Below are 72,089 nucleotides of genomic sequence, written 5' to 3' on the forward strand. Positions count from 1 at the left end.
CTGTTGTTCTTCTGCCCATGTGACTTTGCGCCACGTAGAGGGGCCGTTGGGGGACTAAGGAGAGGTTACTAGCACATCACTTAGCCCCCGCCCGATGATTGGAACGGCAAGGATCTCAGCAGCTCCATCATTCGTCTAGGAACATTGGTCCACAATACATCTTCTCCTAACTTGACTGTAATGACCTCTACCCTCTTTCTAAGAGGTACGCCTATCCATATTCCGAACCTTCTCTTCCTTCTGTACGCAAGATTAAGTAACCGTTCTACACTATAATGTACATGTTCTACCACAATAGGTAACTGCGCTGTCTGTCTCGGAGTGTATGAAAATGTTTGTATCTCTGTAATATACATCCTGTCTGCATAAATCTCCCTTACTGATGTACGTCTGTCTATAAAAGGGTACTCTAGCAATCCTAAATTTGGCTCCCACTCCCCCAAATCGTTTTTCAACAACCTACCCCATAAATACCTCCATATATGCCTCCAATCCCCCTCCATTATGCAATCATCTTTATTAAGTCCAATTCATCACTGCCATTGCTGGGTTTAAACGGAGACTCAATCTCATGTGTCATCTGAACATATTGGCCAAACAATGTGTGCGTCATCTGTGTAATCATGGAACGCAGTAGTGGAACTACACAACACAACAGAACTGCAAGTACCAGCAAAACCACACCTACAACTGTTCCTATCCTAAGTATGACGGCGCTCCAATTTGAGGAGAACAACCATGCCAGCCAATCATTTGTCAGTTTATATGTGTTTTCTACGTGCTCATCTCTAAGATCTTTCATCTGCCTCAATATTTTACTCAGGTTACCCTCCAGACCAGTGTGCATTAGAATGTAAGTACAACATTGGTCTCCAAACATAGTACACACTCCTTCTTCCGGGGCTCTCATGGTGTCCAGGATAAGTTCTGTAAGGCCATGGTAGATGTTGCATGTAGTTGTTCTTGAATCAAATCCAATGCTTGTATTGTGTAGTTCATGAACCTTTGTTGATTGTACGAAATGTAGTTAATCCATCTCACGTTTTTAGCAATCTGTGCCCATGGCAAGAAAAAGGTCAGTGCTCCTGCTCCTGGTCGACCAATGGCAGCATGGTCATCAGGGACTCCCACCGGAACCCCTCTCCAATCCACATAAACCCCATTGCTCCTGTCAAATCGTCCCAAGTCGCACTTAATTCGTCGACCTGACGCATCAATCTCCTTTTCTTGAAGCACAGTTAGTTCTCATGTCAGCACCACTGTTGCACAGCATCCTCCCCATCCGGGTGGCAGGGTCTGCCTAGCAACACTATATCCACAATAGCGGCCTAGTCCCATTAGATAGGTCAGGCTGGTTCAGGTCAATATAGTCCTTCTTCCACTGTCTCCACACGGTAATCTTCAATCCTTTTGTATCTGCCCTCAGTCACAGTCTTTAGAAATGTTGCCAACAAACACTTGTGATCCGTTAGAACATACGCAGAATGGGTATCTTTGTCCCTGACGCTCACTCACTCTGATGGGCGGATGTCCCTCAGTCCCGATCTCCGCATACTCACAGGTGCTATTCAACATCTTCAACCTGGTCGGGCCGTAAGCACATGAAATAGAATGCATAAGACAAACGAATGGGCATGGTGGCGTAGGTTGTGCTTGGTGCTATTACAACTATCTGGTCCTCTCGTCGGAAAAACTCTGGGAGCTTGCGATGTCCTGTCATGGCACACTATGCATGAGGTGTTTCCTGCTTCGTGTGCTGTGTAACTTAGCCATTGGTAAAACAAGTTGTTTGTCCACAACTCCTGGTCTAGTCTACTCATGAGGCTCATTGACTGTGCAGTGTCTCTGCGTACTCTGGGCAGTGTTGTTGGCGATTGCTCAATGTAGTGTATTCCCCCAGTTTCATCATTCATTTGTTCATTATCACCAAAGACTCGTATAAGTGTGTATGTCCATAGTCCTATACACAGCAGTGCTATTATTACAAGTGCCAATAAGCCCCAGTCCGTTCTGTTGATTCGATCACCGTTTTCTTCCTCTTCATTTATTTCTTGCTCATCGTCCCTCTCTCTCTCTTCTCTTTCAGTGTCCTCGCCGTGCACGGGCTCTAGTTCTATAGGCAGGTCCTGTATCTCCCACATCTTGTTGTGAAGGCCCCTCCCTTGGGTCGTCTTCTTCTTGTTCTGCTGGACTCTCCCACGGGTGATACTCCTGGCTCTGCGGGTGGGGCGCTTGTACTGAAGGGGGTTGTGAGGCGGGAACAGCTGGATCACGCCTTCGTGTCTCGAATTCCCTTATCAGTGGATCCTGCTCCTGCGCTCTTTCACTTCTCGCTCCAGCCCCTGGATCTGGTGCTCTGCAACAGTGATTTAGATGAAACCAAGCAGTCTTACCTTCGACCTTTACGGCTGTAGGAGTAGCTAAGACAACTTTTAGTGGTCCAACTCGTCTGGGCTCATTCCATCTTCTCTTGAAGACCTTGACATACACCCAGTCTCCTGGTTTCACAGTCCTCAGCTCCTTGTCGATTTCGCTCATCCATCCCTCCGAAGCACCTTTCACCTGTTGGAATATAGCTCGGTGTATTTCAGTTAAGTGCTTCACATAGTTGCCAAGCTCACTTTCAAGCTGCTCCAGCGAAGGGCCCTTATAGGGCCCTCGTAGATAAGGCACAGGCATAGGTCATCCTGTAAGCATTTCATGCGGGGTTAGATGCGTCATTCGGTTAGTTTGCATTCTCATGCTCATCAGTGCTAATGGCAAAGCTTGCACCCAATTCATTTTTCCAGCTTCACAAATTTTTGCCAGCTTCGCTTTTAATGTTCCATTGGCCCTTTCCACCATTCCCTGCGACTGTGGGTGATAGACACAGCCCAATCTGTGTCGTATTCTTAAATACTGGAACACTCTTCGAATCACATTGTTCACAAAGTGAGTACCACTGTCTGAGCTGATCTTATCAGGAATACCAAACCTTGGAATCACCTCGCGACACAAAAATTTAGCCACTGAATCTGCATCTGCTTTAGCTGTTGGGTGCGCCTCCACCCATCTATTAAACCTGTCCTCCACCACCAAAACATACCTTTTCTTCTCCTTCACCTCAGCCATGTCCATGAAGTCAATGATCAGATGCCTGAATGGTCCGTCTGGCTCTGGTATGTGGCCTATTGGGGCAGTAAAACTTTTCCTGTTGTTGTATTCTGCGCATATTTCACAATGTGCTAACCTGTGATCAACCATCTGAGCTAAATATGGAGACCACCATGCTCTTTGAATCCGTTTGATCACTTCCCCCCTTGCGCAATGGCTCAAGCCATGCGCATCATTAATCAACGATGTGAGAACTGAGAGAGGAGCCACAAAATGTCCCTGAGGACCACGCCATACGCCTGTTCGTGTATTCTTAACCGCCCCCCTTTTTATCCACTTAGATATCTCATACACTGAGGCCGAATTTTGTGCTGCGGCTAAGGAGGTTAAGTCCGTTTCTGGGTAGTCATCGCCTTCAGAGTCCATCACAAGCATAATGTTGGTATGTCCTAAAGCTGCTGATTTTGCTGCGTCATCTGCTGCAGTGTTTCCGCTGGTAACAAAAGAACCATCTGTTTTGTGCGTTGAACATTTGACGATGGCTAGTTTAGCTGGCAGAGTAATAGCATGTAACAAATCAGTTATGGCCATTCCATGCGTCACAGGAGAGCCATCTGCTCTCAATAACCCTCTCTGGGCCCATGTAGGGCCGAAGTAATGACACACACTATAAGCATACTGAGAATCCGTGAAAATAGTACAAGATTTCCCTGCAGCTAGCTTACAAGCTGCGGCGAGCGCTTTTAACTCAGCCAATTGTGCGGAACATGGTTGAGAAACAACCGTAGACTGAACGGTAACAAAGCTAGTCAAATCATTACTGGGCGCTACTATGGCGTAACCCGCCAAGTTCCCATCTGGGCCTCTAAAGCACGAGCCATCAACAAAAAAGGTTACATCCGAATGTGGCAAAGGTTGATTTTCAAGGTCTTGACGCGCTTTAGAGTATGTGGCTGAAACTTGCTGACAATCGTGCGGTTCACCATCCAATGGGGTCATCATTCTATCAGCTGGATTAACTGTCTGGCATCTTTGAATAGTCAATTCTGGTGAGGAGAGAATTACATCGTAACCCGTCTTCCGCGCATGAGTTATCACAAATGTCGGACTGGTAAGCAGGGCGTGTAACGCATGTGTAGTGTACAGTATAGTAGGATGGCCCATTGTAATGGTTGACACCTTTTGATACGCAAAGGCTGCTGCTGCTAATCCACGATAACACGGCGGCATCCCACTCTCAATGTTGTCTAACCTGCAGCTAAAGTAAGCAACAGGCTGCTTGCCTGGCCCCTGTTGCTGAGTTAACACGGCATTAGCGAAGCCTTGTTTTTCTGATACATACAGGAAGAATGGCTTACCGTAATCAGGACTCGCTAGCACTGGTGCTGTACAAAGATCCTCTTTTAGCATTTCGAAAGCTGCAACGGCCTCCGTCGTCCAAACCAATGCAGCTTTCTTCTGATCAGCTGCTTTTATTAACGCACGTAGTGGAGCTACCTTCAATGCAAAATCTACTATCCACTGTCTGCTATAACCCACCATACCCAAGAAAGACAACATCTGTCCAACCGTTTGCGGTTTCGGGGCTTTACGGACCGCCTCTAGATGCGTAGGCGACAGCTTACGACTAGTGCCATGCAAAACTCTCCCTAGATACTCTACTTCCTGTTTGCAGAACTGTAACTTTTCCTTGCTCACCTTGTGTCCGTTTTCTGCTAAGAGTCTCAATACTTTTAGGGAGTCTGCCTGGCACTGTTCTTTAGTTGGGCTACAAATCAAGATGTCATCAACATATGTCAGGAGAAGACTATCAATATCCAATGAAGCTAGATCCCTAGCCACAATTCGATTAAAAATTGAGGGGCTTTCACAATAGCCCTGGGGCAATCTCGTGTATGTGTACTGTTGGCCGTTATACATGAACGCAAACAAATGTTGTGAATCTGGATGCAGTGGAATACTGAAAAATACTGAAAAAAACAAATCAATGACCGTGTACCACTTAGTATTGCCTGGGATGTTGGAGAGTAACGTATGTGGATCTGGGACTATGGGCGCTTCTGCCTCAACTAAATGGTTAATAGCACGTAAATCATGCACAAGTCGCCACTTATCTGAGTTGGGTTTTCTAACTGGGAATATTGGAGTGTTGCAGCGGCTATGGGTTGGTATTAGGAATCCTGCCTCCAATAACCCTTCGAGTGTGGGTCCTATCCCTGCCTGGGCCTGTGGTGTTAGTGGATATTGTTTCTGATACTGGTACCTGACATTAGGTTTAAGTTTTATCAAAACCTGTCCTGCTGACTTAATGAGCCCTACGTCTGTTGAGTGCTGAGTCCAGAGCACACTTGGGATTGTGGCTAACAGCTCTTCAGTTCCTGTATCTGATTGTTTATCTGGTGCGATGTCTTTGTCGTCTGAAAGTGGTAACTGATAGATAGGTGACATTTTCTTTTCTATCAAAGTTTGTGTGGCTCTTAAAGTGTCTGTGCCTTTTTGAGAAATGCGCATAAATTTTCCATCCGGTGAGGTGTGCATGTACTGATTGATGGTTGGCTTCCATTCCAGCACCTGGCTAGTTTCTTTGAGCATTGGTCCCAGGTCTTTCGATTCATATCCTCCTGCTACCATCAGTGTGATGTGTGGTATTGAGTTTGTAATCTGGTACCAGCTCTTTAAGTTACTGGGTAGCTGAACTGCTGCTGCCACCCCTTGAGGGCCCATGAAGATGTCTGTTGTCACCATGTCAAACAGCTTTCCTTCCAACATGTCTGACCATAGTGTTGCATATTCTTCATTGGTACTGTCAGGGTCAAAACACATAGTACAGTGCAAAGGGCTCTTAGGTTCGGTGTAATCCGGCCGCATAGCCTGTATCCATGGCTTCCACTGTAAATAGCTGGCCTGCAACTCTGATAATGTGGGATTGTCATTCTGTAGCCAATACATTGTGCTACACTCCATGTCTGCCTGCGTCCCAGCCATGAGATATTGTTCTGCTGTGGTTCTGTCTGGGAATGTTACCCAGAGGCCTGTAGGACTGCACTGAATTCTGGCCTTAAACTTACACAAAAGATCTCGCCCCAATAAATTGACGAATTGGTGTAGAGGGTGAGTACAAAAGCGGTGCCACAATAGTGGTGTCTTCTAATGTTAGTATCTGAGGCTCTGTGAAATGTAAGATCTGTGAGATCCCTGAGAAGCCTGTTGTTTTGATGGTCTTCCGAGCGAGAGGGAGATTCGAGCCTTCGCGCCCTATGCATGAATATGTGGCACCTGTGTCGATCATGAATGGAAAAAGACGCTCATTATTGAGTGTTACCATGACAGTTGGTTCCTGTTGCGGATGCAGTGTAGTGGCATACTGCATATTCTCCCCCTCTGGCTTCTCAGGGCCGCTTCAACTCCAATTTGGTGCGGGCCCCAGTCCCGGACCTATCTGGGGCTGATACATATGTGGGCAGTCTCTCCTCATGTGTCCACTCCCTCCGCAGCCCCAGAACTCTAATGGTTGTTGAGGCTGCTGGTACTGAGGATTGGGGGTGCCTGCGCGTAACTCAGTCCTTGGGGCCCTCCAGGGCTCTGCGGCGCATATCCTTGCGGTGGTGATCCAAATCGTTCCCACGGCTGCCTTCTCCCTTGCCACCGACCTCTCATTGGGCGTCCTCTAAATCTTCCTTGTGCACCGCCAATGTGGACATTGATGGGTTGGGCCATTGGGTACACCTGACTGTTTTGTGGATGCTGTGAGTTTGGTGCTATCACCTGCGGTTGTGGCATCATTTGCGGTTGTTATGGTGTTTGTCCTTGTTGCGGCAGCATTTGGTTATTCTGTACAAGTTCTTGGGCTTCCTGCTTTTTCTCTCTCCTTTTCTTTCTGTCTAGCTCTTGTCAACTCGCCAAGCTGTGTTTTATATAGCTGTGTCAGTAGGGCCTCTGAGGCTGTTTGCTCGTCCTTTTGTTTCTTTCTGTATTGTTCCACATAATGTATCACATGTGCTTTGTATGTATCCCAAGGCATGGAGTTTAGACCGACCACCTCATCCAACAAGGTTTGGACTTGTTCTGGTAGACATTTCTTCAGCATTAATTTAAACAGTCCTTTACTTGTGTCCGTCTCGTCCCATGTTCCACCTGTCTCTTCCTTCCATTTATTCTGATAATCATGAATGAATTTTACTACATTTTCTTCTTCCTTCAGAATAATGTGTTCCAGTTGTCCTGGGTCCATTTTCGTGGGGTAGGTTTTCCTTATTTCATTCCACAACCTATTTCTCCATGTCCCCAGTGCTATAGCATCCCAGCCTGGTAGATTCATTGCTCCTTTTAGTCCAGCTTCATCCAGTATTTCAGCTGTCTTTGCTTTCCCTATTGTTTGGGCTAATATGGCTTTCACATCTCCTATCGACAAGGTATGTCCTGCTGTCTTTTCTTCAAACTTTGTAATCCACCTCTGTCCTCCATTACACATCTCCGGTAGCTGTGAGCTTAATCCTACCATATCCATAAATGTCCATGGAACATATTGCACATCTCTTCCTTTTGTCACCAGGGGATTCATTTGAACCTCTTCCTCGTCATCAAACCCATATCTCTGCGGTGCTTTTAATGACTTCTTGTCCCTTAAGGTTCTTGGTCGCGTGCGCTCCCGTTCCAGCTGCTCCTCCAACGCTGTAACTGAATTTTGTAAGCGCTCTTCTAAGTCTTCCAGCTGCTGCGCGATATTACGAACACTATCCCTCACCTTCTGCTCCCTAGTGTCCCTCTGTCTCTTTATTGCATCTTCCCTTGGCTCTATGTACAGTACTCCTCTAACCTGTCTCTCTGGATCTTCTTGCCAGTATTCAGCACATGGTTGTTTTTCCGGTGGCCCTGTTGTCTTTTCTGTTCGGGATTGATTATATACACCTTGTTTCTCACTCATTGGTTCATCTTTTTCCCATTCTCCCAGGAGCGTAGGGGGCGCTGTAGGCCCACTCACACACGTTGAGGTATATCTCTCAGCACTGTCCCCCACTGGTGTTGAGTGTGTGAATTCTTTTCCCTTTTGCAAATACTCTTCACTCTCTTTCTTTGCTCTTTGCAGTATCTCCTCTGCCTCCCCTTCTTCCTCATTTTCACTGTGATTGCCCCCTGTTTCTTTGCTCCTTCTAATTTTTCCTTTAATTGGGTTTTCTAGTGATATCTCCACGTCTTTCCATCCTATCCAGTCAGCATAGCAGTCCGTTAAGGTTGGATACACTCCCACTTGTTCCCTGTCCACCATTGGCTCATTGTAGTTAGGTGGTGGACAGTAGATCGGTGGTGGTCTTTCTATTTCTTTCTCCTCTCCACTCCGCTCTTCTTCCTTTTTTATCGCTCGTTTCACCGCTTCTTCCACTTCTCTGACCTTCTTCCCTTCTCTCATGAACCATTCCAGAATCTCTAATTGCCTATAATTCTTTCCTCTGGATTTATCATCATCTTTGCTTGGCTTCCAGTGTCTCAGCATTTCTCTCACTTCTGAGCAGGCCTTTTCATCAAATGTTCCTTCCACCGGCCACTGCCATGTCCCCAGAGTCCTGTCATGCCATTTTCTCATACACTTCCTGACATACTTCTCGTCAGGTTTGTGTTGCGCTATTATAATGTCAACTGGTGTAGGCTGTCTTCTCCCTTCACTCATGATGCACCCCTGCTGTGCCCTGTATGCGCTACTTCTCTCTCCTGGATTCCTGTTGCCTTCTGACCACGTCAGTGCGACTCTGATTCGTTTCACTGTCAAGCTTGGCCTTACTGGATTCTTTCTTATCTTCTCACCGAGCGCATTGATCTTATCAATCAGCACTGACGTTGCAAAACCTCTTTCCCAATGTACGAGTCGTGGTTCTACTGTAACAGTTGCTGTCAATCCCGAACAATAGTTGTACTGGCTTGGTCTGGGCTGGAATAACTCTGCCAGGGGTTCGTCGTCCTCCTTATATGGGTCACTGATGAAATCAAATATTGGGATGGCTACACTGCTGGGCTCAGGAGCGTCAACTAGTGCTCTCAATATAGGACTCAACAACTTGGGCCGCCAAATCTTCCTCAAGGCTTCGTACCAGTCTAAGTCAGGGAAAGTTCTTTGTAAAGTGTACAGCCCGTCAAACTTTGTCAGGGCCCACAATTTATCCCTAATCAAATCCTCTGGCTGCCAGTGCTCTACTCCCTCTCTATTTTTATATGTCCGCTCATCCCAGAAGTGTGTGCATATTCCCCTTGTTTCTATCTCTAAGTCTTGGCGAAAGGCCATACAGCTGAAGAACACAGTAGTGCACATGCAGTATATGGTGTCAGTATAATAGTTCAATACTTCAATAAGGGTAATGTTGTATTATCTGGGTCACACTTTTTACAATTCACTGAGTGGCCCAATAGACTGCAGAACCAAGTTTTAGGTGGATTTTTTCTGAGTATTCCCTTCTGCTGATTGCACAATATCCATCCCTCTCTAAACCTGCTTTCAGCCACTTTTGATTTCGTCCCAAATCCACAAACCGTGTCTCTAGCCGCTGAATTCCTCAGCCTGTTCATATGTACAACTCTTTTCCTTCACTCGTTCTGTGTGAAGTTCCTCCTTCTAGCGGGGAGGTCTCCGCTCTTACTCACTCTCTCTTGGCACAATGCCCCCGCACACACACACACACCTCTCCACCACTCCAGAAAGCATTCAATCTTTTTCCACACACACACACACCCTTGCTCTTTTTAATTCTTCATCATCACCTGAGGGTCTACTGTTAAACTTCCTGCAATGAAACACTTCCACAACCTATGATCCTGCCCCAACTTCCACATGCTAATCCAAACTTCCGTGTATTGAGGACCTCTTGGGGTCATAGGCCACATTAAATTGACCCTGACCAGGAGTTTCCCTACTTCCTTCCTCAACAACTCTAATGCTGCCTCCGCGAACTCCCTTTCAAACCTATTTGGAAACTTATAGCCAATTCGCTTGAATGGTAGTGGACTGCTAAGACTTAGCTCTAATCCGCGAGTTTTTGCTCTTTCTGTGATAATATTGGGAACTTCCTCACTTAGTTCCTCCGGAACGGTAAAGTAAGCACTCACACGGTGTCGTCCCGTGTAGGCGGATACAAACACTTCCACCATTCAGGAGCAGTAGTTTCCTACAGTATGCTACATCTTCACCTGGACCCCATGGATGTCAAACCACACTTTCACGTCAGTAGAGGGTGGAACAATTATACTTGCGACAGATACACATATTCTATTGTTTCAATGAGCGCACACCAAATTGAGGTGAAACATTAGCTCACACTTGGCACTAGGTCCTCACTTACGGTATGTGGACGCCCGCTTCACTATAAGATTTATTCTAAAGGCTATTCTGGTCCACACCATCACTACCCTTATTTTTCCTTCATTTCTCACGTAGTGCACCTCTAAAACATATATATCAAACCTTAGTATGATTACATCCATGCACGGTGATTCCTTTACTCTCACAAAGACTTCTGCCTTATTTTCCCACTCTGTTGCAGTTTCTTTTCGACTTCAGCCCTACCATCCCCACCTGTTTCATATATCACATTTCCATATCAATGTGCATGCATGTACACACTGGTTTTCCTATACTCTCACAGTAATAGTGTTAGTAGACAAAAGGTTAATACAGTGCTATTTACAGTGCGCACATCCAATCACCATTTATTTTCCTCATGCACTCACACTCACATAGCCCCTCGCACTCAACACACCCACACGCTGCAAGCAATACAATCAGGACAGACAACAGACAAAGGCCGACAGCAGGCCTCTCTCCTTATTCTTTGTTTTTTTCTTTATTTTCCTACCGCCTGGATCCAGGACTTTTCTATTCAGCGCTTTTTCTCTTTATATTCTCTTTATCTCTTATTTCTCTTACACCTAGATCCGGGAATTTTCACTATATTTCTCTTTTCTCCTCTTATTTCCTTTCACTACCACCCAGATCCAGGAATTCTACTCTTCTCTTTTATCACCTGCTACTTGACACTTATTTTTCTTTCTCCAGTGACAGTGTTCACGTTCACAGAACTTACTATTCTGCTACTAAACGCTCCGTTTGCGTCCAAATAAGGTCTTTTTCACAGGAATTTCTCTCATACCACCTGGAACCCACCAGGACTTTCGATCATACAGGCCTTTACACATTCATACATCTGACATCATCTAGTCTTTTCAATACAAAGCATGCAATTAATCATGTCACTCTATGTGGTTTTAACTCACACTCACTCTGCCTCTCTGCCTCAATAGGTTGGAGCAGAGCTGATCCGACCCTGGGCCGAGCGCCTCCGCCTCCCCAGACCACACACAACTAATGCAGAAATTCGGTTAAACAGGCTTCTGCCTTACCTCTGTCCTAGTTGGATCCCGTGTCTGGTCTGTGGGCGGCGGCCGCAGCCTCAGGTCCCGGGTCTGGGGCTCTGTTGTTCTCTCTGTGCCAATCTCGTTTTCTTTGATATCACGTCGGGGTCACCAAAACAATGTGGAATAAAAATTCTACTGTACTCACTACTAAAATCTGACTCCAGCTCCACACTGACCCGACAGCCCAGTCTAAGTGAGACTCATAGTTAGTAAGGCCTCAAAACTAAATAAGCCAATCAAGCAGACTAGATGAATGCAGATAAGAGATTTTATTTTGTAATCAGCGCTGACACAAGAATTGAGATGCTCACGCATGAACGTCCCAACAACCTCTCTCCGGGGAACTCCAACTACAGCCTTTATATACATTTCCCTTATCTTCCCAATGCAACACGTCACTGGTTCTTTGCCTAGACAATCCCACCCATCTTTCTTTTTTTAGACCTTTTAGATTCTTTTTTACACCATTATCTTTGAATTTACAACTTTTCGAATACCATTATAATTAAACTTCCCTAAATCATTATATTAAAAATTGGGCATTTCCGCCCCCACCAGTGGGATTGTCTTCGGCCTCACTCTCGCCAACACCTCATTCTTCTTCAGGAGACAGCATGGGTAAGTTCTCAGTCCTTCAGGGGCCAACACCCTTTCTTTTATTACACTCTACACTTCACGGCTTTTCTGATTTATCCGCTGTCTTCTACGTGTGTACTCTAGATATTTCGCCTGGTACCACCATTGCCATCCAGCACGCGCTGCATTTACTTCATGATGAGATCACTGCCGCTCAAGGTACCAGTGGAGTGAAGATTGACCATAATAATCTAGGGTGCGTCTCTGCCATTGATTGGTCCAAGTTTGGAAAGCCTGGTACCACAGAGAAAGCCTGCCAGACTGACATCATTGATACAACTATTTGTTCTCCAAAGCCCTTGCAGCCTGTGTGCAAGGCCCGTGACAGACCAACATGCCATGTTAAACCTTATATTGTTCTCAAGCTCAAACGACCTAACGAATAAACCTTACCTGAGAACTCACTCCTGCTGTCCCCCGATTATTTCACACTACATCAAACACACATCTCATACATACTGTATATCTTCATTTACAAAATTATCTCCCACATCACCTATCCCCCAAGATCCTGACCAACTTTTACCGCTGCATTATTGAGAGCATCTTGACAAGCTCCATCACAGTGTGTGGAAAGAAATCACTGCAAAGGGTTGTGAAAACCACCCAATGCATCATCAGCACCCAACGACCTGTCATTGAGTCTCTTCACCACAGCAGATGTCTGCACAGAGCACAAAAAATCATCAAGGACTCCTCCCACCCGAGTCATAAACTGTTCAACCTCCTTCCATCCAGGATGAGATACAGGTCCATCCACACCAGAACCAGCAGGTTTAGGGCCAGTTTTTTCCCCACAACCATAAATCTACTGAACTCTACACTACACCGCTAGGACACTCATGTCTTACTACATTTAATTCAGTTCAGTTCAATTCAATTCAATTTTATTTGTATAGCGCCTTTTACAATGGACATTGTCTCAAAGCAGCTTTACAAAAGAAGATAAACAGAGAAAGGAGAGGGGAAAAAATAATTTAAAAAAAATAAATAAAATAATAATAATAAAAAAAAATAAAAAATAAATAAATAATTTAATTAAATTATTAAACTATTTTATCCTTATTTTATCCCTAATGAGAAAGCCTGTGGTGATTGTGGCAAAGAAAAACTCCCTGGGATGATATGAGGAAGAAACCTTAAGAGGAACCAGGCTCAGAAGGGAACCCATCCTCATCTGAGTGACACTAAACAGTAAATAATGTAACTATAACTGATTAATGTAGTAATAATCAATGTAGATTATGTGTAAAGTGCGGGCAGGGACTCCAGCAAGACTAGCTATGACAGCATAACTAAAAGGGAGAGCCAGAATGTGACAAACATGAAGGCTTCCCGGGACATAAAGCGTCCAACCACTTCACAGTCAGTGACCTGAGTGACTTGTGAGGGTGGTAAGGAGACAGCATCCAACACATCCCAGTACACCAAACACTCTATGACCATGAACCTTCCAGATCTGCTCCTTTACCTAAGAAAACTATACATTAAAAGCTCGACTAAACAAATGTGTCTTCAGTCTAGACTTAAACATTGAGACTGTGTCTGAATCCCCAACACTAATTGGAAGGCTGTTCCATAACTTTGGGGCTTTGAAAGAGAAAGCTCCGCCCCCTGCTGTAGCCTTTGCTACTTGAGGTACTACCAAGTAACCAGCACCCTTTGATCGGAGTAGGTGTGGCGGATCATAAAAGACTAAAAGATCACTCAGGTACTGCGGCGCGAGACCATTTAGTGCTTTACAGGTTAGTAACAGTATTTTATAATCAATGTGAAATTTGACTGGGAGCCAATGTAGTGTGGATAAAATAGGAGTGATGTGTTCATATCTTCTGGTTCTAGTTAGGACTCTAGCTGCTGCATTCTGGACTAACTGGAGCTTGTTCCTGCTCCTACTGGAACATCCAGACAGTAAGACATTACAATAATCCAACCTAGAGCTAACAAAAGCATGAACTAGTTTCTCTGCATCATGAAGTGACATCATATTTCTTATCTTGGCAATATTTCTGGGATGAAAAAAGGCTACCCGAGTGATATTATCTACATGAGCTTCAAACGAAAGACCAGAATCAATAATCACACCAAGATCTTTTACTGCTGGACAAGATGAAACCAAAAGACCATCCACCATTACTCTGTAATCAGAAAGCTAGCTGCATGTGGTCCTAGTACAAGCACCTCTGTCTTGTCAGAGTTAAGCAGGAGGAAGTTAGTGGCCATCCAATGTCTAATGTCCTTTACACATTCTTCTATCTTAATAAGCTGGTGTCTCTCATCTGACTTATATAGTCGTCTCTCAGCTGAAACATATAGTTGTGTGTCGTTGGCATAACAGTGGAAGCTAATACCATGTTTACGAATAATTACACTGGGGGTAGCATATATAGGGAGAAAAGCAGTGGGCCTAAAACTTGTGGAACACCGAACATAACCTTGGTATGCATAGAGAAGTCAACATCTTTCCTTGGCGTTCACCTGGCGGAGGACCTCACCTGGTCACTCAACACCAGTTCCATCACCAGAAAAGCCCAGCAGTGTCTCTACTTCCTGCAAAGGCTGAGGAAGGCTCATCTTCCACCTCCCATCCTGACCACCTTCTACAGAGGGACCATCGAGAGCATCCTGAGCAGCTGCATCACTGCCTGGTTTGGGAATTGCACCATCTCGGATCGCAAGACCCTTCAGCAGATAGTGAGGACAGCTGAGAAGATCATTGGAGTCTCTCTCCCCTCTATCACGGACATTTACTCCACACACTGCATCCGCAAAGCAACAGCATTGTGGATGATCCCACACACCCCTCACACACACACTTACAAACCCCACACACACTCTTACACACCCCACACACTCCTCACACACACTCTTCACCCTTCTGCCATCCGGAAAGAGGTTCCGAAGCATTCGGACCGGCACAACCAGACTGTTAAACAGTTTCTTCCCTCAGGCAATCAGGTATCTCAACAGAGAACTGAGCTGAGCTGGACACACACTCGCACAAACACACACACACACACACACACACACACAACCAAGATCTGATCTCAACAGGAGAACTGAACTGTGCTGGACACGTTCTCACACACACATACATAACACACATGCACAAAAGCTGAGAACTGTGTTCCAAGAAGAACTGAACTGTGCTGGACACAGACACAGACACAGACACACACACACACTAAATTGTCCTGTTTGCATGCACATGTCACATTTCACTTTACATTTTTTATATTAATCCTGTTTACATGTGTCAATTTCATATTTGCATTCACTGTATACACTATTATTGCACAAAAGTCGGTCTACATGTTGTTTATCTGCACTGTCTTGTCTTGTTATCCTGTGCACTTCTGTTGTATGTCTAGTTTATTCCTTGCTCCTTAAGTATAGTTTACTTTTATCTCTATGTTATAGCTCTATGTTTATCTGCATCACTGTACTTTGTCTTTGTTCTGTGTAGCACCTTTGGTCTAGGAGGAACGTTGTTTCACTTCACTATGTACTGCATCAGCTATATATGGTTGAAGTGACAATAAAGCTACTTTGACTTTAACTTTTGAAATCCTGACTGATACATTTCATAAATGTTATTTCTATGCAGGTCTGAACATAACTGCTGTGCTACAGCCTTTTCTAGGATCTCGGAGATAAAGGGCAGGTTTGATATCGGTCTATAGTTAGACAGCTGACAGGGGTCGAGGTCCGGTTTTTTAATCAAGGGTTTGATAACTGCTAGCTTAAAAGATTTAGGCACATAGCCATTGCTTAGAGAAGAATTAATGATTTTTAGAAGGGGTTCAGTAGCTACTGGTAATATCTGTTTAAGGAAAGATGTGGGTAAAGGATCTAGGATGCAGGTAGAAGATTTTGAAGAAGAAATTAGTGAAATTAGATCAGGCTCTTGAAGTGGAGTGAAGCACTCTAAGCTCTGATCAGAAATAGTTATATTATCTAAAGGATTATCTATCAAATAATATGGTTTTAAATTAATAGTCTGAATATTTTGCTTGATGTAAATTTTTAATTGAAAACATTCATGATGTCACTGTTGCTGCATATAGATGGTGTGCACTTTTCTACAGTGGTTTTACTCCTAGTGAGTTTTGCTACAGTGCTAAATAAAAATTTTGGATTGTTTTTGTTATCTTCGATTAGGGCAGAGAGATACTCTGATCTAGAAGCACTAAGAGAATTTTTGTATCTCAGAAGGCTTTCCTTCCACGCAATCTGGAATACTGCTAATTTAATTTAACGCCATTTACGCTCTAGTTTCCTAGCTGATTGTTTTAAAGCTCGTGTTTGGTCGTTGTACCAGGGTGCTAGTTTCTTCTCTTTAATTATTTTCCTTTTAAGTGGAGCTACAGTTTCTAGGGTGTTCTGAAATAATGACTCCAAGTAATCAGTCGCCTGGTCAAGTTCTGTAGGGTCAGAAGGTGAACCAATCATGTGTGATAATTCTGGGAGACTATCGGTAAATCTCTCTGCAGTAGCAGATGTAAATATACGCGTCATACGGTAATGCGGAAAGTTGCGCATCTCGTGACTAAGACGCATTCTAAATGAAACTAGATCATGATCTGAGATAGCTTCCGACTGTGGAAGAGTGACTATGTTTTCTATATTTAATCCGAATGTAAAAATGAGATCCAGAGTGTGACCTCCATTATGAGTGGGTCCTATTACATTTTGATTAACACCTAATGAATCTAAGATGGACACAACTTCTGTTCTCAGAGGGTCTTCTGTCTTATCAAAATGAATGTTGAAGTCTCCTACTATTAATGCTTTGTCTAAAGAAACAACAAGGTTTGAAGTAAAATCTCCAAATTCACTGAGGAATTCAGAGTATGGCCCTGGGGGTCTGTAAATAACAATTAGTGGAACTGACTCTGTGAACTTATTATTAGTTCTTGCATACGTTAGGTTAGTATAAAGAACTTCGAATGTGTTGAACTGATGTCTGGGTTTTTGTGTGGCGCTTAGCTTATTATCATGAATAACTGCAACACCTCCTCCCCTGCCTGTTAGACGCGGTTGATGTATATAGCTATAGCCAGGCGGACAAGCTTCATTTAATTCTACGTACTCGTTTTGTTTAATCCATGTTTCTGTTAAACAAAGAACGCTGAACTCCTGATCAGTAATCAGTTCATTAATTATAAGTGTTTTAGTTGACAGAGATCTTATATTTAACAGTCCTAGCTTGAGATCAAAGGTGCTGGCTGTGCATTCACTATCATCTAGTTTTATGTTAATCAGGTTACTAAAACAAATTTTCTGATCGTTAAAACATTTTCGTTTGGTTCGGGGAACAGACACAGTCTCAATGTTATGAACCCTGAGTGACGACTCTTTGCAGCCAGCAGACGGTCGGATTAGCCTGCTTGTCTGCTCCCTGGCCCTGGATTATCACCAATTAACTAGATCTGCTCTAAGACTATGTGCTATGCTGCAAGAAATGACTGCTACCCCACTTCACATCTCAGATCATCACTTGGTATCCTTCACTATCATTCTCCATGTCCTACCCAAACCTAACTCCCAGCATCCCTCTCTCATCCGCTGGAACCTTCACTCTATCTCTCCTTCCTCTGTAGCTTCCTGCACTCTTTCATCTCTTCCTGACTATGACTCCTTTTCCTCCCTATCCCTAGACTCAGCTACAGACACTATTCTTTCCTCTCTTTCATCAACCATGGACCTTCTCTGCCCTTTATCCACTAAACACAGGAAGACTTTTTGTCCTGCTCCTTGGCTGACAGATGTGCTTCACAACAATCGTAGAGAACTACAAACAGGAAAGAGGAAGTGGAAGAAATCTCAACTGGACACAGATCTCACCTCTATCGAATGCTTCTGTCCAGATTCTCTTTGGACATGACTTCTGCCAAGACTTCCTTCTACAAGGAAAAGCTTGAAGCTTCTGCACAAGATCCCCGAAAGCTCCACAACATCTTCTCTGCACTACTCAACTCTCTGACTCCACCTTTAATTCTCGACTCTTTAATTCCACTCGGGGTGGGAGAAGTCAGTGCTGACACTACTCTTCTCTCTGTCCTGGACTGTACAATAAACCACACATTACACATAATACACTCCGGTTTATACAGAACTCTCAATAAACTGAGATTGTACAGGACTCATAAACACACAGTTTTTGCACATAACAGTTTTTGCACATCGACTAGGTCTGTAACCTTAAACACTTGTTTTACACATTACTTATCTTGTTTTTCATCCCATTCTCCATATTTATTCCTTAAATCTCTGTATTTAGTATTTTTCTGATATATTTTGTTATATTGTTATATTCTGCTATATTTTGTAATATTTTATATTTTGTTATTTGATATATTTTTTGTTATATTTTTGTACCCTAATTTGGATATTTTAGTATTTTTTGTTATTTTCCTTCCTATTTTATCTATTACCTGTGTTTGTGTATACTGCTGGAAACTGTGAATTTCCCTTTGGGATGAATAAAGTATCTATCTATCTATCTATCTATCTATCTATCTATCTATCTATCTATCTATCTATCTATCTATCTATCTATCTATCTATCTATCTATCTATCTATCTATCTATCTATCTATCTGTCTGTCTGTCTGTCTGTCTGTCTGTCTACCTGCTCCATCCTTCCTGACTGCTGAAGATTTTGCCACTTTTTACACAGAGAAGATTGAGAAGATCTGCCAGACCTTCACGTCTGCCCCAACTTCATCTACATTACACAGCCATGACTCAGCTACTCCTTAACTGGAGCATCTCTCAACCATAGCAGCAGAAAAGGTTTTGCAAATCATCCACTCCTGCAATCCTACCACCTGCCCACTGGATCCGATCCCTTCCACTATGCTCCAGACCATCTCACCTGACCTCCTGCCCTTCATCACCACATTCATCAATAGATCCATAACATCAGGACAGGTACCAACTGCCTTTAAGCAAACAAGGGTTATCCCTATACTGAAGAAACCTGCTTTGGATCTGACATCAATAATTACAGACCAGTATCACTTCTCTCCTTTCTTGCAAAAATTCTTGAACAAATTGTTTATAATCAGTTGTCTGACCATCTCCTGCAGAATAACCTCCATGATCCCAACCAGTCTGGCTTTAAAGCAGCATATTCCACAGAGACTTTCTTGTCCACCCTCAGGAGTCTTGGAATTTGTGGAAAAGCATGGGAATGGTTTGCTTTCTACCTGGATGGTCGCTCATATCAGGTAACATGGAAGGGATTGACATCTGCTCCATGCAGACTCTCTACTGGTGTCCCACAAGGCTCAGTACTTGGTCCTCTCCTTTTCTCCAAACTACACCCACACTCTTGGCAAAGTTCTATGTGACGTGCTCATGTCGGTTTCTTCTGTACAACATTAGAAGGATTTGACCATTCCTATCCAAACAGGCTACTCAGGTGCTTGTTCAGTCTCTGGTTACTTCACGGCTGGACTACTGCAACTCTTTACTGGCAGGTCTTCTTCTGAATGCAATTCGTCCACTGCAAATGATCCAAAATGCAGCTGCACGGCTTGTTTTCAACCTGCCTAAGTTCTCCCACACCACCCCACTGCTGCGTTCCCTCCACTGGCTTCTGGTAGCTGCACTCATCAGAATCACAGATCTTATTACTCCTTGCACTGCACCTCGCTCCCTCCGATCCACTAGCACTGCCCGACTGGTCCCACCATCTCTCAGGGCAAAAGGTAGGTATTCATCTAGACTCTTCTCTGTTCTGGCACCGAGGTAGTGGAATGAATTTCCCCTAGATGTCCGTACAGCAGAGTCTCTGACTGTCTTCAAATGACGTCTTAAGACCTACCTTTTCCTGAAGCACTTAAACTAGCTCTTTCCCTGTTTATGTATAGTTATATGTTTAATATAAAAAAACACCCAATTTTAGACTAATGGTATCCTAAGTCTGTAACCTATTCAACCAGTGTTAATGTTTTCAATGATAGAGACTTAAAGCACTTTTGTATGTCGCTCTGGATAAGAGCGTCTGCCAAATACCAGAAATGTAAATGTAAATGAGAGCAGCACCCTCCCGAGTAGGATGGACAAAGTCCCGTCCTAACAGGCCAGCCTTGCCCTCAAAAGAGCTCCAATTGTCTATGAAGCCCACATTGTTTTCGGAGCACCACCTGGACATACAGCAGTTCAGTGACCATAACCTGCTGTAAGCTACATCACCACGCCGCATTGCGATGGGGCCAGAGCATACTACAGCATCGGACATCGCCTTCACTAATTTAAACACCTCTACAATATTACTCTTGGTAACCTCAGACGAAGGCGTATATATCATTAGCTCCTACATGGAAGACTTTCTTCAAGAACCTGTGCTTGCCTAGGACCCTAAGATTACCTGCAATGTCTGGCGCCTTGGCTCCCAGAATACACCTAACCTGTGCTGCTGGAGCCCCTAAAGGCGTAGCTAATTTCACATACCTTAAGATCGAGTCTCCTCGAAACACACACAAGTGAAAACTGTTCTCAACAGAGAACTGGACTGTGCTGGACAAGGTGTTGTACATACACACACACACACACAACAGAGAGCTGGTCTCAAAAATAGAACTGAACTGAGCTGGACACACACACACACACACACACGCACAAAATTTGTCCTGTTTACATGCACACGTCACTTTTACATTGATCTTGTTTACACTTTAAATATTTTATAAATACTTTTAAATATTTATAACTGTTCACTTGGTCACTTTAACTAAATGTATCTGTTTTAACTCAAAATTACTTTGTTACTTCTACATATATATTCACTGTCCTAACCTGTTTCTATCTGTCTTTGCACCCACTTTTTTTTTTTGAGAGTCAGCGTTATATGTCTTGTCATCTGTCTTGTGCACTTATGTTGAATGTTAAGTTTGTAAAGAATGCACCTATGAAGGAATAGTTCTCTGTTTGTCCGCGTCACCTGTACTTTGTTATCGTTCTGTGTAGTGCCTCTGGTCCAGGAGGAACGTTGTTTCACTTCACTGTGTACTGCATCAACTATATATGGTTGAAGTGACAACAAAGCTTCTTTGACTTTGACTTCCTATAACCAGAGCTCTTTCAGGTTTCTCAGCGGGTTCTTCACTGAGGAGAACAAACCTGTTGGACATGTGAAGCGGAGAGGAGTGGTGCTCCCGTGGGCAAGCCTTAGCGTTGGCCTTGGCCTTGCGACTATGCCGCCGAGTCGTCACCCATTCGCCCCGCTGTGAGGGCTCTAATGCCAGAGTTGGGGGGTTACTAACTCCACCTAAGCCATCCAGACTTCCTCCTACAGACACTACACTACTCTCACTGTCACTAACCCTCTCTAGTGTCTGGATGCGCACCTCTAAAGCTAATATCTTCTCCGTCAGAGAGCTAACTAGCGTACACTTATCACAGGTAAAATTAACACTATCGACGGAGGAAGAATTACTGAACATCCTGCAGCTCACACACTGTACAAGCTGAAAGTTATTCATACTTAATGATCACGTACCTTTGAGTGAATTTCACCTTGATATTGAAAAGCTCCAATGTGGGTTTTCCTCCGATTGCTGTTTGAAAACCAGAAAAAAAGCTACTCCCGAGAAAACAAAAGAACAATTAACTGGAATAGGTAAGTAAATATTTTGAAAACAAAACCTGACAGTGTAAAATATTCCAATTTATCACCTTGCAGTTCTGCTCCACCCTGTACATTCTGTTATAATGTTTTCTCTGTGTAATATAATTATAATGTACATATTGTCCACTTCATAGATTACACCTAGTTTATCTATCTGTCTATCTATTTATATATATTTATATATACTATATGGGTGATTCTCACGAAATCTTGGTTTTAAAAATTTCATGAAACATGAAAATTTTAAAAATGCTTAAATTAACTTTTATTTTTCAGACATTAAGAACAAAGTCTGGAGCATTAGTGATTTTAACTAGTGCAGTTTCTGTACTATGATGGGGCCTGAAACCTGACTGAAATTCTTCAAGGATATTGTTTTCCTGTAGGAAGGAGCATGCTTGAGCTGACACCTTTTCTAATATTTTAGATATAAACAGAAGGTTTGAAATCGGTCTGTAATTTGATATTTCATCAGGGTCCAGTTTCGGTTTCTTAAGAAGAGGCTTAATAACTGCTAACTTAAGAGATTTTGGGACATGACCTAGATATAACGAGGAGTTAATAATATTAAGAAGAGGCTCTCCAGCTGCATGTATCACTTCTTTCAGCAATCTAGTTGGAATTGGATCCAACAAACACGTTGTTGGTTTAGCCGTGGTGATAAGTTTAGCTAGCTCTTCCTGCCTTATACTGGTAAAGCATTGTAGCTTTAAGTGTGGAGCTATAATTTTTTTAGTGAAGAAATTCATAAAGTCCTCACTACTAAACTGTGCTGAAATACTCTCTCCAGGAATCTGATGCTTTGTTAGTCTAGCCACAGTACTGAATAAGAATCTGGGATTGTTCTGGTTTATTTCTATCAGTTTGCTCAGATGCTCAGCACTAGCAGCTTTTAGAGCCTGTCTATTGTTGGACAGACTGTCTTTATATGCAATTCTGAAAACTTCTAATTTGTTTTTTCTCCACTTTCACTCGAGGTCACGGGTTGCTCTCTTGAGGGTGTGAGTATGACTATTGTACCATGGTGCAGGTGTTTTAACTCTGACCTTTTTTAGTCAGATGGGGGCAACAGTGTCTAGTGTGCTGGTAAAAATATTGCCTATGCTTAGTTACTTCATCTAGTGCATCTGCATTTTGGGGTCTAGTAAGAAGTTGAGACAGATCTGGCAGATTGTTTGTAAATCTGTCTTTAGTGGTCAAGGTTATAGTTCTACCAAGTTTATAACGTGGAGAGACGTGTCTAATATGTTCTACAGGTAGAGTGTACACTAAGAGGTGATGGTCTGTGATGTCATCACTTTGAGGTAGAACAGTTATATCGGAAACATCAGTCCCATGTGATATAACTAAGTCTAGTGTATGATTAAAACGATGAGTTGGTCTATTAATGTTTTGTTTAACCCCAAAGGATTTTAGTAAATCTATAAATGCGAGTCCTAACGCATCGTTAGCATCGTCTGCATGAATGTTAAAGTCTCCTACAGTTAACACTGTCAAAACTGATCCAAAGATCTGAGAGTAAATGTGAAAACTCATTAAGAAAAACACTGTAGGGCCCCGGGGGTCTGTACACGGTGGCCAGAGCAAGATATAGGAGGGATTTATTATGCCTGTCTGAGAGTGCAACATTAAGGACAAGCACTTCAAATGAGTTAAACCTGGGTCCTGTTTTCTGAGTAATGGTAAGAGAATTATTATAGATCGTATAGGTGGCAACCCCACCTCCACCACCAGTCTGACGGGGCTCATGCTTACATCCTGATGGAGTAGACTCATTTAGGCCAATGTATTCATTAAGCCAGGTTTCAGTATGACAGGGTGCGTCAAAACTATAATCTGAGATCATTTCATTAATAATAAGTGCTTTCGGTGCAAGGGATCTAATGTTAAGAAGCCCAAACTTAAGAAATTGTTTTTCTTTAAAAAAAAATACTGAGACTTGTACACTAGTCTGAGATTTATACTGAATGCCACTAAAAAATACCTGACCACTGTCTTTTTTTCTTTTCATGTTGCTTCTTAGTCAGCTCTTCAGTTTTCTTTATTTTACCAGTTTGTTTTTGATTCCTGGAAGTGGAAAGAAAGCATTACATTAAATTAGTCTCATAACATGGGGAAAAAACATTTTATGTATACATCATCATATGGTATAGACTTGATGCTTACTCTGTGTGTGTGTGTGTGTATACTCTCATGTACATTTCCTAACACTGTAGGGTGTTTATTGCTAATTACCGCTGCTGTAACATCCCCAAACCTAACCTCCCTCTTCTGTACTCCTCCAGCAGTTCTGGGTTTCTGTAGAATTTTTCCCTGAACTTTGTCATCCTCACCTTTGCTTTTTTTTTCTCACTTGCTGACTGTCTACAATGAAACAAATCATAAAGCAAAATATCAACATTTAGGAAATTTTATATTAATATTAAATTCATAAGAGATATTTAAAGTTCTGTTTACCACAACTGGCCTTAAATGGTTGTGCTGTATGAGAATGGTGTTGTGGAGGATGAAGTGCCTCAGGATGTTTTGCTAACAATAGAGAAGCCATGATGGCTTTACTCATTTTTTCTCAGTGCATATAATTAGACCTCAATAAAGTACATTTTCATAAAAAAATTGTAAATCTAAAAATTTTCAAAATGTAGAAAACTTCCTGTTTGGGTAATGATAATCAAAAAGTCATGTTAACATTCTGACAATAGAATATTTAACTGGAAAGATATAAAGAGATGATCTTACCTGGTCACCATCTTGAAGTAACTGTCCCATGTGCTCCATCACTCATAATCACACTTTATTTCCATTCTGTATGTGTGTTTAAACAGTCCTCAAAAGGTGTTGTGGAGGATGAGAACATCAGGCATGGACACATCATTTTCATACTTTTTTTCATTATTATTATACAGTACATGAATATTCAGTAAAAAAAATTCTGTCATCTAGAATAATCTAGTAGAACATCCATTTATTTATGTTAATTTGTTTAAATTAAAACATAACACATATTCAGACCCAGCCGAACACGTTGCGGTAATGAGAATTTCAGCAGAAAATGCAGTAAAATAGAAAAATAATTCATTCTCATGTTGAAATTACACATTGTGCAAGGTAGAGAACAGTACTGTCTTTATTCTGATTCTGATTCTATTTTTATATTACTAAATTACACATTTTATATTTAAAATCATTAGTGCCGTGGTGTTTCAATGGTTTCGTGAGAATCACCCTCTGTTACTGTTGTACATACAGTGTACATAATGTACACATTTTTGCACGATTTATAATTACACCTGACACTTTATCTGTTGTAAATACTACTTGCACATACTTCTTTATGCACATTTTGACAGCCTTATTTATTGTTGTACATATTTACATATTTATCTGCACTTGTTCATTTGCACAATTTCTACTATTTGCACTTCTGGTAGATGCTAAACAGCAATTCTTTGCTATGTACCTGTACTTTGCAATGACAATCTATCTATCTATCTATCTATCTATCTATCTATCTATCTATCTATCTATCTATCTATCTATCTATCTATTTTGTAAAGGAGCAGATCTGGAAGGTTCATGGTCATAGAGTGTTTAGTGTACTGGGATGTTTGGATGCTGTCTCCTTACCACCCTCACATGGTCACTCAGGTCACTGACTGTGAAGTGGTTGGACGCTTTATGTCCTGAAAAGCCTTCATGTCCATCACCTTCTGGCTCTCCCTTTTAACTATGATGTCATAGCTAGTCTTGCCGGAGTCCCTGCCTGCACTTTATACATAATCTACATTGTCTTTAAACATCACATGATCAGAATCATACTTAATATCTTTCTCTGTCTCTCTCTGTCTTTCTCTGTCGAGCTATACACCCCACTCCTGAGCTCCCAGTGTTCTGAGTTTCCAGTATGACCACTGCCTCTACCCCTGTGGATGGATCTGTGTGGACAGCCTGTGACCAGGAGACAGCCATGGACAGAGACACTTGGGGACTTTCACACCATCACAGATCTGCCATTTCATCTGGCAGCTTGTGACAACAAAGAATTAGTGTCTATAATGACCTTAGAAACTACACTGACCTAATAGTTCCTCATGGTCATTGATTTCTGTTGTAGAAAGGACATTAATCAGTTACAGTTACATTATTTACTGTTTAGTGTCACCCAAATGAGGATGGGTTCCCTTCTGAGCCTGGTTCCTCTCAAGGTTTCTTCCTCAGATCATCCCAGGGAGTTTTTCCTCAACACCCTCACCTCAGATTTCTCATTAGGGATAAAATATACATTTTTAAATTTATCCTTTTTATTATGATTTTTTGTATTCCCGTAATTAGGAGTGTTGTGGAATGTTTGAGAAGTTCTACGTCAACGCTTATTGTGTAATACTCCGGAAAAAGCGTGACCGCGTCACAGTGACGCAACGGTGTTGATCGACAAGGAGGCGGAGCGGCGACGATGGGCGGGGCCACATCGCTGTTTTCCTCCGTGTATAAAGAAGAGACACGGCGCCATTTTGTTTCAGCTGCTGAAAAGCCACCGCCTGAGTCACAGCCACGCAGAGTCGCCTCGCCTCCAGCGCGTTAAAGCAACACTAAACCCGCATTAAAACACCGGGCCGAGCCTCCTGTTATCGTCCGAAAGGAAAAGGAACCGTGTCGTATGTCCGCTATCCAGAACCTCCAAACTTTTGGTAAGATTTTCCTTCAAAATCTCCTCGACGATAACCAGGATTAGCTAACGGCGTTTTAGTATTAGCCTGTATTTTACTCTTTATTAATCTGCCAGAATAGTTATTAGACAGTCACATTAACTTCTGTTTAAAAACCTGAATTTGGGTGTTTTTAATGTAATTTCTGTTCAGCTCATAATTAAATGAGGGAATTAAATAGTATTTGTTTAATTGTATACCCCAACAGCTTTATATATAGTGAGAGAGTGAAGGCGCAGATGCGAAGCTTTATTTTAACGTTTCCAAATCGGTTTATTTCCATTTCGGGTTTTTTGGGGTTGTTTTTGTGTTCTTTCGCTGAGGTAAGTTAGCATAGCATAGCATAGTGGCTAACTGTGGGGGGAAGGGCGGATAAAAGATGGCGGATACAGCTAACAAAAGGTAACGCTACTTATTATGCGCTAAAATGTTAGAATCCTGGTGTTTTATCGAGCCTTTTTACATCGTGAACAGAAATTTTCACGTATTTTTCAGGCACGGATAATTTTAGCTAAGTGTCACGTAAAAAAATCGACGCCTCAGCTATTTTTTGTTCCCTATTCGTTGTCCGACTATCCAACCTCATGTGCTCTGATTGGATAGTGTGACCGTTTTATCAGCGCTCAGCCTATCGGGTCTCGTCTTGTTCGCTGATGGCCAATCATAGCGCACGTGGGTGGGGTTTTGCGAATATGGGAGATATTGCGAATACGGATGGGATAAACGCCACATCAATTAGGCCTTTATCCTCGCGGGCCCTTATTTTCACTAAAGAGTTCACTCGAGTTCATCCTTTTGTTTTCACATGTTGGATAAATCGAAGTGATTTTGTCCTGTTCGATTACGGAGGTGGATTGTTCTTAAAACTTAATCTGTCACAAAGGAGTTTTTGGCGTCTGGTCGCGGTTTAGAAAATGCCCGTCAGGGTCGCGTCCCGAACGGTGTAATAGAAGTGCGCTACAGAGGGCGCATGCGTCATTATATGTAGGGCGCCTGGGTAGGGTCCGTGAGCAGTTTGGAATAAGCCCCAGCGCACGTTATATTTAGCTCTTTAGCGCACCCAATGATCTAGGAGGAGCTAAAGCTATTTCTGAGCAGTATCTTTTTTTCTTTAAGACCCACTTTATACACACAAATGACACTGTATGCCTGGAAATGTAAGTTGTAATCTATCACTATGGTGTGTTCCAGACCCCTTTGCTGATGCAACTAAGGGTGATGATCGGCTCCCAGCAGGGACTGAGGACTACATCCACATAAGAATCCAACAGAGGAACGGCAGGAAGACTCTGACCACAGTGCAGGGCATTGCCGACGACTATGACAAGAAGAAGCTAGTCAAGGCCTTCAAGAAGGTCAGCCAGCTTCCTTCAGGGTTAATGTTATCACAGTAAATGAGATTTGTGGTGTTCTGTGTGAACTACCAAAGTGTTATTGATTTGCTGGCTCATGTACATGGATATAATTAAGACAACAACAGTGTTTAGTGTGTGGGTTAGATAAAGGACTGTCACCTGTGGTTGGCTGAATCCTGTAAATTCTGCCTAGCAACTAAATTTTGATTGGTTGCCTTTTCTCAGTAAATGGTTTGTGAGTGGAGTTTAACATGTTCAGTTTTTTTTTTAATGGGTTATTATACTTCCTCACATGGCTCATAGTTGATGTGTGTGGCATGTCTTTCTTTTTTTTTTATATATATATTACATTATACAGAAGTTTGCATGCAATGGGACAGTGATTGAACACCCTGAGTATGGTGAAGTGATCCAGCTGCAGGGAGACCAGCGCAAAAACATCTGCCAGTTCCTCACAGAGGTACACACATTCAGTATATATCACACACGGTTCATAAAAATAAGAGTTTAACACAGCTGAGTGATGAGCCCTGTGTGTGATGAATGAAGTGGAAAGAAAAGACAGTGGCTCACTATTTATTCTCTCCTCACAGATTGAACTGGCCAAAGAGGAGCAGCTCAAGGTCCACGGTTTCTAGAAGCTTCCCCCCCCCCCACCCCGTCCTCCCCCCCTCTACTAATTAGCCCCTTTCCACTTCTGCTTTAACCCCTACCCCCACCCCCTAAATAAAGGTATAACAGAGATGACGACTCTAGCTCCTAATTGGAGATGCTGCTCCATTGTTGCTTCCTCACAGCTCAGATGGCCAACGCCCAGCTGATTTCTCTCTTTCCATTTTAGTTAATCGTGTGCTTTTCATCTTTGTTTTGTACAACATGTTTCAATAAAATCCTCAGATGCGACTTTCAGCTCATCCTCTGTTTCCTCTCTAAATAATTCCACATTTTTCCGGGGGTTTGGTTCAGCTCAGTCAGTATGGTCATGACTAATAAAATTAATTATGGGATTAGAATTCCACATGTAGGAACACATTCCCTAAAGCAGCCTCCTGATCTCTCAATCTAGACACTGGGATTGCGATGTGTAAACTTTGTACCAACTATGACCTATACACAGCTTAACACCAGGTGGGTAAGACAAGCTAACTGACCAGCTCTGATGTACACTATGTTGCCAAAAGTTTTGGGACACCCATCCAAATCAAACTGTTAATGCTTCATACCAAGGCATTTTGGACAATTTCATGCTCTTTGTGGGAACAGTTTGGGGATGACCCCTTCCTGTTCCAACATGACTGCACACCAGTGACCAAAGCAAGGTCCATAAAGATGTGGATGAGTGAGTTTGGTGTGGAGGAACTTGACTGTCCTGACCTCAACCCCATAAAATTTCCATGGGATGAATTCGAGTGGAGACTGCAAGTGAGGCCTTCCTGTCATCACATCAGTGCCTGACCTCACAAATGTGCTTTTACTAGAGAGGAATGGTCACAACTCTCCATAAACACACTCCTGAACCTTCCCAGAAGAGTTGAAGCTGTTATAGCTGCAAAGGGCAGGACAACTCCATATTACATTCATGTACATGAGAAGGCAATAATTTTGGCAATGTGGTGTATATGTAAGATTGCAGTGCTGCTGATGCACAGACTGAATGTCCTGATCACTAATAGTTTTCCCAGTCATTTTACTTTACTGGTGAGTTAGCTCGAGATTTTAAATAAATTAAAAAGCAGTCTACATCTAGAGGAAAAGTCTCAGATAGGGTATGTGGTGAAAGAATTTCACTGTGCAGTAACATATATGTGACAAAGGCAAATCCTTGTTCCTCCAGGATCCTGGTGCTGCATGAAACACCTCAGAGCTACAGAACATGTCAGTGTGTGAATTCTCACATTAACCCATATCACTGTGGAGCTGATGAACATGGGTCTATCTGAAAATGTCAAACCTGACTAACTAAATGCCCGAGGTGTCTAATAAAGCCTGGATTAGATAGAAATGAGAGATGAGAAGTCTAGAGTGAGCTCGGTTGTGTAACTTTATTAAAAAAAAAAGCTAGGATCTTTCACTGTTCACATGATTATAGGAATTAAAATTTTCCCTTCGGTGAATCATCACTTTAATAAAACCTCCCATGACCTGTAAGTTTAAAACCTAATCCATTTAAAACCAAGCTGAAACTTACCTGGTCACCATGACAACTGGCTGCGGGCCAAAAGCTTCCATATTACCGCAATAAACAGTATAAACCATGCAGCTTCTGATTGGTTTGATGGATAGACCACGCCCACTTCTGCCAGAGAGAGGGAGAGAGAGAGAGAGAGAGAGAGAGAGAGGTCAGTGGTGTGAATGCGGTTGTCTGTGAGGTTCAGTGGATCAGCTGAAAACTCGGTGATTGCTGAAGAGAGAAAAAGAAGAAGAAGCCGCTGGAGCGCAGGACACTGTGAGAGGTAATTAAATAAATAAATAAATAAACAAACAACAAAAAAACAGCGCACCCGACCTCATTTTTAATTCCTTTGATCGTTGCGCGCGCGCGGCAGATGTCGGTGTTCGGCGGTTCGTTCGTGATGGGCGTGTGATGTTTCCCCGCGCCGTGAATTCGCTCGTGGCAGTCATCCATGATATTACAAAAAATGAATTTAAATAATGACATAATTGACATTAAAAAGCCGCTCTTTCCGCCGCATTGAGCCGGATGTTGCAGCGACATCGTGTCACCGGTTTACTGCAAACTCACAGTCGCTACTGCTCCATGTCAGGGAATATAATAATAATATACATGTAATAATATCTAATATCACAAAATATCATCATTCATTTTACAACCACAACATGCAGCTCTGGTCAGGTTTCAATGACGGAATCTGTGGCTGTGTGTATGTATATATATATATATATATGTATGTATGTATTTATGTCCATATATATATATATATAATGTGTGTGTGTGTAGAGAGAGAGGGTGTTGGTTTATATGGGGTTTTTTTTCTATAATAATTGAAAGAAATTGTGGAGTTTGTATGTTCTCTCCGTGTTGTGGTGGTCTCCTGTTTGTTAGCCCATGTTCCTCACGGTTTGACATGTTGTGTGCTCTGAGGCATCGTGATATGAGTGACTGTAGTCTTCCTGTCCATTATCCTTTCCTTCCACAGAACCCATCCTCACGGGATGCTTCAGAATCTTTTTCTCACCATTCTGTGTAAACTCTGCAGACTGCTGTAGGTGAAAATCCCACAGGATCAGAAGTCTTTAAAAATACTCAAACCTGTACTTTAAAATTCTTCCTGAATCAAAGCCACTGAAATCATGGATCTCATGATGCTCTGTTTCTTCACTAGTGTTGACAGAGACTCTTATTTTTACTACTTTGGGAAGAAGATGGGGGTCAGATGGTTAAGGACGTTACTTCTGAGCCCAACAGTGGCAGTGTGGCGGGAGTAGGACTAGAGCCAGTGACTAACAGGGTTATGGGAGAATGGAATAGTGGACTAACCTGAGAGATAATCTGGGTATGAGAGTGGAATAGTGGACTAACCTGAGTGATAATCAGACACGTGATCCTCTGCACCCATATCCCACATGATCATGCCATTATGTGTAGCACTAATGCATTTTTCTTATATTTATTTATTGATATTTGTGTGTTATATTTACTAAACCCGTGTAAGAAAAGACAGAAATGAACACTTCACACTCTGCTGCTCGCTAGCTGCAGTGATTCTTTGCGGAAAAAGGGGCTTCACTCTCATGAAGCTATCAGAAATAATTCTGTGAACCTGAAGAATGAACCAAATTATTAGTGACCCAGGGGTCAGTGTGTTTGTTGGAGACTAAAGGTGTACACTCTGGATTTTGCTTGTACTCTGCTAGTAAAATAAGCATCCTGGGCATTCTGGGCAGTTACTCTGTAATGACCTTTACTCTGTAATGACTGGTACTCTGTAACCAGTCATTACTCATGAAGCTATCAGGAATCATTCTGTGAAACTGAAGAATGAACTGAATTATTAGTGGTACTCTGTAATGACCGTTACTCTGTAATGACCGTTACTCTGTAATGACCGTTTCTCTGTAATGACAGTTACTCTGTAATGACCGTTACTCTGTAATGACCGTTACTCTGTAATGACCGTTACTCTGTAATGACAGTTACTCTGTAATGACCGTTTCTCTGTAATGACCGTTACTCTGTAATGACCGTTACTCTGTAATGACCGTTTCTCTGTAATGACAGTTACTCTGTAATGACCATTACTCTGTAATGACTGTTACTCTGTAATGACCGTTACTCTGTAATGACCGTTACTCTGTAATGACCGTTACTCTGTAATGACAGTTACTCTGTAATGACTGGTACGCTGTAATGACCGTTACTCTGTAATGACAGTTACTCTGTAATGACTGGTACGCTGTAATGACAGTTACTCTGTAATGACCGTTACTCTGTAATGACCGTTACTCTGTAATGACAGTTACTATGTAATGACTGGTACACTGTAATGACAGTTACTCTGTAATGATCGTTACTCTGTAATGACTGTTACTCTGTAATGACCGTTACTCTGTAATGACCGTTACTCTGTAATGACTGGTACGCTGTAATGACAGTTACTCTGTAATGACCGTTACTCTGTAATGACCGTTACTCTGTAATGACAGTTACTCTGTAATGACCGTTACTATGTAATGACAGTTACTCTGTAATGACAGTTACTCTATAATGACTGGTACACTGTAATGACCGTTACTCTGTAATGACCATTACTCTGTAATGACTGGTACACTGTAATGACCGTTACTTTGTAATGACCGTTACTCTGTAATGACAGTTACTCTGTACTCTGTCATTTTGAGATTTAAGCTCTGAAGGCTCCACCCAGAGTTTTTTTTTCAGCAAATCATTGTAGTAGTGCACACACACATACTAGCACATTTAGCTACACACTAACAGCATGTCTAGTGTTGAATGTTTGTTCTGAAATAGTTTTAAAGTCTCCTGCAGTTTAGTGGATAAATTCCGCCTCTGATAGTAACACCTCTGAAGTGAGGGATAGCAGGATGATGATGATGATGATGATGCTCACGGCATTCATGGAGAGAAGATTGAGTCTGATCACTAGCACTCCCTCATCATCTTGTTGAAGGAAACACAGTAACAGTTAGACTTGACTCTGAGCACAGGATGCCCAGGATGCTTATTTTACTAGCCTTGTAAGTGTGAGTGAAATGAATTGTCAGAGTAAATCTCCAGGCTCCAGCTTGTTGTGTTATTATTAGACTGTAAGTGAGTACGAGTGGCTGTTAAATCCTTCAGCAGCAGGAGAAAAACATGAGCTGAGTTGATGAATGGACGCAGAGTGAAGATATGCAGTGAGAATTGATCTGTATAAACACTAATAGATCAAACTGCAGGCTTTCAGAAGACTGTACACTCTCTGAGGGAGCAGCTACACTCTCTCTCTCTCTGCACTTGCAAACTCACACTCATATTACTGCAGAGCACTCCGGGTTACTGCTCTGTTCATACACACTGTCAATGACTGGTACTCTGTAATGACCGTTACTCTCCCTGAGGGAGCAGCTACACTCTCTCTCTCTCTGCACTCTCAAACTCATACAAAATCATTCATATTACTGCAGAGCACTCTGGGTTACTGCTCTGTTCATACACACTGTCAATGACCGATACTCTGTAATGACCGTTACTCTTTAATGACTGTTACACTGTGAATCACTGTTACTCTATAATGACAGTTACTCTGTAATAACCATTACTCTGTAATGATCATTACTCTGCATGACTGTTACTCTATAATGACCGTTACTCTTTAATGACTGTTACACTGTGAATCACTGTTACTCTGCAATGACCGTTACTCTGTGAGTCACTGTTACTCTGTAATGACTGTTACTCTGTGAGTCACTGTTACTCTGTAATGACTGTTACTCTGTAATGACTGTTACTCTGTGAGTCACTGTTACTCTGTAATGACTGTTACTCTGTAATGACTGTTACTCTGTGAGTCACTGTTACTCTGTAATGACTGTTACTCTGTAATGACTGTTACTCTGTGAGTCACTGTTACTCTGTAATGACTGTTACTCTGTGAGTCACTGTTACTCTGTAATGACTGTTACTCTGTAATGACTGTTACTCTGTGAGTCACTGTTACTCTGTAATGACTGTTACTCTGTGAGTCACTGTTACTCTGTAATGACTGTTACTCTGTGAGTCACTGTTACTCTGTAATGACTGTTACTCTGTAATGACTGTTACTCTGTGAGTCACTGTTACTCTGTAATGACTGTTACTCTGTGAGTCACTGTTACTCTGTAATGACTGTTACACTGTGAGTCACTGTTACTCTGTAATGACTGTTACACTGTAATGACTGTTACACTGTGAGTCACTGTTACTCTGTAATGACTGTTACACTGTGAGTCACTGTTACTCTGTAATGACTGTTACTCTGAGTCACTGTTACTCTGTAATGACTGTTACACTGTGAGTCACTGTTACTCTGTAATGACTGTTACACTGTAATAACTGTTACACTGTGAATCACTGTTACTCTGCAAAGACCGTTCCTCTGTAATGACTGTTACACTGTGAATCACTCTTACTCTGTACTGACTGTTACTCTGTAATGACTGTTACACTGTGAATCACTGTTACTCTGTAATGACCGTTCTTCTGTAATGACTGTTACACTGTAATGACCGTTACACTGTGAGTCACTGTTACTCTGTACTGACTGTTACTCTGTAATGACTGTTACACTGTGAATCACCGTTCCTCTGTAATGACCGTTACACTGTGAGTCACTGTTACTCTGTACTGACTGTTACACTGTAATGACTGTTACACTGTGAATCACTGTTACTCTGTAATGACTGTTACACTGTACTGACTGTTACACTGTAATGACTGTTACACTGTGAATCACTGTTACTCTGTAATGACTGTTACACTGTACTGACTGTTACTCTGTAATGACTGTTACTCTGTACTGACTGTTACTCTGTACTGACTGTTACTCTGTAATGACTGTTACACTGTGAATCACTGTTACTCTGTAATGACTGTTACACTGTACTGACTGTTACACTGTACTGACTGTTACTCTGTAATGACTGTTACACTGTGAATCACTGTTACTCTGTAATGACTGTTACACTGTACTGACTGTTACACTGTACTGACTGTTACTCTGTAATGACTGTTACACTGTGAATCACTGTTACTCTGTAATGACTGTTACACTGTACTGACTGTTACTCTGTAATGACTGTTACACTGTGAATCACTGTTACTCTGTAATGACTGTTACACTGTACTGACTGTTACACTGTAATGACTGTTACACTGTGAATCACTGTTACGCTGCAATGACCGTTCCTCTTTAATGACTGTTACACTGTAATGACCGTTACACTGTGAGTCACTGTTACTCTGTACTGACTGTTACTCTGTACTGACTGTTACTCTGTACTGACTGTTACTCTGTAATGACTGTTACACTGTGAGTCACTGTTACTCTGTACTGACTGTTACACTGTAATGACTGTTACACTGTGAATCACTGTTACTCTGTAATGACTGTTACACTGTACTGACTGTTACACTGTAATGACTGTTACACTGTGAATCACTGTTACTCTGTACTGACTGTTACTCTGTAATGACTGTTACACTGTGAATCACTGTTACTCTGTAATGACTGTTACACTGTAATGACTGTTACACTGTGAGTCACTGTTACGCTGCAATGACCGTTCCTCTGTAATGACTGTTACACTGTAATGACTGTTACACTGTGAGTCACTGTTACGCTGCAATGACCGTTCCTCTGTAATGACTGTTACGCTGTAGTGACCGTTACACTGTGAGTCACTGTTACTCTGTACTGACTGTTACGCTGTAATGACCATTACACTGTGAATCACTGTTACTCTGTGAATCACCGTTTCTCTGTAATGACCATTACACTGTACTGACTGTTACACTGTAATGACTGTTACACTGTGAATCACTGTTTCTCTGTAATGACCATTACACTGCAATGACTGTTACTCTGTAATGACTGCTGTACTGTAATATTGATAGACTATAGATCATTTATAACGTTATGTTTTTGCTCAGGATTTGTTGGAGGACACGTATCACAGTCTGCTGTTCTGCTGCAAATTATAATAAAGTAATAATAAAGTGTGTTTATTGTGTGTTTCAGACTGGACAGGAGGAAGTGGACATGTCCATGCCAAGTATGTTTATACACAACTCTCATTTCAGTCAGAGATGGAGACAGAACATGGCTGCTTTATTCACTATAATGGATATCAGATCAGATCAGATTAGTAGATTGCTAGATTAATTCCTAATTATCTGTGTGTGTCTCTGTGTGTGTGTGTGTGTGTTTGTGTGTAGTAAGTGACGCAGAGGTAAAAGTAGCTGAATGGCAGAAGACTTATTACACGGTCGATTCTGGCATCCAATCAGGAGCCACAACTGTTAATGAAGAAGACCAATCAGAGATCAGTGCCAAAACATTTACAGTGGACGACTGCAGTGCAGGTATGCTAACACAGATTAGCTCTCTATGCTAGCAATTAGCAATCTTTTTTAGCAAGTTTGGCTCAAAAGCTCACCTGCTGCAAATTTTCTGCCCAGCAGATTTTGATGCCCAGTTGGTTCTGACCCGAGCTCAGCGTGTCCGGGCAGCCATGTTCCCTGAGACGTTAGCAGAGCGTGAGGCATTAGCACACAGTGACTCACAGTCCAACGTACAGCGTTTGACTGAACCCTCTCACCTCTTGAACAATGCCATTGTTCACCTGATCAACTACCAGGATGATGCTGAGCTCGCCAAAAGAGCCATGCCAGAGCTCATCAAACTGCTGACCGATGATGACCAGGTATTACCATCAGCTGCATGCTAATCTATTACAGAAAAAAAAACTTGAAAAAGTAAATCTGCAATTACCAAAAAAGTTTGCTAAACAGCGCTAATGGTTCTGCGCTCAGGTGGTGGTGAGGAAGGCGGCTCTAATTGTGAGTCGTCTGGTTCGTAACGATGCTTCTCGACATGTGATGATGCAGTCCGCAGTGATGATGTCAGCAGTTTTGCGGGTGATGCAGAGTTCAAGCGACATGGAAACAATTCGCTGCATGGCCAGCATCCTGCACTGCCTGTCGCACCACCACCAGGGGCTGAACGCCATCTTCACTGCTGGGGGCATCCCTGCCCTCATCCATATGCTCAGGTAAGACACTGACCTTCTAGTTCTAGGTTCTGTTCCTCTGCAGACACTCCCTCAAAAATACAAGCATGCGTTCTGTGGTACGATTATTTACCTTAAACAAGTTTTTGGGGGCGCAGCATGGTGGCTTAGTGGTCAGCACTGTTGCCCCACAGCAAGGGTTGAGGGTTGCTGGGTACAGATCCCGGGTTCAAACAGGCAGTGGCCTTCCTGTGTGGAGTTTTGCATGTTCTCCCCCCGTGCCTGCATAGGTTTACTCCGGGAACTCCGGTTTTCTCCCACAGTCCAAAAACATGTACATTAGGTTGATTGGTAAATCCAAATTTCCCATAGGAGTGAGTGTGAGTGTGTGTGGTTGTCTGTCTATATGTGTGGCCCTGTGATGGACTGGCAACCTGTCCAGGGTGTACCCCTGCCTTTTGCCCAATGTGTGCTGGGATGGGCTCCAGCAGTCCCCTGTGACCCTAATTAGGAATAAAGCGGATATAGAAAATGGATGGATGGAAGTTTTCAGGGGAACTAAAGATATAAAAACATACTTCAGAGGGGATGAACTGAGTGCTCTGGTTCATTTTACCCAGGCATCATGACATCATCATCATCATTATTATTATTATTAGTGTCCAAGTTTAAATCCTGAAGTGAGATGGACAGACATGTAGCCCCCTTGTGGACATTTCAGATAATAACCATGCAGGAGGACAGTCACTGAGAAACAATCCAGCTCTGTATACTGCTTTTGTTTACCAAAACACTTTTATGTTGTTTGGGAATGTATTTTAAATGAAAAGAACCGTAAATGGAAGATCAGGGTTTGGATTCATTAAAAAGAATTACGAATTGAAGAATAAAATCCTTTAAAAGCCATTCAGTTTACGATAGAGATTTATTTCCAGATGTATGTAGCCAATCAGAATCACCTACTGTTTATACATTTAGTTAAGCAGGAAATAGAAAACACCCACTGGAACCTTTGGTACTGGACTGGGTCATAACTCTTCCTCAGTTCTGTTGATTCTCCTGGTGAGTAGATGTTGCTCAATCCTCTTATTGTTCTCATTTGTTCCTTCTCTCTGTGTCAGTTCTCCAGTGGAGTCTGTATTATTTTACTCCATCACTACACTCCATAACCTCCTGCTCCACCAAGATGGCTCCAAGATGGCGGTGCGAATGTGTGACGGTCTGCAGAAGATTGTTCCTCTGCTCAAACACACAAACCCAAAGTTCCTTGCTATCACCACAGACTGCCTGCAGATCCTATCCTATGCCAACCAGGAGAGTAAGGTGTGTGTGTGTGTGTGTGTGTTCACACGCCTTCGAATTTTCTTTGTTTTTGTTGACTTTACAAAGAAGCAGTATGAAATCATCTCACTCCTATAGTGTACTTTGCTGTAAAAACTCACACCCACGTTGTTCATTGCTGTCTGACATGCACCATCCATGGGATCATGCCAGATTCATTAAATTATTCCTGCATAAGCATGTGTTACTGACTGAATGATACCTTCTTGAACTGCATCCTGTCTTCTGTTGGATCATACCAGTCATGGTGTTACACCTTCTGTTGGATCACACTGTCTATTTTTCATTACATCCATTAGATCATCTTGTTACTTTATACATGAGCTCTTGTCTGGTGCACCATCAGTCTACTGTGGCTTCCCTCATCAGCCTCTGTCTAGTGGATGTGTTGAGTTTTAGCAGAATTTTAGCAGTAGTGAAGAAATGTTGAGGTAGTGTGGATGAGGTAGTGTTGAGGTAGTTTTGAGGTTGTGTTGAGGTAGTGCCGAAGTAGTGTTGAGGTAGTGCTGAGGTAGTAGTGAAGTAGTGCCAGGGTAGTGTTGAAATTGTGTTTAGGTAGTGTTGAGGTAGTGCTCAGGTTGTAGTTAGGTAGCTCAGAGGTAGTGCTGAAGTAGTGCAGAGTAGTGCTGAGGTAGTGCCGAGGTAGTAGTGAAGAAATGTTGAGATAGTGCTGAGGTAGTGCCGAGGTAGTGCTGAGGTAGTGTTAAGGTAATGCTGAGGTAGTAGTGAAGTTGTGTTGAGGTAGTGCTGTGGTAGTTCTGATATAGTGTTGAAGTAGTGTTAAGGTACTGTTTAGGTAGTGCTGAGGTAGTAGTGAAGAAATGTTGTAGTGCTGAGGTAGTGCTGGATGTAGTGTTGAGGTAGTGCTGAGGTTGTAGTAAAGTAGTGCTGAGGTAGTTTTGATGTTGTGTTGAGGTATTGCCAAGGTAGTGCTGAGGAAGTGTTAAGAAAGTGCTGAGGTAGTACTGAAGTAGTGTTGAGGTAGTAGTGAAGTAGTGCTGTGTTGAGGTAGTCATGAGGTAGTAGTGAAGAAATGTTGAGGTAGTGCTGGACGTAGCATTGAGGTATGGGTGAGGTAGTGCCGAGATAGTGTTGAGGTAGTGCTGAAGTGAAGTAGTGCTGAGGTAGTTTTGATGTTGTGTTGAGGTATTGCCAAGGTAGTGCTGAGGAAGTGTTAAGAAAGTGCTGAGGTAGTGGTGAGGTAGTGTTGGGGTAATGCTGAGGTACACTACCAGTCAAAAGTTTGGACACACCTTTTAATTCAATGTTTTTTGTTTAGGGATTTATTTTCTACATTCTAGAACAATCCTGGAGATTTCAAAACTATGAAATAACACACATGGACTTCAGTAATCCATATGTAATGACAACAAAAACCAGTCAGTTGTTATTTTAAGACACGAAGGTCAGGTGTTCTGGAATAGTTCTTGCAAGAACAGTATTGTCAAGTGCATTTGCAAAACCCATCAAGCCCCATGATGAAACTGTCTCACATGAAGACCATCCCAGTAAAGCAAGACCAAAACTGACCTCTGCTGCAGAGGAGAAGTTCATTTAGAGTCACCAGCCTCAGAAATCACCAATTAACAGCACCTCAGATTAGAGGCGTTATGAAGGCTTTACAGAGCATCAGTAGCAGACATATCTCAATATCAACTGGTCAAAGGACATTATTGTGGATTTCGGCCGCCTTCAGCATTGTTTTACAATGTAGAAAGAAATAAACATCAGGAAAGACCATGGAATTAGAAGGTGTGTCCAAACTTCTGACTGGTAGTGTAATATTAAGGTAGTGTTGAGGTAGTAGTTTAATAGTGTTGAGTTATTGCTGAGGTAGTGTTGAGGTAGTAGTGAGGTAGTGTTAACATAGTACTGAGGTTGTGTTGTGGTAGTTCTGATATAGTGTTGATGGAGTGTTGAGGTAGTCTTGAGGTAGTGTTTAGGTAGTGCTGAGGTAGTGTTGAGGTAATGCTGATATAGTGTTGAGGTAATGTTAAGGTACTGCTTAGGTAGTTCTGAGGTAGTGCCGCAGTAGTTTTGAGGTAGTGCTGAGGTAGTAGTGAAGAAATGTTGAGGTAGTGCTGAGGTATCACCGGAAGTAGTGTTGAGGTAGTGCTGAGGTAGTTTTGATGTTGTGTTGAGGTATTGCCAAGGTAGTGCTGAAGAAGTGTCAAGAAAGTGCTGAGGTAGTGTTCAGGTAATGCTGAGATAGTGGTGAGGTTGTGTTGAGGTAGTAGTGAAGTAGAGCTGAGGTAGTGTTGAGGTAGTAGTGGAGTAGTATTGAGGTAGTGTTGAGGTACTGCCGAGGTAGGGCTGAGGTAGTGTTGAGGTTGTTCTGAGGCAGTGGTGAGGTAATGTTGAGGTTGTGTTGTGGTGACAGTGGTGAGGTAGTGTTGAGGAAGTCTTGAGTAGTGTTAAGGTAATGGTGAGGTAGTCTTGAGGTAGTGCTAAGGTAGTGTTGAGGTAGTGCTGAAGTAGTGCCGCAGTAGTGTTGAGGTAGTGCTGAGGTAGTAGTGAAGAAATGTTGAGGTAGTGCTGAGGTATCACCGGACGTAGTGTTGAGGAAATGCTGTAGTGCTGAGGTAGTGGTGAGGTAATGTTGATGTAGTGCTGAGGTAATATTAAGGTAGTGTTGAGGTAGTAGTTTAATAGTGTTACATTATTGCTGAGGTAGTGTTGAGGTAGTAGTGAGGTAGTGTTAAGGTAGTACTGAAGTAGCGTCATCATAGTGTTAAGAAATTGCTGAGGTAATAGTGAAGAAATGTTGAGGTAGTGCGGACGTAGTGTTGAGGTATGGCTGAGGTAGTGTTGAGGTAGTGTTGAGATAGTAGTTAGGTAGTGCTGGGGTAGTGCTGAGGTAGTGTTCAGGTAATGCTGAGATAGTGGTGAGGTTGTGTTGAGGTAGTAGTGAAGTAGAACTGAGGTAGTGTTGAGGAAGTGCTGAAGTAGTGCCGAGGTAGTGCCGGTATAGTAGTGAAGAAATGTTGAGGTAGTGTGGATGTAGTGTTGAGGTAGTGCTGAAGTAGTGTTGAGGTAGTATTGAGGTAGTGCTGAGGTAGTGTTGAGGTACTGCCGAGGTAGGGCTGAGGTAGTGTTGAGGTTCTGAGGCAGTGGTGAGGTAATGTTGAGGTTGTGTTGTGTTGTGGTGACATAGTGATGAGGTAGTGGTGAGGTAGTGTTGAGGAAGTCTTGCGTAGTGTTGAGGAAGTCTTGAGGTAGTGTTAAGGTAGTGGTGAGGTAGTCTTGAGGTAGTGCTGAGGTCTTGAGGAAGTGCTGAGGTTGTGCTGAAGTAGTGCTGAGGTAGTGCACAGTGGTCTGATGCAGCTGCCAGTATTGACCTTGTATTTCTGGAATTCTAAACCTCTGACATAATTTTATTCTGTATTCCTAAATTCAATTCCTTTGTATTGTATGACACATTTAACAGTGAACATTGTTGCAAAACAGCTTTACAAAAATCTTAAAATTTACAATAAACAAAAAATAGTTTAATATTTAAAATTTGTATTTATCCCTATTGAGTGAATCAGATGTGACAGCTGTGAGGAAAAACTCCCTTAAGACAATATGAGGAAGAAACCTGGATGAACCAGACTGAAAAGGGAACCTCATCCTCATCTGGTTGACACCAGAGAGTGGGATTATGAATCATTATAACACAGAAAGTGAGATTATAAATCATTATAAACACTGAGAGTGGAATTATAAATCATTATAAATATTTAAGACCATTTATTTGTTACTCATGTCCTCGTTAAGACACCAGCTTTCATGTGAATCTTTTCGAACATTGGGGTTGAATACTTATGCATACAGCATTTTTGGTGTTTGATTTGCTTTCGAATTTTTGCTGATCATTAATAAATTTTACTTTTTGACCTGCTGTGTCTGATCTGTCTGTCATTAAAAAAGTATATTACATCAGTTCATTAAATTACATTCATTAGGATGCCACTGAAAAAGCGGTTTTGGGTTGAAAAAGAGCTGAAAAATTTTGCTAGGAAAAAAAGATTGAAATAGGTCATCGATGTGGTTCTGTTGCTGGAATCTCCGCCAGTGGCCTCCAGGTGACCAGTGAAGTTCCTTTTCCACACAATATTTCCATATTGATCAAACATTGCCACTGGAGGTAAATGAGATTCTCAAGGCTGGATAACGCTACACCTAACGTATCCAGATGTTGGTGTGACCATGACCTCATTAGCCCTGATGGTCAGCCTTCATTAGCTCAAAGTTCCATTTAGCTTCCTATAGTTTTTTTTTCCATCTGTCCTGAAAAATTATTGTTTTTTCCTGTGTGTGTGTGTGTGTGTGTGTGAGTGTAGCTGATCATCTTGGCAAGTGGAGGTCCTGAGAGTTTAGTGTCCATTATGAGGAACTATAACTATGAGAAGCTGCTGTGGACAACCAGCAGAGTGCTGAAGGTGCTGTCAGTGTGTTCTAGTAACAAACCCGCCATCGTCAATGCAGGTTTGTTCTTTTTCATTGTTCTTTTTTCCAGTCCCTGGAGGAAGCTGAACCCTTTGTAATACACTTAGTGTGTTTTTTGCAGGAGGCATGCAAGCTCTAGCTCTGCACCTGACTGGTTCCAGTGCTCGTCTTGTTCAGAACTGTCTCTGGACCCTGAGGAACCTTAGTGATGCTGCCACCAAACAGGTGGGTCAGTGTGTTTCACACTCACTATGGACAACTGGTCCTGAGTCTGGTTATAAATAACCACTCTAGTAGACAACTGTGTGTGTGTGTTTAATGAGACTGATGATCTGCAGTGGTGTCTCCCTTCAGGAAGGTCTAGACTCTCTACTCCACATCCTTGTATCTCAGCTTGGCTCAGATGATGTCAATGTTCTGACGTGTGCCACAGGAATCCTCTCTAACCTGACGTGTAATAACGCACGTAATAAGTCATTGGTGGTGCAGCATGGTGGCGTGGAGGCTCTTATTAATGCTCTTCTGCGAACCACTGTGAATCAGGACGAGGCCGAGCTGGCCCTATGTGCTGCGGTGAATCAGGACGTGGCCGAGCCGGCTGTATGTGCTTTACGCCACCTCAGCGGCCGCCACCCGCTCGCCCAGACAGCACAGAATGAGGTGCGAGTTCACTACGGCATCCCAGTCATCATTAAGCTACTGGGACAACCACACTACTGGCCTGTCATCAAGGTAAATGAGCAATAGTGCAAAAGGTCATTTGCTGGTACAATAGCATGGCACCATTTCTCAGAATCTTGCCTTCCTAATTTCTAATACTTAAGTAACTAATAAATGCTGTGTGATGCTGTTACAGTAACAGAGTGGTCTGATGATGTAGAGTTACTGTCACCTGTACAAAGGTATTTTCCCGTAACAGCATCTCCCTGAGTCTCTTCATTCTCTCTCTTTAAGTTAAATAAACTGAATAAAAAACAGATGTCATGTTCCAGAGAAACAGCAAGCCTTGGTTCAACACCAAACATGCACATCTCTCTCACACACACACACACACACACACACAGTGGCTTTGTGTAGCCTGGAGTGCTGTTATAATTTGCACTACATAAGAACATAAGAAGTGTCCTATATTACCTCCACTTTTATTTGATCTAAATATATGTCAGACTGCAGGGATGAAATGGGTTATGCTCAATTTAAGGAATTTAATTAATCCTTAAAGATTTTTTATAAACTTGTTGTTTAATATTATTAAATTCAGAACCTCCTTGGTGTTTTTTTTTCTGCAGTTTGCCTTTGTTCTTGTTTTGAGGTCAAAGGAAATGCATTAGACGTGCATTCATTTCCAGATTTTTGTTGCTATTGTGAGTCCAAAATAAGATTCGATGTAAAATTGATATCATGCTGAATCAAATCCTTATCTTTATCCTCCTCCTCCTCCTCATCTTCCTGTTTTTTAATTCAGTGTTTCTGTTAAAATCTTTATTCATTGTTTCTCTGTGACAGTGTGACTCTTAAACGCATCACTTCCTGCTCAATTACATCAGTGCACTGAAGTGTAAACCTGTGTGTGTGTGTGTGTGTGTGTATGTTGAGCCTAAGCCTATAAATCCAGAACACTTATCTTTCCACTCCCAGTGTGTGGTTCTGACATGATGGTGAAATATTTTTGTACATATGAATAAGCAATAAATAAGGGAATGATGATGAGTTTCAGTTCAACTTTTACACTGAAAAAGAGACATCAGGTGAAGATTTCTAGTCAGTTCCTTCACTGACCACCAGAGGGAGACAAATACCGACTTTAGATGCTTCTCAGCTTGACTCGCATAAATTTGTGATTATAATGAACTTTTTCTAATGTTGGGTGTTTTAGGAATTTAAAGGGAAGAAAAACTATAGAGTTTTTAGTAACTGGGACACGTGTTAATACAGTCAAATTTCATGTTTTCCACTTCCTGTTCCTGTAGGCCATCGTTGGTCTGATTCGTAATTTGGCACTCTGTCCAGCCAATCAGGTGCCTCTAAGGGAAGCAGGTGCAATACCACGATTGGTTAACCTGCTGCTGAAGGCTCATCAGGACCTACAGAGACTCAGCACACAGAACACCTACCAGGTAAGCGGTCATCAGGTAATGATGTCATCATCAGGTAACTAATCAGTCATAAGGTAACAAGCCCATAATCAGATAACTTCAGTTTTCAATTTAGTTCAGTTTTCAGCAGTCAGGTCAGTTATCAGTCCTTCTTCTACGTTTTCTTTTGGCTTTTCCCTTCAGGGGTCTCCACAGTGAATCATCTCTCTCCACCTATCCCTATCTTCTGCATCCTCAACACTTACACCCACTAGCTTCATATCCTCATTTATTCCATCCATATCTCTCCTCTTTGGTCTTCCTCTTTTCCTCCTGCCTGGCAGCTCCATGTCCAACATTCTCCTACCAATATACTCACTCTCCCTCCTCTGGACATGTCCAAACCATCTTAATCTGTCCTCCCTAACTTTGTCCCCCAAACGTCCAACATGAGCTGTCCCTCTGATGTACTCGTTCCTAATCCTGTCCAACCGTGTCACTCCCAAAGAGAACCTCAACATCTTCAGCTCTGCTCCCTCCAGCTCTGACTCCTGTCTCTTCCTCAATGACACTGCCTCTAAACCATATAGCATGGTCGGTCTCACCACTGTCTTGTATATCAGGTATCAGTCCATTCAGCAGTTAAAGGGACGAATCCTTTACTTTCTTAAATAAAAATCCTCAAATCCTCACAAATACTAAAATTAATAGGAATATAATACTAACAGTAATTTTCTGAACATATAGAGTGACACCATCCTCATTCATAAGATCAATTGTAAACATTATGGATATAACATGAACCTTTTTAGGATCCATAGCTACCCTACTAGCATCAATAATCTGCTCCAAAAACTTTACAGATGTTTGCAAGAAATTTCTCTTTTCCGGTTTAATCTAATTGTGTTGGTGAGGTCTCTGAAAAACCATGTCCAGTCTCTCTAAAGCTTTTCTCACTGTAAATGCAAATGCCAGTAAATCATCTAAATAAGCTGAAGTCCCCAATAATGCTTACCATCATCTATGTAAATGAGGCTGGACTGTTGCATAAACCCTCCGCAGTTAATGGGAATGAGCAGGGGGAACCATCCGGTAGAGAAGGGGGAAATGGTATTTGTCTCTCAGGCTGAAGCAGCGGGTGAACATCTTTGCTGTAGTTTCCTCAGAAAAGTGTATTGACTAACACGGCATGAACCAATGTCTATGTCCCTGTGTAAGTAAGTAGCCTTTATTTGTCAAATATACAATTCTGCACAGTGAAAAGTTTTCTTCATATATCCTATTCTTGGAGGGTTGGGGTCAGAGTGGAGGGACAGCCATGATGCAGACCTCTAAAGTAGGGTGGGGTGGTGTGGGAGTCTTTTGGCCTTGTTCAAGGGCCCAATTGTGGCAGCTTGGCAGTGCTGGAGCTTCAACCCCGATCTTCCCAGAACCTTAACCACTTGAGCTACCATTGCCACATGTCACCCTTATCAGGTCTTCAGTGATTGTATGGGTTCTGCTTTGGTGTTCTGAAATACTTTGAAATCTTTAGTAGCTAAACGTACTGAATCATCGGCCAGTTTGAAGTTTTTCTTCAGCATGATTGGCTGTTTAATTCTAAAATACTGCTTTCTTCCAGTAAACGTGTTAGTGGGAGACGTGAGAGTCTCCTGTCTCACTCAGTGGACTGATCAGTCACAGTAGGGATTCCCAATGGGTGAGTTATGTATTTATCGACAAATTGCTTGCTGGGTATCGTAGAGTTCAGCTGAAAACAGGAAATCATGAATTGTGCTAGAATGTGGATAGCAAGCTATTCAGTCCTGTGCAACAGAATACTACTAAAAACACTACTATTAAAATATGGTGACAGATAATATATAAAATTTTGGTTTTAAAATATGTTATAATTACATAACAGATATGTCACCACATACCAAGCCAATAATCACACCAAAGCCTGTGATGAGCCTGTCATCATGAGTATGTTGTCAGGTAAGAAAACCATCATCAGGAAACAAACGTGTAATCGAGTAACGAGTACATCACTGAGTTACAGTTATGTGAATTAATTCTTTTACATCACTAGTGTGCATTGAGGCTGGCAACATAAGCAAAGCTCAAGCAGCATGTGTGTTCTTGAAATAAAGTCTTTGACTCTTTGTCCATCTCTTTCTCTCTACTGGTCTCTGTCTCTCTCAGGATGGAATTAGCATGGAGGAAATAGTAGAAGGCTGTACTGGAGCATTACATATTTTGGCCAGAGATCCGATTAACCGGAGTGAAATCGCCAACATGCAGACCATCCCTTTATTTGTACAGGTAACAGTGTGTGAGTTTACACTGTGTATAAAGTGCAGGCAGGGACTCCAGCAAGACTAGCTATGACAGCATAACTAAAAGGGAGAGCCAGAAAGTGACAGACATGAAGGCTTCCCGGGACATAAAGCATCCAACCACTTCACAGTCAGCAAACCTGAGCGACTTGTGAGGGTGGTAAGGAGACAGCATCCAAACATCCCAGTACACCAAACACTCTATGACCATGAACCTTCCAGATCTGCTCCTTTACCTAAGAAAACTATACATTAAAAGCTCGACTAAACAAATGTGTCTTCAGCCTAGACTTAAACATTGAGACTGTGTCTGAATCCCCAACACTAATTGGAAGGCTGTTCCATAACTATGGGGCTTTGAAAGAGAAAGCTCCGCCCCCTGCTGTAGCCGGAATACCAAGTAACCAGCACCCTTTGATCGGAGTAGGCGTGGCGGATCAAAAATAACTAAAAGGTCACTCAGGTACTGCGGCGCGAGACCATTTAGTGCTTTATAGGTCAGTAACAGTATTTTATAATCAGTGTGAAATTTGACTGGGAGCCAATGTAGTGTGGATAAAATAGGAGTGATGTGTTCATATCTTCTGGTTCTGGTGAGGACTCTAGCTGCTGCATTCTGGACTAACTGGAGCTTGTTTCTGCTCCTACTGGAACATCCAGACAGTAAGACATTACAATAATCCAACCTAGAGGTAACAAAAGCATGAACTAATTTTTCTGTATTATGAAGTGACATCATATTTCTTATCTTGGCAATATTTCTGAGATGAAAGAAGGCTACCCGAGTGATATTATCTACATGATTCAAGATTCAAGAAGCTTTTATTATCATTTTAACCACATATAGCTGACGCAGTACATAGTGAAATGAAACACCGTTTCTCCAGGACCTGGTGCTACAGAAACATACAACATAAAGTTTAAACACAAAACAACATCACAGAGCTAGGACAGAAGTTTGTCCAAGCCACATAAAGTGCAAAGTGTGCACATTGTGCAAAACTGCCATAGCAGCAGTTGAGGTAGTGCAGATAGAACATAAATATTTCAATGGATGAAATATTAACATTGAGGTAGTGCAATAAGTAATGAACAATATAAGTTTGTTCACACAGGTGAGAGAGTGTATGTGTGTGTGTGTGTGAGAGAGAGAGAGAGAGAGAGACAGAGAGTTTTCTGCATTTCAGTCCTCTGTGTGTGTGTGTGTGTGTGTGTGTGTGAGAGAGAGAGAGAGAGAGAGAGAGAGAGAGAGTTTTGTACAGTTCAGTCCTGGGTGTTGAGGAGCCTGATGGCTTGAGGGAAGAATGAGCTTCAAACGAAAGACCAGAGTCAATAATCACACCAAGGTCTTTTACTGCTGGACACGATGAAACAGAAAGACTATCCAGAGTTACTCTGTAATCAGAAAGCTCACTTCTAGCTGCATGTGGTCCTAGTACAAGCACCTCTGTCTGTCAGAGTTAAGCAGGAGGAAGTTAGTGACCATTCAATGTCTAATGTCCTTTACACATTCTTCAGACTTAATAAGCTGGTGTCTCTCATCTGTTTTTTAGAAGTGAGTAATTAGATAGCTAGTTATGCAGGTTGTCTCACTCTCTCCCTGGATCTCTTTTTGTCTTGCTCTCCTGCCATCTCTGTGTAGTTGTTATACTCTTGTGTTGAGAGTGTACGGCGAGTCTCAGCTGGGGTTTTATGTGAACTTGCTCTGGATAAACACTCTGCCGAACTAATCGATGCTGAAGGAGCTTCTGCTCCACTGATGGAGCTTCTGCACTCCACTAACGAAGGGATAGGTGAGTAACACACACCACACACACACACACACCACACACAGGGCCATCTAATCCAGGTGTGACAAACTGAATATGGTGGGGAAGTTGTGTGTCTTTTGTTCATAAATGTGTGTGTGTGTGTTTGTGTGTGTGTGTAATGCTCTCAGCCACCTATGCCGCTGCTGTGCTCTTCAGAATCTCAGAGGACAAAAACTCAGACTACAGGAAGAGAGTTTCAGTGGAACTTACACACTCACTGTTCAAACACGACACACACTCCTGGGACATGGTGAGGCACATCACACACACACATCGTATGCAATGCAACTCACTAATGTGGGAGACAAATACATAATCAAGGTGTGTGTGTGTGTGTTCCCTGCAGGCACACAGTACAATGACCCTCGATCATGGCTACATACAGGATGGTAAATGCACACACACACACACACACACACACACACACACACACACACACTCCCTATCTCTCTCTCTCTCTCTCTCTCTCTCTCTCTCTCTCTCTCTTTAGAGGGCGTATCATCTCTGTATGTTTACTCAGACCTTCCTGTCAATGCTCTCTCTCTGGACCCTGATGTCCATGGGCCATATGTGTCAGACATGACCTTTGACCCCCGACATGTTTACCCAGAACCACTTTAAAAGCATAGTTAGACAGGTAAGAACAGACATATATTAAATTAAATTATTTAATAAATCAATAACTCATAGACCATTTTATTATTTAGGTTGAATCAGTAAGCAGGAGGTGATGGACACGTGGATCTGGAGCTCAAGGACCTGTGGAGGTTAAGCTTAATGAGTCATGGTGGTGGAGTTTGAGAAAATATGGAATTTTAAAAATATACAGTCAAAATATTAGCCAATGGATATGCAGTGGTGGAGCGTGAGGACATGTGAAGGTGGAGATTAATGGTTGTGTGTAGGGCTTAAGTGGAACTTGAGATTATATGGAATCAGGAGGCATGAAAACAGCAGGCAGAGCCTGAGGAATATGGCAGGACCTTAAACTGAAGAATTTCTCTTTTATGTGTTTTAATGATTTGGTTTCACTAAGAGAAGAAATATCTGCTGGAACCTGCATGTGTTTATGTAAATAACATTTTTATATGATGCATTGTTGTGTGACAGATGGCATCCATAGTGTATGTCCTGAATCTGTGATTATATTTGTGTGTGTGTGTGTGCTCCTGATCAGAAGATTTGATACCATTATTTTACTGTGATCACTTTTTCAGAAATATCATTACATGAGTAACTGTAGCATTGTTAGTACTCCCTGTTGAAAAAACATGAATCTCTAATGGTTTCCATTTCATAATGGGTTTCTAGATTTCTATTACGTAATAGAAAATGGCTTATGGTTTTCATATTGTAATGAACCTCCCGTAGCAACAGATGTACAATCGATTTTATTAAACAAGGAACAGGGCATACAATACAAAGCTGTTTGCAGAAAATGTAGTCAAAAAACAGAGGCAAAAGTTCATAAACCCACAAAACAAGAATATCCAAAACAAGGAGCAGAAAATGTGGTAGGTAAATAGGCAAAGGTCAGAAACTAGCAATGTGGCAAACAATCCAGAAGTCACAATCCAAATGCATGAAAAACGGAGAAAACAGAAAACAATGAACGGCCATGTACAGGGAACTGTAAATACTTTGCAAAGAACAGCAAAGGGAGCTGTGTTTATAAACATGAACCCGGAAGTTACTGAATAACCTGAAGGTGCTTAGTACTCAGGCAAGGGCTTTCTCTGGCGGTGTGGAGGGGGAAGTGCAATGGAGGCCCGTCCCAGAACACCTCCTGGTGTTCTTCTTGGCCAGCCTCTGGGTTTGGGGTCTGGTTGATTGGGATGGTTGTTGTGGAACTTCCTGGTCAGTGATGGGTTAATAATGTCTCTAGCATTGACCCAAGACCATGGGGCCATATCCCTCTCAGTCGATCATGTATTGCAGATGGCCCCTCTGTCTCCTGGAGTCTAGGATCTCCTTGATCAAGTATGCTGGGGCGCCTTTAATGTCCAGTGGTGGAGGTGGCACTGAGTCATGATTGATATGGCTTGAGCAGGGAGACGTGAAAAGATGGCGAGGTACAGTACATTGGGTGGAGATCCAGGGTTGATTTGCCGGTCCAATATAGCGTGGACTGAGCCGCTTGCTTGGGGGTTGAAGAGAGAAGTTTTTGTTCACCAGCCATACGAGTTGGCCCGGTTGATAGTCTGGGTGAGGGCGGTGTTGTCGGTCAGCCTGTTACCAATGGTAGCAAATCTGCAAAATCTCTGTTGACACGTGAGTATTTTCCCACACTCTTTGGCAATTCTGGAGCCAGTCATTTACTGCTGGGATGTTTGATGGCTCTCCTGACCATGGAAATAACAGGAGTTGAAAACCATAACTCTAACCCTAACCCTGGGCATAGTCTGCTGTTGTGCTGCCCAACCCCGAACACCGAATAATCTGGAAGAGCTTAGTACTCAGGAGGTAGTGGTGTAGAGAGGGAAGTGCAGTGGAGATCATTTCAAATATACTAAAAATTTGCTTAATCATTTCCATTACGTTATGGGAATCATCTTAATTTTTCAGAAATCAGTCATTTTCTGATTTCTATTAAAAACCACTAAACCATTACAGATCACACACATTTAATACATCAATAAACCATTAAAAGTCTTCAGCAGGGATGTCCTGGTGTGAAGAGTGTGTCATCCTAAAAAATCTGTTTGCAAAAGCTAGTTAGTATGTATTAGCTTGTATAACATAAGCTTAAAAAATAATTTGCTTAAAAAATGAACAGCAAATTGGCAAAGTAGCTTAAAAAAAGCCAATTAATTTGGTAGCTTTAAAATTGGCACATTTGCCATTTGACTAGCTTTTAAACAGCACATGTAGTTATTAAAGTGAGAAAAAAAACCCTTGTGGATGTCAGTATTGGTGATGGGATGATGCTCCGAGTTTAATATTTGTATCATAAAAAAAAAACACTGCTGCACTGTTATATGGTGTTTAAAGTGAACCTGTTTGAAAACAGGAAGCTATAAGCACATAACCTTATGTACTGACAAAAATCCTTAATATTTTATATACATGGTTAACATTTTTATAATAAAGTGTGAATTAAAGAGTCATAAAAACAATTGTATCCTGTATTTATTTATTTGACATGTTTTTGTGAAAGCTGAAATTGATCAGCAGATCAACAGCAGCAACATTCCCCCTGATCAAGTCCTGGGTTGAGTGTCAGTGTGTTTTGGATGATAGTTTTGCTGCATGATGAAGTTTCTCCTGATTAGACTGAATGTGGAATTTATCGAACAGAATGCTTCTGTAGACTTCTGACTTTATTCTACTGCTACCATCATACATTTCTTCATAGGTAATGATTAGTGAATCTGTTTTTGAAGCAGCCATTGAAGCCCAAGCCATGACTCTACATTTACATTTACTTATACGGCATGTGGCAGACAGTAAACTTTAAACGGTAGATTGTGAGACCTTCACTCTGCTCCGTGGAGTTTGTTGGTGATTTCATTGAGTTTGTTTTTGGTTTTTTCTTTATAGCTTTTACAATTTTTCTGCAAATGTTTCTGGTGCTATTGTTGTCCGTGGCTGACCTGTTTGATGTTTGTCTGTTATTACGTGTTCTTTCTCTTTTTCAGGACATTTCAAATTGTTGTATTGACTATGCCCAATGCTTGTGCAATGGCTTTGCTAGATTTCACTTATTTTCTCAACTTCACCATTGCTGGAGCTGCTTCTTCCATAGACAGCTCTCTGGTCTTCATGCTGGTTTATTGTTTTTAACAAGAAATGCAGTCTCTACAGGTGAAACCCAAGACTCAAACAAAGAGCACCTCTCAGAAGACCTGCTTGTTCCGCGTGATTCTTTTGACCACCACATCAACTACTGCTTGACCTCTTCAGAGGCCCAGACCTGCCAGCTCCATGTTCTCGCTGTGTTGATGTTAGTGGATATCACTCATTTCACTATATAATAGCATCATAAGTACTGAGTTGCCCTTATTGGAAAAGAACTACAGTCAGGATGGGACCACAGAAACAGTGCCTGATAAAGACTGATAATGAAATATCACTTCCATAGATAGTGTAGTCCAATTGGATCAAGTTTTAATGGTCAAGGATCTTATTATCCTGTAACTTTCTTGATTTAAACATGGAATATTTTTGTCAATTTCCAGAAAACTATGTATTGAGATTAATGCAACAGTTACTTATTGTTTTGATCAGTTAGATGATCATAATGAAATGATGTAATGTGTGAATTGCATGTGAACCGGTGAGAATCTGATGGTGTGTCATTTTGAACAGCTGATTTTAGTTCAATGAAAAATGATCTAAGGTTCATGTTTTGAAAATGACATAGAGGTTCTGATATTATTGCCTAAGTGATCGTAAAAAAAGGGTAAATTACATGTTTAATGAATAACTAAATATTTTTATGAAAAGCACACTGACTGAGCTTTTTCAGTGTGGAGTTAATCCACCATTGATATTCAGGATGTTTCAATATTCTGTCTGTCCATCCAGCTGCAACACACACACACACAGTGTAAAAGGAGGTTTTGAAATTTGAGTATCGGCAGTAAGGTCGTGAGTCGACATTTCCATCATCAAGAATCAAAATGTCTTTGGAGGAATCTTTACCTGGGGTTAATGATTCTGGGGTTAAGTAGCTCAGGTTAATGACTAACTAATCTAAAGATTCCTTGGAATATCCTTTTGTTCCACCATAAAAAAAAGATCAAAACTTTGATAAACACTCTGCCTTATAATTGTTTTATTCATGTCCTGATAATATAAAGTTTAATTACAGTATGTGTGTATGGGTTGTGGGGTAGGTGTTTGTTTAGTTCCAAAAGAAATTTCATCATCTTAAATGATTGTGAGAGTATAAATATGTGGACTTTTCACCGACTCTAATACAAGTCTCTCTGACTATCTGCTTAAACATTCTTATTGCAGGAATCTTCTGAAACATCATGTCTCTTAAAGACTATTCCAATTGGATTGATTCAGTTCAAGATGTGGACCAGATTGCACAGATGGTGAATGATAATTTCTGTTTCATTAATGATGTTATGATTTGGTTTTTATTTAGTAAATATGGTGATGGAGTGAGATTCTGCTGCTGAACCTTATGAAGTAAAAATGAACAGTAATTAAAGGAAAGCTCTGAAGGAAACTGTAAAGAAAACTGTATAACGGTATCCCTACCCCTGGCCGGAGTCTTGCCGCTTGATGGTCCCCACTGATGCTGTGGATGGATCTGTGTGGACCAGGAGACAGCCATGGACAGAGACACTTGGGGACTTTCACACCATCACAGATCTGCCATTTCATCTGTCAGCTTGTGACAGCAAAGAACTAGTGTTTATAATGACCTTAGAAACTACACTGACCTAATAGTTCCTCATGGTCATTGATTTCTGTTGTAGAAAGGACATTAATCAGCTACAGTTACATTATTTACTATTTAGTGTCACCCAAATGAGGATGGGTTCCCTTCTGAGCCTGGTTCCTCTCAAGGTTTCTTCCTTTCCATCCCAGGGAGTTTTTCCTTGCCACCGTTGCCACAGGCTTCTCATTAGGGATAAAATAGTCTAATTATAGAATTTAATAATTTATTCTTATTTCTAGTTAATTAGTTATTTTTATTTATTATTATTTTTCATTTTTCCCCTCCCCTTTCTCTGTTTTCTTCTTTTCTAAAGCTGCTTTGAGACAATGTTCATTGTAAAAGGCGCTATACAAATTAAATTGAATTGAATTGAATTGAATTGAATTGAATTGAATTGAATTGAATTGAATTGAATTATAATTGTTGAAAATGTGTCATTGATGATGATCTTTATTGTAGGTCTCAGGTGAAGCTGAACGAAAACTTGGCCACAACTTTCCTATGTACTCTCTTCTGGTGTACAAATTTGACCAAAATGTGCGAAAAAAGTACATAATCAAGGTCTGTGTGTGTGTGTGTGTGTGTGTGTGATACTCAAAAAATACTCAAAAAATAATGGTGTATTTAATATTCTCTCTCTTCTCCCCCAGGTGTATGTTGGACATAACAAGGGTGTTAACCTGCTGGTTTGGCAGTCTGATGATGACTCAAAACCACCAGAGTTGAAAAGAGTTGATCCCTTTAAACTGCCTGAGCTAACTGAGTGAAATCAGTCTGATCTGCATATTTTTAGCTTGATGTTGGAAAATGCAGTACACGGATTTCTTAAATCAGAAATAAAGTTTAAAGTCCATTCTGGAGCATTTTGGGTTTGGCTCCTTTTTCTTGAGAGCAGTCAAAACTATTTATTTTGATTGCTCAGCTAGGATACTTACTGGCCCTTATATTTCACCTTCCTTTTCTCTTGGCAGAGGTACACGTCAAGGGTGCCCCTTGTCACCTTTGTGTTCTAATTTATCATTGGAGCCTCTGGCCCAAGCGATTAGACAATGCTCTTTAATAACTCCTATAAGCTGTATGAATACATCCCACAAAATTTCACTCTATGCCGATGATGTTTTGTTATTTGTATCCAATATCACAGATTCGGTCAATGAATGCTTAAAACTATTTGATACATTTGGTAAACTCTCCTGTTATAAAATTAATTGGAGCAAATCCATACTTATGCCTCTTAATTTAGCTGCTAAATTGAATATTCAGTCCTTACCCACTATGATTCCAGTTAGTGACCAATTTAACTATCTTGGAATCAGAGTTTTTCCTTCATTACCCCACATCTCCAAGTAGAACTATCAGTCTCTTCTTGATAAGATTACCAGTAACCTTCTCTGTTGGTCTCCACTCTGCCTGGCACTTCATGGCAGGATAGCCACTATTAAGATGAATATACTCCCAAGGTTGGGTTTTTTATTTTCAGTGTTACCTCTAGCACCACCTATGGGCTACTTTAAAGCGCTCAACACAACAGTAAAAAAAATTTGTGGAATAATAAGCAGCCAAGAATTAGTCTCAAATCTATGTATCAGCTAAAACCTCATGGTGACTTATCTCTACCAGATTTTTGGTCCTATTATTTAGCATACCAAATGAGAGCATGGATGAGAGGATGGATGTTGACTCCCTTGTGCCATGGTGAGCGTTGGAAAGGAATATTATCTATCCAATATGTCTGCAAGATCTACTCTTTACAGGTATATCCAAGAAAGTTCTGGAAAAGTTCAGTCCAATCATAAGCCACTCTATTAAAATTTGGAAAATGGCAGAAAAAATTATGGGGGTTTCAGATCCCTATAGTGATTCTACCCCCATCTGGCACAGTAATAATATTTATACTGGTAATAAACCGTTTGTTTCCAAATCCTGGGTTGAATGTGGCATTTACATGTTAAAAGATCTATACAATGATTATGGACTCAAATCTTTTAAAATCTTAAAAGGTGAATTTTCCTTGTCAGGATTCTTCTTTTTCTTATACCTGAGATTAAGATCTGCGTTGAAAACTTATGGTGTACATTGGTCGACTAAAATATCTCCTCATCCTATGATAAACTGGACAGACTATTATATGGATTCTAGAGGCACTGTGAGCAGAATTTACAAATCACTTGTGGTACAATACTCAAACATTCCTCTTGAGGGCTTTTGGGAGAGGGATCTTAACACTGCCATCAATTGGGATACAGTCTGGGGGAACTGTTTTGCTACCTCAAAAAACCCAGCTCACCAAATTATTCACTATAAGCTAATTTGTAAGGCATATGCCACTCCCTACCTATTATATAAAATGAAAAGAAAGTCTGACCCCTTTTGTCATTTATGTAGCAGTGAAAGCCAAGGTACATATTTACATATGTTCTGAGAATGTCCTCGAATTGAAATGTTCTGGTCCTCGGTTTGGGATATATTGACTGATCTTACAAGGACTCATATTAAAAAGGACCCATTGCTTTTCCTCTTGATGGATGATTCCTCACTGTCACTGTCTGCAAATCAAAAAAGGACTCTGTTCATTGCCCTTACTGCTGCTAAAAAGGTTATTCTGAAATTGTGGATGGATCCAGCTATCCCAGCTATACATACCTTGATGTCCTATTTGCTAGACATTGCTTTTTTGGAATGTTCTACAGCCAAGTGCATGGTGCCAACAGAAGGACAATACAATTTTGGTTGGACCTTATTGAGACTCTATCAGACCAAATGAAATCTTGAGATATACTTCTTATCCCTCTAATTATGTTTGTATCTGGATGTGTTTAGGTATATACTATGTTTGCATGTATGTGTATATACGCTATATTGCCAAAAGTATTCGCTCACCCATCCAAATAATCAGAATCAGGTGTTCCAATCACTTCCATGGCCACAGGTGTATAAAATCAAGCACCTAGGCATGCAGACTGTTTTTACAAACATTTGTGAAAGAATGGGTCGCTCTCAGGAGCTCAGTGAATTCCAGCGTGGAACTGTGATAGGATGCCACCTGTGCAACAAATCCAGTCGTGAAATTTCCTCGCTCCTAAATATTCCACAGTCAACTGTCAGCTGTATTATAAGAGCGTGGAAGTGTTTGGGAATGACAGCAACTCAGCCACGAAGTGGTAGGCCACGTAAACTGACGGAGCGGGGTCAGCGGATGCTGAGGCGCATAGTGCGAAGAGGTCACCAACTTTCTGCAGAGTCAATCGCTACAGACCTCCAAACTTCATGTGGCCTTCAGATTAGCTCAAGAACAGTGCGCAGAGAGCTTCATGGAATGGGTTTCCATGGCCGAGCAGCTGCATCCAAGCCATACATCACCAAGTGCAATGCAAAGCGTCGGATGCAGTGGTGTAAAGCACGCCGCCACTGGACTCTAGAGCAGTGGAGACGCGTTCTCTGGAGGGACGAATCGCGCTTCTCCATCTGGCAATCTGATGGACGAGTCTGGGTTTGGCGGTTGCCAGGAGAACGGTACTTGTCTGACTGCATTGTGCCAAGTGTAAAGTTTGGTGGAGGGGGGATTATGGTGTGGGGTTGTTTTTCAGGAGCTGGGCTTGGCCCCTTAGTTCCAGTGAAAGGAACTCTGAATGCTTCAGCATACCAAGACATTTTGGACAATTCCATGCTCCCAACTTTGTGGGAACAGTTTGGAGCTGGCCCCTTCCTCTTCCAACATGACTGTGCACCAGTGACCAAAGCAAGGTCCATAAAGACATGGATGACAGAGTCTGGTGTGGATGAACTTGACTGGCCTGCACAGAGTCCTGACCTCAACCCGATAGAACACCTTTGGGATGAATTAGAGTGGAGACTGAGAGCCAGACCTTCTCGTCCAACATCAGTGTGTGACCTCACAAATGTGCTTCTGGAAGAATGGTCAAAAATTCCCATAAACACACTCCTAAACCTTGTGGACAGCCTTCCCAGAAGAGTTGAAGCTGTTATAGCTGCAAAGGGTGGACCGACGTCATATTGAACCCTATGGATTAGGAATGGGATGTCACTTAAGTTCATATGCGAGTCAAGGCAGGTGAGCGAATACTTTTGGCAATATAGTGTATGTATATATATATATATATGTATTTACATATATATGTATATATGAGTGATGTATGGGGTGTATATATGCATGTGTACATGTATGTGTGTATCTATGTCTATATATATGTAACGCGGGCGGATCTTGGGCTTTGTTGTACATAGTTGTAATCAAAACGTTTCAGAAATAAAGAATAAAAAAAAAAGAAAATAAAGAAAGTTTAAAGCAGCATGCCATTTTGGTTTGACTCTGTTATTATGACTGAATTTTGTAAACTGATACTTATTTAATTTCATTCATAAATGTGTTTATTGCACTGCTCTAGCACCAACCATAGTTTACAAATATCTAAATTTGTGCTGAATTTTGGTAATAATTTAGTCCATAAACTGTTGGTTAAAATACATATAAAGAAATTAACTCTAAAAATCAAACATCATCAAAATATCAACTACTTTTTAATAACAACAACACCATTACTACTACTTCTACTACTACTACTACTAATAATAATAATATCAAATTACTTGAGTTCGATTTCAGCACATATCGTCTGTTTCTCCTGAGGACTCTGGCTGCAGCATTTCTTACATCATGAAGAAATCATGTACATGTTACATCATGTAGCATCTCCCCAGATTCTGCAATTTAGTAGTTATTTCTCTACTAGTTGCAAGTTTATTCACTCTGTATAGCCTTGCATACTGTATATTAATAATACAGTATTAATACCGACCTTTCAACTCCCTCCGGAAATCACTAAAACACAGCAGACCTCTGCTCCAGCTCAATGGGCAGAGAGAGCGCATTTATTTATTTAATATATTTAAACAAATCATGGTGCACAGACTCTACTGTAACTGAAAGTCATTGCTCTGCTTATCTGGAGTATTTGATGATTAAATGCAGACCCTTTTATCTACCAAGAGAATTCTCAGCCATTGTTGTGACTGCAGCATACATCTCTCCGGATGCTAATGCTAAGGCTGCTGTGGGAGAACTGCATGCACAGCAACAGGCCACACATCCCAGTGGAGCTATTATTGTTGCTGAGGACTTCAACCAGAACTTAAGATCTGTACTTCCCAAATTTCATCAGCATGTTTCCTGCACTACTAGAGGGGACAACACACTGGACCATGTTTACACCAACATCACTGAGGGGTATGGAGCACTAAGCTCAGTGACCTGGGTATCTGCATATCCATTTGCAGTTGGATTATGGACTTCTAAACAAATCAACCTCAGTCTGTAAGGTTGGGTAATCACTTATCCTCAACCCTCATCCTGAACACGGAACTGAACAAGGCTGTGTGCTGAGCCCACTGCTCTACTTCCTGTTCACCCATGACTGTGCTCGGCGGCATAACTACAACATCTTCATCAAATATGCAGATGATGCCACAGTTGTTCGACGAATCAGCAACAATGATGAATTGGCCTACAGGGAGGAGATCCAAAGCCTGTCAGCATGGTGTTCCATGAACAACTTCACCCTCAATGCCACAAGGACCAAAGAGCTCATTGTGGACCTCCGGAAATCTAACAGCAGCAGACACTCCTCTATCTACATGAACGGGTCTGAAGTAGAGCCCTCCTGTTATCCTTTATGACTCTCCGGTGACATCTGTCGAGTCCTTCTGCTTCCTGGGCACCACCATTAACCAGGAGCTAAAGTGGGAGCAGAACATCAGCTCCCTCACTAAGAAGGCTCAGCAGAGGATGTATTTCCTGTGGCAGCTGAAGAAGTTTCTCCTCCCTGAGAAGATGCTGGTGAACTTCTACACTGCCATCATCGAATCTATCCTCACATCCTCCATCACAGTCTGTTTTGCTGCAGCTACAGCCAGGGACAAGGCCATGCTTCAGCATGTCCTGGTTCCTGTTTGTCCACATCTCTGAGGATCTGTCTTGGCATCTGAACACCTCAACTCTGGTTTGGAAGGCACAACAGCATCTTTACTTCCTAAGAAGACTAAAAAAAAGTTCACCTATCCCCCAAGATCCTTACCAACTTTTACCACTTCATTATTGAGAGCATCCTGATGAGCTCCATCACAGTGTGGTACAGCAGCTCCACAGTATGTGGAAAGAAATCACTGCAAAGGGTTGTGAAAACCACCCAATGCATCATCAGCACCCAACGACCTGTCATTGAGTCTCTTCACCACAGCAGATGTCTGCACAGAGCACAAAAAATCATCAAGGACTCCTCCCACCCGAGTCATAAACTGTTCAACCTCCTTCCATCCAGGAGGAGATACAGGTCCGTCTGCACCAGAACCAGGGCCAGTTTTTTTCCTTCAACCATAAATCTACTGAACTCTACTCCTGATACACTTCACTGCTAAGACACTCATGTCTTACTACACTTACCACCTTGCAGTTCTGCTCCAGTAATTAATACAGGTGTTGGAAGAATACGGCAAAGGACCTGCAAATAAAGACTCTGACCAGTTGGATGAGTTACTGACAGGAAAAACGGAGCCAGCAACCTTTGGAGAACATGCCAGATGATGACTAGATAGTTCAGAAGAGGGATCACACACACCTACATTAAGTATATGAATTGCATTTTGGCTTTTGTTTCTCTCCTCTCAAACATTAATTTGCTTCTGTCATCTGATGTGAAACGTCTTCCCATTTTATCTATATTTATTTGACCAATTGTTTTTGTTTCAAATTCAAATTCAAATTTTATTTGTCACATACAAAATCATACACAGTACGACATGTAGTGAAGTGCTTATTATGACTGTCCTACATTTGAAGAAGAGTATAAAGTATAAAGTATAAAGTAAAGTTTCAAACAGGAGGTCATGTTATGATGGTTACATACCAGTTACATACCAGACAAAATAACCATTTTACTTTTAAAATATATTTTATTTGATCATTAGATGTGAGAATGTATCAGACCTGAGCAGAAGTTTGAAAGGTAAACAGTCTTCTTTGTGGTTTCTTGTAAATGGTGGAAGATCTTGATTGTCATCCTCTTCTGTTGCGGGATCTGGGCATTCCTGCTGTTTCAGGTAGTTTTCTGAACACACTGAAAGTGACTCTTCCAAATACCAAACACGTGTTCCATTAGACCCCTAGTGAGCATTTCAGCCTGGTTGTAGCACCATTGTTCAGCTGTTGTCGGGTGCAAGTATGGTGTAAACAAAAAATTCTTCTGAGCACACCCACTGTCACCAAGCAATATTGCATTATGATCTGCTCTTTCAAACTGAGTATACAGAGATGAGTTGAGGAAAATTCGGGAATCATGAGTTGCAGTTTTCTAAAGTGCAATAATGTCTAAAACTGTAATTGGGGAATGCATACACCTTGGACATTTATGGAATTTCTCAGCATCTGGAGTAGAGGGATGTTTTATGAGAATATAGGTTCCACCTATGCAACCTATGACTTTGTGGAAATTCCTATATTCATAGAATTGTACCTTGTAGTTAGCCTGGGTTGTAGCATCAGTAAAGTTTATGTAGTATGTTATTCATTTTAAAATGGCCCTGTATACTCTGTGAATTACTTTAGTATCTGGAGACAAATTGGAACAAGCTGTTCTCTTTGGGTCACAGATGAAAGCCTGGGTTCTAAAAATGAAATAATCTTCAGTGAATTTACTTTCTTGAAAACTGTACCAGGTTACATATGTAACCCGGTTCCCTGGGATGGAAGTGCCAGTAGATGCCTGGGGTGTGGCAAGCAATGCAGCATCTCGTTCCCTTCTCAGGAAACTGGATTACATACATAACCTGGTGTAGTTCTCTTTCCAGGGATCTTAATGCTGCATCATGACTGACACTATGTGAATGTCAGTACCCATGCCGCCATACACCGGTCGATGTCTGTCCCAGGGGCCGTGAGAGAGCACGAGCAAACCCGGAAGAGTGAAGGACCTGGGACCCTGGAGTGGGGTCCAGGTCCAGGTTATAGAACCTGATAAAGGTGTGCAGAGAGGACCAGTCTGCTGCAGCCCAAATTTCCTGGAGGGGAACACTCCTGGCCAAGGCTCTGGATGAGGCGATACCCCAGTAGCGTGAGCTCTGACATCCAGACAAAGCAATACCACATGCCTTATAGGCCTGGTTAATGGCCTCTACTACCCAGTGTGGCAAGCACTGCTTGAAGACCAGATTGCCCTTGTTCCGGCTCCTAAAGCAGATGAACAGGCAGGAGTACTTATGCCACAAACTCAAGCAGTGAACATAAGTTCTCAGGGCCCTTACCGGGAAAAGCAAGTGCAGCCTCTCTTGCTCCTCTCCTGGGGCAGAGGACAGAAGGCCCGCAAGATGACCGGATGACTGGCCATTTTGGACACCCTGGGGACATATCATGCCCTGGTGTGACGGATAACCTTGGACATGCCAGGGGCAAATTCTAAGCAGGTGGGGGTAACTGATAAAACCTGCAGATCTCCTACCCTTATAATGTAGACCAAAGCCAAGAGCAGAGATGTCTTTAGGGTCAGAAACTTCTCAGAGGCTGACTCCATTTATGTGCCCTGGGACGAAAATCACTCTCAGCAAAATAAAAACCTGGTCACTGCCCATAGCAGAATCTGCTGATATAGGAAAGTACTGTAATGCTGTTCATGCACCAACAGATGGTAGCCCCTGAGGTGTGGAAGAAAGTCTTTTCCACATTAGAATGGTACAAAGCCTGCTGCATGTAACCCTTATGGCACTGAAGGGATGCTTGCGGGGATGAATGCCTGTACCCCTGAGCCAGACCTGGAACAGCCTCATGTGAAGCAGGCCAAATGGGATAACATTGGCTGCTGCCACCATGAGGCAGAGCACTCTCTGAGCCTTGGCAACAGAGAGGCATTGGTCTAGTCGAATAACTTTTACTGTTGACAGTATGGAAGCCACTCCTGAGCTCTTTTCCTGCCTGTCTGGTTAGTTTCTGCCTTGCCTCTGTTGCTGATTCTGCATATAAAGAAAATAGGGACATGAGGTAAAAAACAATTGAGTAGTTTATTAGGTAAAACAGTTACGTAGGGAACCCAGTAGGTTAATTAAACAAAATTGTCCCATTATAGCCCGACTTTCACGGCACATGGACAGAAGAACGCGCTGAAAGACGGGGAGGAGCTGAAGTCTGCCACCGTTTTCGTCGCTAGGCCATTTTTAACATTTCTATTCAAGAATTCTGCGATTCTCCATAAACTGTGCACAAATTCGTGATTGCTTCAGTCCCCTTTAAATTTCATATGAAAACGGCAGCAGACTTTCGGCTCTTCCCCGTCTTTCAGCACGTATGAAGAAACCTGAAGAAACCGCGCCTCTCTTAGAAACAAGCACTTTGCGTCGCAGAACTACGGAAGCTTGCTCTGCCAAACCAAAGTGAAATCGGAAAATCGATTTTTGTTTTTTCAACATCGACATAAACCATAAATTCGAATTAATCGATAATAACAATTAAAAGCCCAGCTCTACCTGGCGGAGGACCTCATCTAGTCACTCAACACCAGCTCCATCACCAGGAAAGCCCAGCTGCGTCTCTACTTCCTGCGAAGACTGAGGAAGGTTCATCTTCCACCTCCCATCCTGACCACCTTCTACAGAGGGACCATTGAGAGCATCCTGAGCAGCTGCATCACTGCCTGGTTTGGGAATTGCACCATCTCGGATCGCAAGACCCTTCAGTGTATAGTGAGGACAGCTGAGAAGATCATCGGAGTCTCTCTTCCCTCTATCACGGACATTTACTCCACACGCTGCATCCCGCACAACCAGACTGTTAAACAGTTTCTTCCCTCAGGCAATCAGGTATCTCAACAGAGAACTAAGCTGAGCTGGACACACACACACACGTACAACCAAGATCTGATCTCAGAGAAGAACTGAACTGTACTGGACACGGACACACACACACATACATAACGCGCACAAAAATAGAACTGAACTGTGCTGGACATAGTCAGACACACACACACACTAAATTGTTCTGTTCGCATGCACATGCCACTTTACATTTATATATATTTATATTAATCCTGTTTACATGTGTCACTTTAATATCTGCAATCACTGTATACACTGTTCTTTCATTGACTAACATTGTCTTGTTCATTGCACAAAGTCGGCCTATATGTTATTTGTCTGCATTGTCTTGTCTTGTCTGTCTTGTCTTGACTTCCTGTGCACTTCTGTTGTACGTCTAGTTCTTAAAGACTGCATCTTAAGTATAGTTTAATTTTTGAGTTTAATTTTAATTTTTAAATTATAGTTAATTTTTTTTATCTCTATATTATAGCTTTATGTTTGTCTGCATCACTGTACTTTGTCTGTGTTCTGTGTAGCACCTCTGGTCTAGGAGGAACGTTGTTTCACTTCACTGTGTACTGTATCTGCTATATATGGTTGAAGTGACAATAAAGCTTCTTTGACTTTTGACTTTGACTTGATATTCGCAACAGCAATCTTCTGGTGTGCATCCGGGAGGGAGATGAATGGAAGACTGCCTTTAACACCCCAACAGGACATTATAAGCATATGGTCATGCCATTTGGGCTTACCAATTTCCCAGCAGTCTTCCAAGCCCTGGTCAATGACATTCTTTGAGACTACCTCAACTGGTTTGTATTTGTTTACCTAGATGACATCCTCATCTTCTCTTGATCTCTGGATAAGCATCTCCACCATGTTCAGTTGGTGTTCCAGTGCTTGCTCCTGAACTGTCAGCTGGTGAAAGCTGAGAAGTGTGAATTCCAGACCTCCAGCACCACCTTTCTGGGTTTCATACTCTCGGCCGGAAGCATACAGATGGATCCTAGTCGGATGGAGGTGGTGAGGGACTAGCCAAGTCCTGAAGTCAGAAGCAGCTTCAATGGTTTCAGGGGTTTGCCAACTTCTACCGGAAGTTCATCAGAGGTTACAGTGCTATCACAGTGCCCCTGCACCGACTCACTTCCTCGCTTCATCCCTTTTTGTGGACCCCTGATGCTGAACAAGCCTTTGCCTGACTTAAGATGCTCCAGACCTGTCCCGCCAGTTTGTGGTGGAAGTGGACGCATCAGACCTTGGTGTGGGGGCCGACCTGTCCCAGCAGGCCCCTAAGGACAATCGCCTTCATCCCTGTGCCTTCTTCTCTCATCGCCTCTCCCCAGCTGAACAGAAGTATGCCATCGGTAAACGGGAGATCCTGGTGGTGAAATTGGCCCTAGAGGAGTGGCGCCACTGGTTGGAGGGTGCAGAGCAGCCTTTTATTGTATGGACAGTCCACAGAAACCTAGAATACATTCAGGCCACCAAGCGAATCAATCCTCGACAGACTCGTTGGGGCCTGTTATTTGGGCATTTCAACTTTTTCAGACTCTTCATCCCAGACCAACTTAGATCTCAGGTTCTCCAGTGGTGCCACACCACTGTCCAACCTCCAGCAGCATTTTTGGTGGCCTTCACTCAAACACAACATCCAGAGGTTTGTGGCAACTTGTCACACCTGTGCTCAGCATAAATTGTCCAGAACCCCACCAGCAAGTCTCTGCCTGCTGCATCTCTGCCATCCATAGCACCCAGCCCGGTTGGCCTTTCCTAGTCAGATCCAAAGGGGGGAGGCCCTTATCTCTTATGGCACATAGATTGCCTTAAGATGAGGGCCATGTTTCTAGCATTAAAACACTTTCTCCTACACCTCAGGGGCTACCATGTGTTGGTGCACACAGACAGCACTACAGTACACTGCATGAAAAGGCAGATTTTCGTCCCCATGAATGCCCAATAACCTCTCTAATCACCGGCAGTTATCGACAATTCACAGCCTGGGAAGTTCCCGTTAGCGAGTGAGTCGTTTTTGTACTGGGGGTGTATAGGGAGGGAGGTGTGTGTGGAGGTACAAGGTGCGAAATGCGAATTAGCATATGAATGAAACCACCTTGAATGTTTTACAGTACCTACTGGATGAAAGCACAATTTTTAAAACAGAAAGATCACCTATGATTGGCTGAGACATGTGTTGCTATTGGTCAGTCTGGGCAATTATAATACTGTTTTGAGTAAACCCCTCCCTTTTCCCTTTTGTTATATATTTATTATATAAATAATAATATTTTTATTTATATTTATTTATTATATTAATCTTTAAAAATTGTTAAAAATATATTATAACAATATAGGTGTCAAAGGCTAATGGTAAATATTAGGAAAACAGACATTTGGGAGAGACATGCTGATTAAATGTAAGAGTTTTATTAAATAGATATATGAAATATAAATACACAAAAAGTAGCCAGAGATTATTTTCATGGCATCACGTGTGGCATCAAATGTCTTTTTGCTGCCTCAGGGTCGTAGGTATGCGGCAGCATTCTGTTAGACCGCAGCCCAGTTCACAGACGCCGGTGATGCAGTGCTGCACACATTGGACTGGCTTCTAGTCTCGTCTGCAGCTTAGCACTCAGATTGCTGAGCTCCTGGCTGCAGAATGATGGAGGTCTCACAATCCACCCCGAGACTCCATCAACGGCACGGTCTTCTTCATCTGACATCATGTCAGTGGTGATTCCCCTCCAGAAACCCACTTCAGTACACTTTGCCTCGCCTCCAAGAGCTGCAAACACAATTATTACATATAATAAGCAACATGTACATTATTATTAGTTTATACTGATGCAACAGAAATAAGTAAAACAAATTTATTTTTATCAGTCTTACCCGCTTCCTCCTCTGGCGACTCCAGGCTGAGGTCTTATTAGCTGCAGCCACATTTGTTAGCTCTGGCTGTACCGGAATTTTCTATGCACAGTCTCGTAGTATGTGTTACAGGCAACTAGAAAAAAATGAATGGGTTTTTTAAAAACTACAACCAACCAAACATAACTACACAGATAAATAACAAAAACAGGATTAAGAACAACAACATGGTGACAACAAAATATAATAACACTTTATGTGGCTTGGACAAACTTTCAGTCCTAGCTCTGTGTTCTTCTTGTGTTTGAACTCTATGCTGTATGTTTCTGTAGCACCAGGTCCTGGAGAAACTATGTACTGCGTAAGCTATATGTGGTTGAAATGACAATAAAGCTTCTTGAATCTAACAACTAAACAACAACAACAACAACAACACAGTGAAAATTACTTACAAACAAAGTCATTTCCAGGCCTTCATCACACAATTAATGTTTTGTATCTTTTAGTGGTATACAAGGTAATTAGTCTAACTAGACAGACCATATTGAACACGATCAATCACAAAACACAGCCAATCATAACAGTTTTTCTCTGTTTGTGTGCTTTCTCATACTGCAGCTGAAGAGATCGCAGTCCGCACACACATACTTACATACAAGAGCACATAGGGAGATACACCACTCCGCTTCTTATGGCTTTCCTTATAAAACTTGAGGGATTTATTATATATTTCTGCTATTAAATGTCTATAATCAGGCTCTCCTCATCCATGTTTGATGATTAATATTAATAATGTGCAGAACTTTCATTGAGATCTCTGTATAAGCAGAGCTGTCAACCACGACGTCACAGAAAGAAAAACAGTTTCTAAAACTGGTTAGGCTGGTCAGGACAAAAACTGTTTAACATGGAAAAGATACATTTTATCACATTGTGGCGTCACGTCACGTGCAGTTAAGACACGGTGTAAGACAAATCTCAATTCAAAATTCAAGCAACAATTTAAAAATCTATGATTAAAATAAGACTGAGCTTTTTATACTAGATTTTCTTTACATTTGGGTAATAAGCCTACTCTCAATCAGTGAGTTCCCCCTCCCCACACTACCCTGGTGTGCATTTGTATAGCTCACTGTAGTCATTTATATATGAAAGCTAAACCCAGGCCAAGGTGATAGGAACATGGCAGGGCAACTGCCAAGCCTATTCCACTTCAATTTTTGGCAGTTCCCGACAATTATCTGTGCTGCCTGCACATTCCTGTGAACAGTCGTTAACCTGAAACTTCTGTGGCAATTTGCAGTGTCGTTAACTGACGAAAATCACACTTTTCATGCAGTGGTAGTTTCTTATATCAATCATCAGGGCGGTCTGCATTCTTGCCCTTTGTTTAGGTTGGCGCAGAAGATTCTGCTCTGTGCAGAAACCAGGTTTGTTTCACTGAGAGTCATTTTCATGCAAGGGCATGTTAATCAGTATGCAGCCTGCCTGTCAAGGCAGGTGCTGAGGCTCGGAGAGTGGCATATCCACCCTCAGGTGGTGAAGCGCATTTGGCAGGTCTGTTCACCTCCAAAGAGTCGACCCATGGTCTACTGTCGTACTCCCTTTCTCACCCAGCCCCTCTGGGCCTAAATGCTCTGGTACAGACACAACAGAGGGTATGCCTGTATGCCTTTCCCCCTTTAGGTTCAGTCTTCTGGTGTTGTGGATCTTCTGAGTTCATTCTCCTTGTCATTCAACAGCTGCCCTTCAACACACAAGGGAGGAAATGTCATGGATCTGGTCTTCACTTGTCCTTCCACAGCTACAGACCTGACTGCTACCCCACTTCACATTTTTGATCATCACTTGGTATCCTCATGATCACTCTCCCTATCCTACCTAAATGTAACTCCCAGCATTTCTCTCACCTGCTCCTGCCCTACTCCTTGGCTGTCAGATGTGACACATCACATCTAAACACAGATCTCCTACTACACACACCTGTCCAAATTCTTTTTGGACTTGATTCCTGCCAAGACTTCCACAAGGAAAAGCTTGAAGCTTTAAGTATAAGATCCTCGAAAGCTCCACAACATCTTGTCTTCACTACTTAACCCTCCGGCTCCACCTGCTCCATCCTCCCTGACCACTGCAGACTTCACCACTTTTTACAGCGAGAAGATTGAGAAGATCTGCCAGACCTTCACTTCTGCCCCAACTTTATCTACATTACATTACCTACAGCCAGGACTCCCCTACTCCTTCACTGAAGCATCTCTCAACTGTAGCTGCAGAAGAGGTCTTGCAATCCTACCACCTGCCCACTGGATCCAGTCCTTTCCCATATGCTCCAGACCATCTCGCTTGACCTCCTGCCCTTCATCACCACAGTCATCAATCTCAATTAAATTCAATTCAGTTTATTTGTATAGTGACTTTTACAATGGACATTGTCACAAAGCAGCTTTACAAAAGAGAAACAGAGAAAGGAGAGAAAAAAATTATTAAATTAAATTATTAAAATATTTTATTCCTATTTTAATGAGAAAGCCTGAGGCGACAGTGGCAAGGAATAACTCCCTGTGAAGATATGAGAAAGAAACCTTGAGAGGAACCAGGCTTGGAAGGGAACCCATCTTCATTTGGGTGACTGTAGACAGTAAATAATATAACTAATTAATGTCCTAGGGTTAGGGCCCATGAGCAACTATTAGGTCAGTGTAGTTTCTGAGGTCATTATAGACACTAATTCCTTGTTGTCACAAGCTGACAGATGTAATGGCAGATCTGTGATGGTGTGAAAGTCCCCAAGTGGCTCTGTCCATGGCTGTCTCCTGGTCCACACAGATCCATCCACAGCATCAGTGGGCACCACCAAGCAATGAGACTCCGACCAGGGGTAGAGGCAGTGGTCATACTGGAAACTCAGAACACTGGGAGCTCAGGAGTGGGGTGTATAGCTCGACAGAGAAAGACAGAGAGAGACAGAGAAAGATATTAAGTATGATTCTGATCATGTGATGTTTAAAGACAATGTGGATTATGTGTAAAGTGCAGGCAGGGACTCCGGCAAGACTAGCTATGACATCAGAACTAAAAGGGAGAGCCAGAAGGTCACAGACATGAAGGCTTCCCGGGACATAAAGCATCCAACCACTTCACAGTCAGCAAACCTGAGCGACTTGCGAGGGTGGTAAGATGACAGCATCCAACACATCCCAGTCACCAAACACTCTATGACCATGAACCTTCCAGATCTGCTCCTTTACCTAAGAAAACTATACATTAAAAGCTCGACTAAACAAATGTGTCTTCAGCCTAGACTTAAACATTGAGACTGTGTCTGAATCCCCAACACTAATTGGAAGGCTGTTCCATAACTATGAGGCTTTGAAAGAGAAAGCTCCGCCCCCTGCCGTAGCCTTTGCTACTTGAGGTACTACCAAGTAACCAGCACCCTTTGATCGGAGTAGGCGTGGCGGATCATAAAAGACTAAAAGGTCACTCAGGTACTGCGGCATGAGACCATTTAGTGCTTTATAGGTTAGTAACAGTATTTTATAATCAATGTGAAATCTGACTGGGAGCCAATGTAGTGTGGATAAAATAGGAGTGATGTGTTCATATCTTCTGGTTCTAGTTAGGACTCTAGCTGCTGCATTCTGGACTAACTGGAGCTTGTTTCTGCTCCTACTGGAACATCCAGACAGTAAGACATTACAATAATCCAACCTAGAGGTAACAAAAGCATGAACTAGTTTTTCTGCATCATGAAGTGACATCATATTTCTTATCTTGGCAATATTTCTGAGATGGAAGAAGGCTACCCTAATGATATTATCTACATAAGCTTGAGACCAGCTGGTCCATTGGTCAGAGACCAGAGTCAATAATCACACCAAGATCTTTTACTGCTGGACAAGATGAAACCAAAAGACCATCCACCATTACTCTGTAATCAGAAAGCTAGCTGCCTGTGGTCCTAGTACTAGCACCTCTGTCTTGTCAGAGTTAAGCAGGAGGAAGTTAGTGACCATCCAATGTCTAATGTCCTTTACACATTCTTCTATCTTAATAAGCTGGTGTCTCTCATCTGACTTAGTTAAAACATATAGCTGTGTGTCATCGGCATAACAGTGGAAGCTAATACTATGTGTACGAATAATTGCAAGGGGTAGCACATATAGGGAGAAAAGCAGTGGGCCTAAGACAGAACCTTGTGGAACACTGAACATAACCTTGGTATGCATAAAGTCACCATCTAGATCTACAAACTGATAATGGTCAGTCAAATAAGACCTGAGCCAGGAGAGGGCTGTTCCTTTAACACCAACAACATGTTCTAGTCTATCAAGTAGAACAGTGTGGTCAATGGTGTCAAAAGCTGCACTAAGATCCAGTAACACCAGACACAACCCTGATCAAAAGCAAGTAACAGGTCATTGACCACTTTAACCAGTGCTGTCTCTGTGCGTGATAATTCTGGGAGACTAGAATTTTGGTAAATCTCTCTGCAGCAGCCGGTTTTATTATTATCAGCTTTGTCCTGTTATCGGCTATGACCTATGACTGATATGTGTCCACCTGTAAACCATTACATTCTAGAACTGTTATAAAAATGCACATTTTATTAAACTGTCATTAACTGTGTTTATTCAAATTAAACAGAATATACAGTGATAATTATTCAGTTGTTAAATTAAGTGGTATGAAACATTTGTTAATAACTTATATGGTCTTATTAGTTCCATCTTTTCTGCATTTCCTCAAGTGATCTTAATAATCTTCTTGTATTTCAGGATACTCTCTTTGTGTAAAGAATTCTAAATAATTCAGCGGTAAAGTTTACCACATCTGTTTACCTCATCTGCTCATGCAATGACACCAGGATGCACTATGGGAAGAAGGTGAGCCAGCAGAGGCAGCATGATGCTCTGAGCAAGCTTCTGCTGGGA

The 72,089-nt window shown here is 42.0% G+C and overlaps 2 protein-coding genes and 1 pseudogene across 7 annotated transcripts; 2 read left to right on the forward strand and 1 right to left on the reverse strand.

Annotated features, from left to right (window-relative positions):
* Positions 1-13,534: 13,534 nt before the first annotated feature.
* On the reverse strand, positions 13,535-14,833 carry LOC131345270 (uncharacterized; annotated as a pseudogene).
* Positions 14,834-26,268: 11,435 nt separating this feature from the next.
* Positions 26,269-28,730, forward strand: eif1 (eukaryotic translation initiation factor 1). The gene is made up of 4 exons (XM_058377783.1): positions 26,269-26,454; positions 27,664-27,827; positions 28,186-28,287; positions 28,421-28,730. The coding sequence occupies exons 1-4, from the start codon at positions 26,424-26,426 to the stop codon at positions 28,463-28,465; spliced, it is 342 nt and encodes a 113-aa protein (XP_058233766.1). The 5' UTR covers positions 26,269-26,423; the 3' UTR covers positions 28,466-28,730.
* A 149-nt stretch (positions 28,731-28,879) lies between these two features.
* On the forward strand, positions 28,880-55,525 carry LOC131345090 (junction plakoglobin-like). Of its 6 annotated transcripts, XM_058377778.1 has the most exons (18): positions 28,880-30,280; positions 36,065-36,098; positions 36,262-36,408; positions 36,505-36,749; positions 36,859-37,097; positions 38,177-38,378; positions 42,722-42,866; positions 42,949-43,052; positions 43,182-43,559; positions 44,798-44,944; positions 47,087-47,206; positions 48,863-49,013; positions 49,160-49,281; positions 49,378-49,420; positions 49,522-49,668; positions 49,739-54,076; positions 54,889-54,990; positions 55,080-55,522. In XM_058377778.1, the coding sequence occupies exons 2-15, from the start codon at positions 36,086-36,088 to the stop codon at positions 49,650-49,652; spliced, it is 2,187 nt and encodes a 728-aa protein (XP_058233761.1). In that variant the 5' UTR covers positions 28,880-30,280; positions 36,065-36,085; the 3' UTR covers positions 49,653-49,668; positions 49,739-54,076; positions 54,889-54,990; positions 55,080-55,522. The 6 variants fall into 6 exon arrangements, with proteins under 6 accessions (XP_058233761.1, XP_058233763.1, XP_058233760.1 ...); XM_058377780.1 differs by having other exon boundaries at positions 49,552-49,668; positions 49,739-54,990; positions 55,080-55,525; XM_058377777.1 differs by having other exon boundaries at positions 49,739-54,990; positions 55,080-55,524.
* The last annotated feature ends 16,564 nt before the right edge of the window (positions 55,526-72,089 follow it).

This window comes from Hemibagrus wyckioides, linkage group LG24 (assembly GCF_019097595.1).
Source record: "Hemibagrus wyckioides isolate EC202008001 linkage group LG24, SWU_Hwy_1.0, whole genome shotgun sequence".
NCBI lineage: Eukaryota > Metazoa > Chordata > Actinopteri > Siluriformes > Bagridae > Hemibagrus > Hemibagrus wyckioides.

Excerpts from the sequence above, each read along its gene's own strand:
- LOC131345090 (XM_058377777.1), top strand. Across the intron at positions 42,867-42,948 it reads ACCCGCCATCGTCAATGCAG|GAGGCATGCAAGCTCTAGCT; the intron begins GTTTGTTCTTTT and ends TGTTTTTTGCAG. Across the intron at positions 49,421-49,521 it reads TCATGGCTACATACAGGATG|AGGGCGTATCATCTCTGTAT; the intron begins GTAAATGCACAC and ends CTCTCTCTTTAG.
- eif1 (XM_058377783.1), top strand. The coding sequence starts at position 26,424 with ATGTCCGCTATCCAGAACCTCCAAACTTTTG. Across the intron at positions 26,455-27,663 it reads CCAGAACCTCCAAACTTTTG|ACCCCTTTGCTGATGCAACT; the intron begins GTAAGATTTTCC and ends GGTGTGTTCCAG. Across the intron at positions 27,828-28,185 it reads TAGTCAAGGCCTTCAAGAAG|AAGTTTGCATGCAATGGGAC; the intron begins GTCAGCCAGCTT and ends TACATTATACAG.